Source organism: Acomys russatus, chromosome 8, assembly GCF_903995435.1.
Source record: "Acomys russatus chromosome 8, mAcoRus1.1, whole genome shotgun sequence".
NCBI classification, from domain to species: domain Eukaryota; kingdom Metazoa; phylum Chordata; class Mammalia; order Rodentia; family Muridae; genus Acomys; species Acomys russatus.
This window is the reverse complement of record NC_067144.1, coordinates 67,573,130-67,636,653: the sequence shown is the minus strand read 5'-3', so window position 1 is coordinate 67,636,653 and position 63,524 is coordinate 67,573,130. Positions and strand designations below refer to the sequence as shown.

Below are 63,524 nucleotides of genomic sequence, written 5' to 3'. Positions count from 1 at the left end.
CCTATGAGAATATATAGGGGGACGTAATCCCCCTCAGGAACAGTCATAGGGGAGGGGAATAATGGGAAAATGGGGGGGGGGGAGGAATGGGAGGATACAAGGGATGGGATAAACATTGAGATGTAACAAGAATAAATTAATAAAAAAAAAGAAATAAAGTAGGCATTTATGTAGAAATAATTCCTATTTATGTCATGCACATTTTAAAGTTTTAACCAATTTACTAACAAGTATTTATAAAGTAGTTCAGTCATTTCTAAGTGACCATACTTCACTGCACATATGAACAGAATGTATTGGGTGTTTATTCAGCCCATCACTGTGCGTAATGAATATTCACCTAGAAAAGTAATTATACCGAATAGCATCTGCATTTCTAATAACAAAGATAAAAATAAAAGAATGAATAATTCTATTAATTTTCACACATGCCTGTACTTTTATATTTATTTTCAGGCCACATAAGCAAAAATGCATTTCTTTCATATATTTGTATGAAATTATGTGGAGAAAGGGCAATACTGAGGTGGTGGGAGTGCAAACGTATAGTCACTTTGGAAATCAATCTGGCACTTTCTCAGGAAATCGGGAGTACTTCTACCTCAAGACCCATCTACACCACTCCTGGGCATATATATCCGAAAGACGCTCTATCACACAACAAGGACATGTGCTCAACCATGTTCATAGCAGTTTTATTTGTAATAGCCAGAATCTGGGAAAAAAACTAGAGTTTCCTCAACCAAAAAATGGATAAAGAAACTGTGGTACATCTATACAATGGAATACTATTCAGGTATTTAACACATGGAAATCTTGAAATTTGCAGACAAATGATGGAACTAGAAAAGATTATCCTGAGTAATGAAACTCAGACCCAGAAAGACATGCATGGTACATACTCACTTATAAGTAGATATTAGCCCAACATAGATGTTCTATGAGAGACTCCACCCAGCAGGCCATCAGGACAGATGCTGGGACTCACTGCTGGACCCTGGGTGGAGCACTGAGAGTATTATGCAAGAATAGGGGATGGAAGGACCCAGAGGGTTCAGGAGCCCCACAAGGAGACCATCAAGGCTGCTGGATCTGGACCCAGGGAAACCTGTCCAAACTGTTACACCAACAAAGGACAATGCGTACACTAAAACTAGATGCCCTGTTTAGATCTAGCCAATGGACAGCTCATTCTCCCTTGTTGTGGGGAGAGAGGGAACTGCTTCTAACATTAACTCTCATGGCCCCAATTTTATCAATTCCTCTTGGTGGCGAGGCCTGGGGGCACACTGCAGAAGGAGAAGCAGGCTATTCGGATGAGACCTCATAGGCTGTGGTTATTTGGTGGGGGAGGAAATCCCTTTCTGTCAGAGGTCTAGGGGAGGGGAATAGCGCAGAAGTGGGAGAGAGAGTGGGAACAGGAAGATACAAGGCAGGCTATAACAATCTGGATGAAATCTTGAGTCAATTATAATAAATTAAAATTTAAAAATTTTAAAAGAAACAATTTACTTTAAAAATTTAAAGATAATATGTCTTAGTATCTAGATAAGATGTTATAGTTTCTAGATTGTTTTCCAAGTAGCATAAACTACTTGGGTATGAGTGTGGCTTTAAATGAAATATATGGGCCAGTGCACATTCATAGAGGAGTTAAGGAAGAGAGTTTGGTGATCCAAAGCTACATGTGAAGTTTCCTTAGCCTAAAGTGCAGAGTCAGCACCAACCTTACAAGCTCCTTCATGTAAAATTGCACACTAAGATTTCAGGGGTTTGGACAGTATCTGAGAATGTGCACTGAAACCTACAGAAAGAGTCTGAGGTTTGACTGCACCCATCAAAGACCCCAAGAGCGAAGTGAGCAGCAGACATAAGTTTCAGGAGGATGGAAAGGGTGTTTGCTGATGCAGGGAAAATTGAATAGTCAAGTGCAATGTTGCTCCTAGTTATCAGGCTAAATATGGCTATTAGTGACAAGTAAGTGACAAGTAACACTTTCCAATTAGACATTTGGAAGAATAAATATAAAGACAATGGTTAAAAAAGAAAAAGAAAGTGTGTTTTAAATTTGAATTACTGCCCCTAAACCATTATCAGTTTTCTTGCCCTTTCATAATGTCCCAAATCTAATTCTGTGTCCTTGTGTAGATTGGCACTTAAAGACTGAGTTTTAAGAACATGGAGCTCACCAAGAAGAGACTTGATACCCTATGAGCATATACAGGGGGAGGAAATCCCTCTCAGTCACAGTCATAGGGGAGGGGAGTAAGGGGAAAATGGGAGGGAGGGAGGAATGGGAGGATACAAGGGATGGGATAACAATGGAGATGTAATATGAATAAATTAATAAAATATATTTTAAAATGTAAAAAAGAACACGGAGCTCACATGGTTAGAACAGATACCACTGGATGCAAGGACAGGAGATACAGGATAACTTCACACCGTGAAAGGTAAGAAACCAAGAAGAGAGATGCAATTGCTGAAACTATGTGTAAGAAGTGGTAATAAGCTTTAGTGAAACCATTTGGAACTTTTATGCAGTTCGTATTGACACTGCCTGTGAGCTCCTAAAGTCAAAATAGAATATGGAGGCATTACTCTTAAATTCATAACTACATGCAATTTTTAACGATATTCACAAAGATATTAGTACATTCAAAATTGAAGTATGTTGTAACATCAAGTTTTTGGTTCCATTCAGAAACCTTTGCCACAGGATTTTTGATTATCCCTAATGGAGTGATCTTATCACCACAAATTGTTAGCTTTACCTAAAACAGATTTCACAGATTTTTATTTCTCTCTAAGATGATTCTGACTAGAGTAATGTCTGAACCCACTGGAATTATACAGTTATGTTAAATAAATGAGGGATGGTGCCTTGAGAACAGAAGGGATTGCTACTACAGTATAACTCTGCCGCTCTGAGTGTCACAAATAATTTTAAATTACCCTGATTTTTTGTATCTGTTAACTGTTGTCAGACACACACACACACACACACACACATACAAGATAAAAAAATCATTATGGAATTTGTGAACTTTAAACAATACTTGTTTTTGTTCTTGAAGTTCCAGATTGTTTAATTGTTTATATGTATATAATCAGCTATATGTGGGTTATGCAGGTGATTTAGAGTTTCACCTAACCCAACAGGTTGGTGAGTGTCTTTTCCAAGTGACTCAGTTGGTCTAAGCCTCTTCCAGGCAGCTCATTGGTTTCTGCTTCTTCTGAGAAGCTGGTCTTGTCTGAGAATCTTCTTTGCAGCTCATCAGCTTACTGCTGACTCTGGGATGGAGCAGCCTACTTTATCCTGTTAGTTTTAGGGAGTTATTGAAGGTATTTTGAGTTGTTTGCCTCCCTGATTAAAGAGTTCCCCTCCTTGCAGCATGAAAAATTTCAATCTGAAAGAATCTACTATACAACAACAAAGAATTGTGAAATGATGAAAATAATTTCTTTTTTCTTTTTTCCTTTTCTTTTTTGTTTTTTTGTTTTGTTTTGGTTTGGTTTTGGTTTTTTGAGACAGGGTTTCTCTGTGTAGCCTTGACTATCCTGGGTTTGCTTTGTAGACCTGGCTGGCCTTGAACTCACAGTGATCTGTCTGCCTCTGCTTCCCAAGTGCTGGGATTAAGGGCGTGTGCCACCACTGCCCAGCTGAAAATGCTTTTCTATTTTGCACGCCTTTGATCCCAGCACTTGGGAGGCAGAGGCAGGTGGATTGCTGTGAGTTCGAGGCCAGCCTGGTCTACAGAGTGAGTCCAGGATAGCCAATGTTACACAGAGAAACCCTGTCTCGAACCTCCCCCCCCAAAAAAAGATCTAAAACTTTTTAATGCCTAACCTACTAAGCTTAATTGAATAGATGTTTTAAGTTAATAGAGATGATATATGATAGATATTAATCTCCATTCAGAAATTTAGACCCCACAAGATAGGAAAGATGTTTACTTCAAGTTTGCCAAATACAAATAGCCAAATAACTATGAATGGAACATTTATATAATTCCTGTCTTATGGTTCTTCCTGCTGTACGTAATTTATTTTATGCATGTGTAATAATATAAATGTATATGTTAAAAAGAAATATAAAAAAAAAGCAAATAAAAAAAGAAAATGCTTTTTGGTCAAATTTTGTGGATCGCCTGGATAAAGTCTCATTGGAACATCTGGTCCCCACTGGTAGCACTGTTGGAGCATGTTAAGGAATGCTTAGGACACGGATACAGGAGTTAGGCCATCAGAAGGGGGCTTTGGGGCCTTATATCTGCACCCACCTTCCTCCCTTCTTCCTGTGTGGTTATGAAATGTAATTGCCTAGCTTCTCGCATGTGCTACTGTGTCATGCCTTTCCAGCCATTATATATTCTCTATCCCCCTGGATCTTTAAACCAAAATAAATTCTTTATCTCTTAATGTGCTGTTGGTCATGTGTCCTATAGAACAGGAATATAGCTAATACAGTGCCCTTGCGTACTAAATCCTTGCATGAGTCACAGAATTTTTCATCATAATGAAATAAACAAAAACTATCTGTGACATAAAACAACATATCTAACTTTCAGGACTTTCCCCAAAGGTTTTCTGTCTTGACTATCCTTACATCTCTCTTGGTCTTACACTTTACAATTTAGAATTAGTTAAAACATCCTCGGCCTCTTCTCTTTCCACTGGTTGTGCTACAGCTCTGGCTGAAATATTCCCCAGAACTGCTAGTTTTAAGACAATCTTGCACAACATAGTTCCTCCTCCTCCTCTAAAGACTAATAGTGAAATACAAAAACTAAATAAGTTATTTGAACACATTTTCATTTTGAACTTGTGCATGTGTAATTTTACTCCTACGCATACAATCACACACACAGAAACACACATATACCACAAATCAATACACGTGTGTACACATTCATAATTACAATGAACCAATGGGCTTTCGTGGATCAATCATTCATTTATCTTAAAATATGACAAATCATCTTTTGCTTAATAAAAACTGAGTTGGCAGTGATTGAACTCTAGAATATTTGATAGAAATAATGCAGAGACCATATTCTGTATATACATGAGGTCTAACCATTTAGTGGGACTCTAGAAGCGCAAAATAGGAATTTAAATAAAACTGCAGTTTCCCAAACACGTGGCTGCTCCTTCTGCATAGAGTGAATGCCTTATGGGGACACGAACCTGGGGCATATGCTGAAATGGTGTTGAGTACAGTTTATTAGAACTTGACTTGGCAAAATGTAGGGAGGTAGAACCGCAGAGTAATCCAATGTTTCTTTTGATAAATAAGTATTTTTTCACATTTACAGAAGTATGCATAATATTTTCATGTTTTTATGTTAATATATTGAAATTTTTAAAATAACAAAACATGATAATTGGCCAAAATTGAAACCTTATCTCACTTAAATTCAAAGTACTATCAGTTGTTTAATCAAAATCAAAGGAATTTTCAGGAATACGCTGAAAGGGATTTGAATACTGGATTTTAAAATTAGAAATGAGTAGTCATTAACTCTGAAAGTAAGATTTAATTACCCATGCTAAAGTCTATATTTGTAACAATCAAATAATTAAAATTCAAAGAAAAAATGACTTTGCACATGGTTAAAACTCCCCTTAAGTAATACAAACATGGGCTAAAGTTCCTGATTTTTGCCAGAAATTTATTACAAAAGCATGTGAAGCTCTTGAGTTTTGATGTGTCATGTATCTTGAGAGGGAAACACTCTGGTTTGGGGCAGTTTTCACTCTTAGGACTTCCACTATCAACCCAAATCTCCAACCCCTAATATAGTGAATTACTGTGTTCACTGGTGTAGTGACCTTAGATTTAGTGTTGGTGACCTCGGTGCTGGCTCTGCCTCTGGCTGTAGTCTTGTGGTCATTGTGACAATGGTACTTTTGGCCATGCACACTGGCTCCATGGTTTTCTACAGACACACTGAACAGTTTGTCAAACTCCTATGACCTCAGAAGCTGCACACTGTTATGTATCACACCATTGCCATGTTCTACATGATTCATTTTATGGTATTTTGAGGTTTTCTTGTTATTGACGCATTGTCAGGCTAGAGCCTCAGTCCCCAAGTGCCTCCATGTGGTGGCATTGTATGAGGTACCTTATCTGACTAGCTTTCCTGTTTTATGCATCTGGGGAGGGACAAGGCCACACAATGGTAACTCCACATCCAGTACCTTGGAGAAACAAAATGGATTCTGTGAAGCATGATGGGTTTTATTGAGGACCGTTACTGTAGGGGAGTGAGCTTCAATAGAACTGATCGTGAGTCTGATCCTGACAGAGGCACCCAGTCATTTTAGAAGAAACAGAGTGTGCCAGCCAGGAGGGCTCAAGTCATAAGGGAAGTGGATAATGAAAGAGTGGGAAGGAGTTTGCTCTACAAGATTATGCCTTCTGGATTTGGCCAACGTTACCTATAAGAGAAAGAGGCTTCTCTTAGCTCTAGGAAAAGAGGACATCCTCAAGGTAGGAAGGAGGCACACAAAGAAATTGAGGCCTTCATATCCTTGGTAGATTGGGAAACAAGAACAAGAGGATGAAGGAACAGTCCCCAGGATTTCTGTGCTACAGACGATCTGTCTAAAGAGAGCAGAGGAGGGGTTAAAATCATGGTTAGCTGTTCAGAGTAAGTGCTTCTATGTACTGAGGGTTATATATCCATAGTGAAGTCCTTGCTGGAACAAACAGTAACTTCATTTACCAGGATTGAGCTTCCTCAAAGGAAGGAAATGAGGGACGGGGGTTGTGTTTAGATCAGCGAAAGATGAGGCTTTGTTCTTAAGAGAACTCAAGAAGCCTGGTTAAAATCTGATCATTCATACTTTCTCAGCTGCATTCATGATGATGGAGGATGCATGCTCTTCAGTGAATTCCAGAGAGAGAGAAAAAACAGGATCTATTGACAACTCTTAAAATTTTTCAGAGATTACATTAATAGGAAAATGTTTTATTAGGGGCCGTTTTCCCATTTGTCACCCTGAGGTCTTCAGTGTGCTGATTTTGTTAGTTAAATCTTTAGTATATGTAGCAAAAGTCTTTTATTTTTACTAATTTTAAATGACATTCCTATTATTTTTAAATTTTGTTCATGTTCCCAGTTGTAGCCCCCTCCATTGTCACCTCCGGATCCCACCTTATCTCCTTCATGTTCCCTCTCTCCCTTCTTGCTAATCCTCTGAAAGGAGGACTCCTCCTCCCCTAACATCTGACCTCAGCCTATCAGGTCTCATCTGGAATGCCTGTATCCTCCTTCTCTGTGGCCTGGGGAAGTGATCAATGTGTGGGGGCACCAAAGTCCTTGTCAGAGGTAGTCCCTACTCTCCATATTATGGGACACACAAGGAGACTGTGCTGCCTGTGGACTACATCTGAGCAGGAGGTCTAGGTCCTCACCATGCATGGTCCTTAATTGGTGCATCAGTCTCCATTGAGTTAAGGTGAAAATAAATAAGGCAAAACACATCTTTCCCTTCATATGTTTTCTTGGAGGGACTTTTTACTTTCTTTGGTGTAACTTTAAAAAAATCTTTCAGCCTCTATTTATCTTTGATATCTCTCAAACTAAAGATTGGTTTTAACTTTCTCCATAGATGAACCAGAAGACTTTTATTCTTTGGATGTGATTCCTTCTTGCTTACACTTGGATCCATTTTAATTTATACTTTTTTCAATATGCATCACACTCTACCATCTACACACAAAAAAGCTATTCAATGTTTACCAGTGTCTTCATAATAAAAATTATTGAAATAGTGCCATATTGCAGTCATTTCATATTCTGCTCAATTTAGGAGACATTTTTTCTAGTCATTTTTCCCATTCATTGTAGAGACAATGAGAACTACTGAGAATACCAAAATAAGTGAGCAAATTTATTCCTATGAGGACAATTAATAATTTGGCAGTTTTGAAGGGAAGTGCAGATTAGGACTGTCAAATTTAGTTTGATGATTGTCAAATGTAACTCTGAATAAAAACTCACTACAGAAGATATGAACCAAGCCAAATGCTGATGCCTGTGAAATACTGAGAAACAAAAGCACACACTTAGAGTAGTCTTTGGCAATGATGTCAACTCCATGTATGAACACTTGATACAGAACAATGTATTTTGATAGGAGAGTCTAACTTCCTCCACTTAGGTGGTAGATGTAATTTTATAAAAAGTCATAGTATATTTAAAAAGTTATTAAGTAGGACAGTGGCTTGTTTCTTCTGATGGCTCAAGTTGAAGAAAATCAGAATATTCATATTAAAAATATTGAAATACTGAAGTATTTAAATTAGAAAATAAATTTATTCATTTGTTAATGGAAAATTGAAAGTTATCTTCATCACTTTATTGGGCATTTTTTTTCCTGACTAAGATAGATTTAAATCCATTGTGCACATGAAGAAAATATTATCATAATATGGCATGAATCTCCAATTTCATTATCTATTGCATTATATTCAGCTTCTCTGAAAAAATGTGTAAAGCATTCCTAATGCGATGAAAACATATCCTGATGGAACAAAACAGGTGCTTGAACCAAAACTAATTATACCATAGATAGAAATAATAAACAAGAAATGTAATATATATATATATTTATATATATAATTAATGTGTTAAAGACTTGGTAAAAACAGATGCCATATACGCAGAAATACTGATCAAGGAAGAGAAAGCAAACTATAAAACACGATACATATAAACACAATGTTATTGAAAAAGAAGATAGCAAAATAATTGAAACATGTTTGGAAGATTTCAGTAGTTTTACTAAAACCCAGTCCTTTTCATGAATTAGGTGAACAGCAAGCAAGCAGCAGAATTCTCTATCATTTAAGGTAGGGTAGTTGATATGAGATTTAAAAAACTATTATATTAATATAAAAATTGAAGAACAGAGGGCAAAATTGAAGTATGTGATCATTGCATTAAGAATGTGGAGCAATGAAACATTTGAAGGTCAGTGAAGATTGGCCAAGAATATATACTGCAAACTCTATCAACTAAAAGTAAAAATTGGAGCAAGTATTCTTGATTTGTTATCTTGGTTCGTTTTCTTGTTGACGTGATCAGATGCCCAGTAAAAAGCAAACTCAAGGATAGAGAGCTTGACTGACAGTGCAAGGCTTCAGTCCATCTTTGTAGGTAAGTCACAGAGACAGGACTTTGAGGCAGCTGCTCATACTGCATCCGTAGACAAGAAGTAGAGAGAGACAATTGTGTGTGCTCATCTCACGAATTCCATGTTTTATGCAGTCCAAGATCCTAGCCTGGAGAATGAGACCACATGCAGTGTATTTGACCTCAGTTAGTCTAATACAGATAAAGCATCATAGGGATGCTTAGAGGTCAATTCCTCAGGTGAGTCAGATCTCATCAAGCTGACAGGTGAGATTAGCCACAACATTTATTTTCTAAGAGGCACCACCAAATTCTGTAATGGGAAATAGACATTGATCAGTGTTGGAGCAATTTGTGTGTGTGTATGTGTGTGCACTGTGTAAAGAGTGTCCTTGCATTATTCACATGCTGGTTTCTGTACCGGCAGAGAGCTAGTACAGGATTTGGTATTGTTGACCTGCATATATTTTATAAACACTCCCTTCATCATCTTCTGATTGGTTAAAGAAAGAGTTGAATGGCTTATATCATAGGTAAGGGAGGAAGGAGGAAGGCTGGACTCTGGTGGGAGGGGGAGCGAGCAGAAATAGGAAGGTTGGGAAAGATCTGAGGTGGGAAGGTTCGCCTCTGAGAAAGAAGAAACAGATGACGTCAGACATATGAAACTGAGGAAAGGTAAACAACCACATTGAGGAACATAGATTAAAGGTAGGTTATAAGAGGTCATTGGAAACAACAGTAAGCAATGGTCTAAAGCTATTGTAAGAGACAGCTTTATTATTTATAAATATTGTCATTATTCAGAGCTGGGGCAGCCATAGAAAGTCCATTTGGTTTTAGATCAGGGTTGCCTCATGGTCTATGATTTGCTAACTTTTTTAGGCAAGAAAGTTTTATAGACTTTTTTTTACTCCGTTAATCCTGATACTTCAAACAGATTTTGCAGCAGTGCCACTTATTTGTAATATTACTGTGGTTTACAATACACAACTGAAAGTTCCGTTAGTTTGAAAGGTAATTTTCCTTTTCTGATCTTTCATCTTTTACATTTGTGTTCTACCCAATTGGAGTAAGTGCGTATACAACCATATTTGTTCAAAAGTCCCTGTTTTGATCCTGTCAGACACTCATTAGTGAAAAGGTGACCATTTATACCTCTTTCCTGAGTACAGAGAGTTTTCTTGGCTTGTGACATGTTCAGAGTTTATTCTGGCACAACCCCAGGAAATCCAGATGGCTCATCACTCTAGCTGCTTCCACCTTTGGCTTTCTTAAGTATTTGAATTTTGTTTTTTAAAATTGTAGATTTCTTTTCCTATCAAAACTATAAAAATAGATTATAACTAACCATTACTTTTCATAATAGTGGCCATAAGAACCAGGAATTATTTGTTCATCTTTTATTGTATTTATTTACGTAGCATCAGTTTGAAGAATAGTGGTAGAAAAAGGGAAAGAGTAGAAAGAAAAAAAAAACAAGGAAATCTTTATACAAAACTGTAAACAAAATAACAAAACTAAACTTTGAATGAAATTAATATATCTTACAACAAAAACAAGAAGTTGTTTTGGCTTTGTAAACATAACAATGTCAGTAGAAACATGCAATTTTACTACTCTTTGATATGAAGTTTAAATTACCAGTGAACAAAGAAATGAAAGTAGGCTACTCCTCACTGTTACTGAAACATCAGCAACAGCATTGAATATTGGTCGGCTTATTGCCTACTAGAACGTGAACCTCAATACCCTCATAATCAAAACACCTTTACTGGAACAGTAAAGTATTAACAAGCTACCAAATGTTAAAATATAGCATAAGAAAATGTGCAAAATTTGAAAGATGTAGAACTCTTAAAAATAATTTTATTCCGAAATAAGTGCCCAATTGCTCATTTTGCATTCCAATTTTATATAATATTGTAGCTTAAAATATCCAAGAAGTACCCTGAATCTTGAAAATAGATAAACATAGCTGTGCACCAAGTTCCTAGAAAGACTCACACTGATATGTATTTATATTTAGGTAGATAATGTTTTTCGCTGTGTGCACATCAGAGAGTGTACTCACACAGCCTAGACTCCGTTTGCTACAATGCAAGGAGATCATGCCACTCCCCTTTTGCTACTAGGCTACAAAACTGGGTAACCGCTTACAATACTAAATATTGCAGGTGACCACACTGTACTGGTAAGTTTTAGTGTGGTTATACATATAAAGGCACACTAAAATCCGTGGTAAAACAATGTAACAGAGGCACACCTCCATTGGGCTGTCTCCAGGCCAGAACTTACAGAACTGAGAGCTGATATGGTATCAGAGGACAGCAAAGTAATGTTACCTTAGACTTCACAGTCACTGCACACTTGAACTAAGTCAATTTTTGCAAAGCATATCTTTATTACTAAGATAAACTTGTCTTTTGTAACTACTTTATCTATTATATTTTTATTTTTAAAACGATTCTTTTGTAATAGCAATTAAAATATAAGTGTATTATACATTGATATTTTTTAAATCATTACTTTTTTCTAATTTAATGTTTACTAATTTTTGACTTATTGTTATGTTATTTGTTTCTGAATTCTCTTTTTTATATTAGAGATAAGATTTATATTCATATGCAACCTATGAGGTTATGGCAATCACATTCCTTCTCTTCGGGTCTAATTAAGGGTCCTTAGGGGCAATGAAAAAGAGGAAACTTAATCTCCATGGTAACAGTGACTTTCTCTGGAACCCACCTGAAGTACCTGGGGCTCTGGTGGAAGGAATGCCTCCATTTTCAGAATCACTTCTGGTAGAATTTTTTTGGTTTGTTTCTTTTTTAAATTACAGTTGAAAATGTTATTGCATTTCTTTATTTTGTGAGCATTGAGTACAATGTGAGGGAAGCGCATGCTACAGTGTACCTTGTAGGACTTGGTTCTCTCCTTCTACCATGGTCTCTGAGTATTGAATTCTGATTATCAGACTTGGCAGCACTACCCATTGAGCCACCTGACCTACCATGTTTATGTCATCATCATTATTATTACTACTCTTATTATTATACACTAGCTTTGCAGAGAATAAGTCACAAGTTATCCTGTCAGTGACTTCACACACTTTGCTGTTATTGAGGTACATGTTTTCAAGCTCTTAAAGGAACTTCTTAAGGCTGCAATGACTTCTATTAAGCATTTCTCTTTAGAACATCTGAAGACTCTTTTTCTTTACTTATTTTTACTTCTCAACAGTTTTCAATCCCCCTGACTACTCTTTAGCTGTGTGCTCCTGTTTTCTTATCAAGTCTCCAAGAATTTCAGAAGCTAGTTAATGTCATCCTCATCTACATGCAGGTTAGATGCTTGTGATCTCTGCAATAGACTTCTTGATTTTTTTTTTCAGCGTCCTTGGGCTTAGCATCTTCTTTAAAAGCGTGCACGCATTTCTTGAATGTTTTCTCCCAGATGTCACTTAAACATTGCGTGGTGACATTACCTCAGCCCCAAGCAGGCATTTTATGTAGACTCAGATGTTGCAATTCTCCTAAATTGCATCACATTTTCATCAGTGATAGGAACAGCCTACCAAAGGGTTTATGTCAGACAGTAGAGCTTAGAAACTGATACTGTCCCTGCTTGTAACAAACATGCAACATATCAAGGGACAGACATTGTTTAGATTTGTAATAAGGCAAAATATACGTATGACCCTTGGATGCCTCTCAGGAGTGGCCACTACAGCTGAAAACATCACATACTTAGGACACAGAAGAAAATCATGCTTGATGCTGGAAATCTAGTCAACTTTTTTGGGCTATAGAGGTCATGAAACTTGGAAAAGAATCCTTTAATAGACCAACATAGTTCCCCAGAAAATTTCCAATCTTATTTTATACTCATAGATAACGGTAGCTACCACCACATGCCAAAGAAGCTTCTCTTTAGAGTAAGTTATGATGATCATAGAACACTGTGACATACTGGACACAGTACAGAGATCAACAGAGGATGGGATGTCCAGCTTCATGGTGCCTACATCTGTGGCTCAAAGAGCAACACAAAAGAGCAGGTAGGAAGATTAGAAGAACCTGAATGCCAGGGGGTCTGCTGGGAAACAATGTCCCCTAGAAATGACTGCATAAACAAGACAAGAACAAAGGCAGCATTGATGTACACATTCACATGGAAGGGAGGAAAGTGCAGAGATCCCCATGGCTAGACAAAGAACTGCCGCAACTCCTTCTAGGAGAAAGAGAATTAGCTTCCTCTATGGATGGGCCCATTTACAGGTTTCCCAATGCAGAATGGCCAGTCTTTAAACCATATTCACACAAAAAAATCAGACTAAGCAAGTTGTGTTTATATATTTATATTTGAGCATACATACATGTCTATATCTATATAGATATATACAGATATATATTTAAAAGAGACTATCCACTGGAGAGGTGGAGGGCATGGGAGTGCTTTAAGTGAGGGTAGCTGGGAGATGATGGAGGGAGTAAAGGGAAGGAGAAAGTTATGTAATTATTTTCATTAGAATATATTAAAAAATAATATTAGAACCAAATCTTGTTTGGCTATTGTTATTATGGGTCTGAGAAGCATATGGTCCTGTCCATGGTCGTTAACCCAGGTCATTAGAAGTTTCTCTCTCCCTGGGTATAGTCCTTCACAAATTTCATTAATCTCCTCATTCTCCATGAAGCAATTTTTTTCATCATTTTTTTCTGCTTTGCTGTTGCTATTCAAGATTGTCACTATAGTGAAATTGGAAATGGATGACGGTTAATAAACATCACAAATTTTCTACCTCTGTAGTCGCTAGTGATTTTAAATTTTGTTTCATGGTAAGTCATATTATGTTCATCTACTGACAAATACAGGCAGGGATTCCATATGCTTAGAGTCCATAACAAACAAAATAAGACAAAGTTAAAGCAAGCACTAGAGTAAAAGAATGATGCAACCAAGGAGTCAGAAGCATATGTTGCATCATGCTGCTGCTGCTGCTGCTATTGCTGCTGTCACATGACATGCTCTTTTAATATAGATATTTTGGGCAAGTTGGAATGCTTTCTAAACTAAGGACATAAATTATAGAATTGTATATCAATACATCTATGAGGTAGTCATTTTCTCATTGTCAGGTCTTTCATGTTGTACATAATCACGTGGCTGTGTTTTTACAGGCCTGGAGGTGCAGAGAAGTTACTCACTGGCCTCCCATCGTGACACAGACAGAAGGGCAGTATGCCATGTTAGGATGTTGTGACGGTTTGAAATCACTAGCTTATTAGGACTTTTCCACCATCATTATAATCTAGAGGGAACTCTGTCACCACTGCGGTTTGTCAAGGACTAAAATGTTAGCATATAGAATATTTTGAAAACAGAATGGTTTGATTAAGTGAAAGATAAGCAACAAGGAAAGGACTGAGCTGAGAGGCATACGTGAGGTGATGCAATGGGAGGGATGGTTACGCTCAGAAGCCTGCTTCAGAGGAGACTGAGAGGCTAAGTCACACCTGAATCTACAGTCATCGACGTTCCTCATGAAGGGCTGAATAGGGTTCATGGAAAGAAGCTCAGCAGGCAAATCAAAATAAAAATGTAAGCCTCCTTAATTGGATCTCTTCTAATTAAGAGAAGAAGAGTTTAGATGGAGTTTTTTTTCCTTGTATTTGAGTGAACTTGAAGTATATCAAATGAGTTGGTTCTTGCACTCTGAGGGAGGTGAAAAGTCTTTCACCAAGTGTTGGCCATTGTTTAGGGAAATTCGGACAAACTTTGCCCAAACTCTCAAACACTGATAGCAAGAGGAGAGGAGCCTCAGCTGAGTCCACGGTGGACGCCTTCAGTTCTCACTGTTTCCAGATTCGTCCCCCCCGCCCCCAGTCAGACTTAGCTTTGGTGCATGCTTTTAACACATGGACTGTGATTTTGATTGTGAAAAACTTAGATATGATTTCTCCTGGATAAGTCGTGTATTTCTGGCTCCTGGAAACAGATGATACCTCTCAGTTCTGACTCTGCTTGCTTTTCTAATGCAGTTTTTTACTCTGTAACAGGTTCTCAGAACCCTGCTATCGATGGCCATAGGAGCATCAGACAAGAGACTGAGCTCCAGATTCTACAGTGAAACTAAGATTTATCCATCAAATTCCTAACTACTTCACTGCTCTTTGAATTTTTATTGTGTTAGCTGATTTTTATAGTACTTGAGATCCCCATAAACACTGACAATTTGTTTCTGTCTTTGAGCAGAAGTAGCAGTAATATTAATTTTTGCTTCCAAATGTGTTCTAGACATTTTTGGTGTGAAATACAGCAAATGGAAACATTACCATATTAAGATAATTCTGTTTTGCTATATTAGCAGATTTAGAAAAACTTTTAATGAAAATTTGACTCCACACTATGTTGTATAGGGAATTGGAAATAAAAGGGAACTGCCAGTTTAAGTAAAAACTAATGTTATGGGTTTTAGTGAACTTCTAAGAAACACAACTCTTACTGCCTCCAAGTGGCTAAAATACTTGGCTGTGAGGTATTGAGGATATAGGCATATAAGAGAATTAATTAAGGTGGTTCATCATTTGGTGCCTTCCTGAACACTTGTTCTGTGGTAGATTCCTAATGGACAGAAAATAAATTCAGTGTAGAGCCTACCAGATATTATTATGTAGTGATTTAATGTATACATAAACACACACACACACACACACACACACACACACACACACACACACACACACACACATATAATTTAATGGAAGCTTAATTGTGCTTAGAACCAAGTAAAAAGAAACCGTAATAAAATAAATAGTAGAAGAATGCCAAAGATAACTAAGTTTTAAGTGAATCCTTCAAATTAATTTTGTTTTTCCCTCCTTTGAATACCACTCATTCAGTGAGAACAAAATCTTGTTTCAAAATCCAGTTAATAAATTCATGGCACTTTATGTGCTGATAGTATTTAGAACAGTGGATTTCAACCTGTGGTTTTTTATTCCTTTGGGTGTCACATATAAAAAACCCTACATTAAGATATTTAAATTTTGATTTATAAAAGTAGCAAAATTACAGTTATGAAATAGCAATAGAATAATTTTATGGTTGGGAGGTAACCACAATGTAAGGAACTATATTAAAGGGTTGCAGCATTAGGAAGGTTAAGAATCTTCCTAATATGTATGAAGGAAATATGTAGAAGGAAAAATACATGAAATATTATTAAGCCCTGTAGGACATGGAGGTACCAATGTGTACTCAAAAGAATATCTTGTAAATAGAACTAAAACAGGTAAGAACAAGTAGTAAAATGTTGATTGACCTTCTTTAATAGTGATGAGGCCAAATTATCATGTATTGCTAAAATGAGTTACTAATATTTTCAAGAATGTTTTTATATATATTATATATAATATGTATAATATATAATATATAATATTCTATATATGCAAATATTTTATATAGAGTATCAAAGACAGACCCCATCATCACTGCAGAAGCTAAAATATTTTACAGTTTCAAACCTCATTTCTATACAGTGAGCTATTGTGGCATCTGCTGGAGACCTGAGATGCGACTTTGAGAAGTAAGTGATCATGGTATAAGCATGTCTGTGATGTGGCACTTTCTCCAGATGTAGATGTGACTCTGAGTTGGTGCTTTGAGAAACTGATATTTCACTTAGTTTTCTACTGTAAGGTAGTGGACCTTTGGTCTCTGTTACAAAGGCAAGATATAAGAGCATAGAAAGAATGATCCAAAACAACAACAAACAAAAACAAAACTAGAGTCTCTGAGGTCTCATTGTATCTAATCTATCTCCCACTTACAGCAAGCAAAGAGGATGAATTGTGCACTCTACAAGCTTGTTGGCATAAGATTTAAGAGCTGTCGGTGTACATACAGCTGTTCAATAGTAATTTAGAGTTATTCTATAAATATTGGATATTCTACCACAACAGTTATTTCTCCTTTCACTCTCAAGATAGTCATTTTTCATCTGAAAAATTTGTCCTATATTTTACATTGGGAAATATCTCTATAATCATTTTCCATTAACTGTGTTTAATGTGGCATTGCAATGTGGTCTTAACGTTAGTCATATATCTTATTGTTCATCCCTCTTATAGCATTTGGGATGAAGGAAGTCGTTTTTCTTCTGGGAATACAAATTATTCTTATTAAGTCACTGAAAAATAAATATCACAGCTAAAGTTCAAGAGACAGAAACCTACAGCTGGTCTTTCCCTGTGGCTCATTTACTGACTTTCAGTCCCAGGAAACATATTAGTCATCACTGAAGGTAGTCAAAAGACATTTACTATGACACAAGGCTTGCTAAAGTCTCAGTGCAAATTATAATGATGTGAGCGCTATTTTATAGCAATGATTTGTGAATTCTATAACCTCTGATTTCTAGTTATAAATAGTGTCAAAATGAATTTATTTGGCCATGTGACTTCTAGTTTATACTTATAGCATTCTATATTGTTATAAGGAAATGTATGTCAAGGAACTACGTGAAGCTTCATACTGTATTGCTGAGCTAAATTCTAGTAAGCATACCAGAAACTCCTTAATATTTATTCCCTTTTAACTAGCCATCTTGATGTGGGATATGCATAATGCCATCCACATATTACTCAGAGCTTTTGGAATATTTTCAACAGCATTTGTTGTTAACTTTATGATTTTATGTTGTCAGTTAACAAGTGGGTTGGTGTAGGACTCTTTGTACTGCAAGCTTGAGTGTGTTTTCTTGATAATTTTACATGGGCTGAAATTAAAAATCAGTCATAACTCTGTATAGTCATTTGAAAACTGACCTAGTTTTATACTTTCTTTATGGCAGGGTCTGGCTGTATCCAGTCCTGACCTGCTTAGATGGTGTTTTCTCCCATCAAGCCCCAAACTCACCATTCTCACCTTTGGCCTCTCCAGGTGTAGGATTACAAACTTAAGCCACTATGCATGCTTAGAAATGCAACCCTCTATGTTAGAAAGATTTTAGAGTTGCTTTAATGGGAAATTCTGTAAAAACACATATTAACATAAATTACAGTTGGCAGGGTATAGAAAACATTACTTTAAAATTTTCTATTACTTCTGTTGACAAAAAGCAGTAGATAAATGTGGCTTTCATTTACATTATCGTTATGATTCTGAAATACGTTTCACTTTCTCTTGAGACATTTAATATCATGCTTTTAGTTTGTACAAATCTGGCATGCTTTCCTCTCAGTATTTGACTTATTTGTAATTTTTATTTTATGTTCAGTGATTTGAACATTGTGCTATAAAAATTGCAACATTTAAAAAATTATTATACTCAGATCTATAACATCTTGAAAGAACTTTTATTTATAGTGTTGCCAAAGTGGTTTTTTTTTTTTTTATCAAGACAGGGTTTTTCTGTGTAGACTTGGCTGTCCTGAACTCACTTTAGACCAGGCTCATCTTGAACTTGCTTCTACCTCCCTGAGTGCTAAGATTAAAGGCGTGTGCCACCACACCTGGCTGTATTTAATTTTTTTCTTGTTCCATATAGGTATGTACTTGTTCCAGAACTGAATGTATATGTTATATTGAATTCTTTCAGTCTGTGGTGGGATCATTAGTAATATGTTTTCAATGATTTAAATATGCAAATAACTAACCAATTGATAAATTTCAGTGGAATCTAAAATTCTAGCTTTAAAATTCTTAGTTAATTATTTATAAGAACACAGACATTCATTACTGGAAATTTGCTTTTGGTAAAACATTTACAATCTAAAACAAAACAAAACACAACAGCAACCAACATGCAAAAAGTCATAAAAACCAAGTATAAAGAAACTACGTGAGATTAACAACAGTGAAGGGTAGTCTCAGGCCCAATTGGCTACTGGTGTAGAGCCCTGAGAGTCTAATGGGGCCTTACCTCACCTTTTCACATATACTTCTTAATTCTGTGTCATTTCAACATAATATCTTCATTTCATAAGCCCTGAGGCAACCTAAATTTAAGGTGTTATGGAGTGCCTAGGATCAGGCATATGATTTTGTAGATAGTGTGTTGCTGAATTAGTAATACTAAAGGTAAGAAGTAGATCACAGTTATCTGAGATGGGGAGACCATGAACAGAGAGGAAGGGAGACCAATCAGGGCAACGTGAAACAGATAGACAAATGCATTGGCTGAAGGTGAAAGGAAACCAAAGGGAGAATGCAGGGTACCATTATCCTCTTTCCTGTGTGTGCCTGGTGGGCACTGGGAGACAAGGAAGAAGAGAGGAAGCTGACAGAGTAAAGAAAAGGGAAGTCACACATACGCAGATGAAGAACTCAAGGAAGAAGTCTGCTGAGCAGGTGAAACATGCAGGTAGGCACACTCTGAACCTTGAGCAGTTTCAGATAGGAGTTCTGGGATTTGAGGTAAAATCTAGACTGACTCTGATATGCTTACATAGAGGAAAACTTTCACACTCTCAATTTCTTAAATTACCTTATTTTTTTAACAGCCAAAAGATCTGAAGTTCGTGTGATATAAAACTTTACAAAGGTTATTGTACTTACAATGCAAAAATTGACACATTTTTCTTTTTGTGATTTCAGGTCTACAATACAGATGAGGTGATAGAGTCTTTGTGAATTAAACTGTTTTCATATAGCACAAATTAAGGCATTTTTGAAAGTGTTCATCTTGATAAATAGGGTTGCCTTGAGATAAGCATAGGTTTGACAACTGTGCGCTGAAAAAATAGCCATGGGTATAGGTGTAGATGAAGTTATCAATTTTAGAGGTGACAGAGCAGAAGAGGTGCCTAATTATATATCAAAATATCCCCACCATATGTAGATAATGTAATACTCTCGGTAGTGAGACATTTTTATTCAGTGTTTGGAGTGCGTGTATTTTGGCTATCCAACCATCTCTTCCACTAAGAGCAAAACAGTAAGCTCAAGGACATTCTAAATAGAACATTATGCAATCTTAAGTATTTTAATGAGAATGAGGGCCTCTGAATGTCAGGAGTCAGAAGAGCAATAAGCTGTTACACGGCTAGTGGCTTCTACAGTGACACAAAGGAAGGGCATGTGCATGACTTGTCACCTGCTCCAGCGAGAGAATAAACCCCCCCTTGAACATGCTGACATTCACACTCATGATCTTTCCTTGAACAACAACCCAAAACTACCACTCCTGATACCATGAGCTACTACAGCAACTACTACGGAGGCCTGGGCCATGGCTACCGAGGCTTTGGGAACCTGGGTTATGGCTATGGCTGTGGCTGTGGCTTTGGAAGCTATGGGTATGGCTCTGGCTACGGAGGATATGGTTATGGCTACCGTCGCCCATTTTGCTATGGAGGGTATGGACTCTCCCACTTCTACTGAAATGCTTTCCTGAGGAACCAATATCTTAAATATAAGAACATTGCCCCAAACTCATACAAGGACTCAATTAATAAACATACTGTGAACCACGTCAAGAAAAAGGAAATTTAATCTCTAAGACTTTGAGAACACTTACCATCTTGTAATTCTTCATATTATGCTTCCTTCTCTTCCATCATTTCTTAAATGTAGACTTATTTTGATCCTTTGCAATAAATTATCTTAACTTATAGCTGTGTTTGTTGCTCTTATGTTACTGCACTTTTAAAAATACTTGGTAATATATTTGGCTGACTTTGCTCAGTGTCCATGCTAACAGCACTTAGATAGGAAAGCACTTAGAAAACTTGAAATGAATGGCCAAAGAGTTGTCTGAGTGGATGAGGTGGATGAGAGAGTTTAGTGCACAACAGTTGAGATCTGAGTTTAAGTCATAAAATCATGCTGCAGTGACACGCACCTGCAGTCACAGTGATGGGGTAAGGGGTAGGTCATAAGAGAAGCTCTAGATCACAGATTCTCAATCTGTGTGTCACAACTCCTTTAAGGGGGGGGGCCAAATGACATTTTCTTAAGGATTGTCTAGGACCATCGGAAAACACAGATATTCACATTATGTATCATAACAATGGCAAAATTACAGTTATGAAGTAGAAAGAAAATAATTTTATGCTTGGGGGTCACCACTGCTGTAGAGCTTGCTGGTCAGCCTACTTAGCTAAACCAAATGAACCCAAGCCAACCAAAACCAACCCAACCCTACCCAAACCAAACCAAACCAAAACAAGCACAGCAAAGCAGGACAAGCTTCTGGTTCTGGGAAAAAGCCTGTTTTAAGAGAATAAAGCAGAGAGTGACAGAGTATGCTCTTCAGTGTTGTCCTCTGACCTCTACACATGTGCGTGTGAGCAAGTACACACAGACACACATATTCACACAGACACAAACACACTAAAAGATTCATATAATGAAGAACAATATCATAGTAGCATTTTGTAGTAGTACACAGTGGCCTATGAAGAAAGTACTATACATAATAGCAGTCTACATAATGTGATGATTATATATACACATAATCCCACTAGTAAACCATGTTAGCAACATATTTGTATTAATCATTAGCTTCTTGCAATGTATTTTGATCGTGGCAATTCCAACTAGTGCTTCTAGATCCTTCCAGAACCATCCCACCTCCATAATCTCCAACATGTTGTCTTCTTTTTCTAAAACATCCCCTATACCACAGTATTTGTGCTGTCCACCTACTTTAGGTATGGAGCCAGTACAGCAAGGTTGGCTTACTAGGAGCTAAACTGTTAATGAACAATATGTCCCACATCCTGAGAAACCATCAACTGTGCATCCAAAGCTCCTCAGTGGAGGATCAGGAGCTCCGTCCCACCTCATGAATGCCTCCACACTTCATTGTGGAGTGCTGACTGGCTTGATCTTGTGGAGATGGTAACAACTATTGGATATTCATGAGTTAGAGGGTCTTATCCTGTCCAGACTACACTTTGTCTGTTTAATTCTCCCTGATCCTTGGCTCTTACAATCTTTCCACCCACTTTTCACCCGAGACTTGGAGTGAGGATTGTGGTATAAATATGTGTTTCTGGGTGAGCCACTCTTCTGATACTCGTTCTGAGCCTTGACCTGTTGTCAATTTCTGCATTGACCACAAACCACTGCACAAAGAAACTTCTCTGATAAGGTATGAAAGCTGTACTTATCCATTTATGTTAGAGTAATACAAATTCACATGGAAGTTTGAGAAATCCATTTAGCAGTAAGTAGTAGGTTCATCCCTAGGACATGGAGACTCCCCCACCATGAGTTATTCTAAAGGTTTACATTACCAAGTATGTGGAATAGGCTTTACTCCTGTCATAAAGTTGTTAGTTACCCCATAACATTCATGTCATTATTGCACCAATGAGTACAACTTTCCATACCAGTCATTACTACAATTCGGTGTTCATAAATGTGTGAGACTGTTATAAATTTTTGTCTCCAGTAGCCTATATAGGACCTTCCAGTACTGAGATCTAGCCATTATGGGGAAAACTTCCTTGTCAAAGCCAATTTGATCCCTCCAGGCTCTGTGACCAACAAGTGTGATGGGGTTTTATAATCAAAGTATGATGGGCAATCCAGAGCACTGACAATATCAAGGGGGTTTCTGGGAAGTTCCTCAGACATCTCTAATAAACAACTCTAGTGCAATACTCCCACACCTGGCTGTCACTAGATTTTTAATTTTGCAATTATAGTTTCTAGACGAGAAAAATCCCCTTTATAGGCTGAAATTTTTGTGTTTTTTTTTAAAAGAATGAATGAGAATTTAGAGAGGTGGAGGAGAAAGGGTGTGGGAAAAGTTGGGAAAGGAGTATAAATATATTTAATGTGGAGTGTATGAAATTCTCAAAGAACAAATAAAAACATTATTTAAAAAACTCAACACATTAAAATTCTATCTTGTTCCATATAAATTGAGACATACAGAGGAGTAAATACGTTTTCTTTAGTTAAAATGCATGTATATTTGATTCTTTTTATATAAGAAAAGTAATGTTAAAACATAATATCATTGAATATCTATTAAAAACATAAACTGTCTGACACATGCATGTCATGTTTTCCTCCTAATTGGAAGGTGTACAAATTGGTGTTGTTCATACAAATTATCAGCATTCAGAAATACTGTGTATACTATTGTGGAAAATTAAAAGTTAGTTTCATGGCATATCAAGTGCCACAACTGGCCACTCTTCCTATAATGAGGATTTTTAATTACCCACCAGCCATCAAAAACATATATTTCTGGGATTTTTATCACCTTAATGCATGCATTTGCTAGTGTAAATGGGGAATAAAATATATCCTTTTCCCATGAGAAAATTATATGTATTTTGTTATAAAAATAATGTTGAATTTCTTTTATATGATAGTCAGTAATACCAAGACAGGAATATGAGTTCTACTGTGACGCTTGTCACTCAGTTCTTGCTTCGTACTGTCTTGGATAGCAAAGACTCTTCAAAATGGCATTTGCCAATCCTAGCATAATAGCATTTTATCATATTTATTCCAACAACTGTCAGATTGCACTGACTTAAGATCGTATTAATGTAGGGCACATTAAATCTGTAGGCTGTTGGAAACATTTATTCTCTGAGAAAAGATTTCACTTGTCTTAGATGAAATGTATCATGGGATCATTAATCCTCAAAGAAGAATAGCTCTGCTATGGTGACATCTGCTCTGCCCAGAGATACCTGGCAGTGTCTAAGAGAAAGCAGAAGGAGAAAGGAGTGAGGGTGATGGTTTGGCTGTATTTGGTTTAAAGGTCTGAATACTTTCACTTTCAGAAAATTCACACTCTTTACAATGATATGGGAATAAAAAATTCTCTCTAGTGGACCGGCTGCCCTTCCTGGGTCCCAGAACCAACAAGTTCTAATGCCAGCTCAGTGAGCCTCCTCTTACCTTACTCACCAGTCATGGCCTATGCATGCTTCTCTCTCTCTCTCTCTCTCTCTCTCTCTCTCTCTCTCTCTCTCTCTCTCCCTCTGTCTCTCTATCTCACTCCTTTAAATAATATACTAGCAAAAGTAAAAGAAATCTACTTATTACATAGACATGATTTTAAAGTGATCAATATCATTCTGAGAAATAATCATATCAGAAACTATTAAGATTTCTCCGGAAGTATGGCCTGTAAGTCACAATAGGACATTCCAAACCCAGCTAGAAATGAATAAAATACATGATCATGAAGTATGGAAGAATGGGGAAATAGAAGGATCCAGAGGGTCCTAGAAACCTACAAGAAGAACATCATGACAGGCAGATCTGGGCCCAGGGGGGTCTGCTCATACTAGTGAACCAACCAAGGACAATGCATGCAGTAAACATTGAACCCCTATTCAGATCTAGTCAATGAACAGAACATTCTCTACAGTTGTGTGGATAGTGGGGACTGACTCTGACATGAACTCTGGTGCCCAATATTTGACCACTTCTCCTTGTTTGGGAGGCCTGATGTCACTCAGAGAAAGAGTATGCAGGCTACCAGGATGAGACTTGACAGGCTATGATCATATCGTGGGGGAGGAAATGCCCTTCTGTCACAGACTTAGGGGAGGGGAATAGGGTAAAAAAGGGAGGGAGGGAGTAGTGGGAAGATACCAGTGAGGGGATAATAACTGGGATATAATCTGAATAAATTAATTAAATAAAAAATTTTAAAAAATTATATTCATATGGACATTACTCACCTGTTAAAACAATTACATCATTAAATTTGAAGGCAAATGGATAGAACTGGGAAAAAAATCATCCTGAGTGAGGTAACCCAACCCGAAAGACAAAGAGGGATGTATACTTCCCTGTAAGTGGATGCTAACTCTAAAGTAAAAGAGAATCATTCTGCAGTCCACAGATCTACAGAGGCTAAGTAACAAGGAGGCCTTAAGTGTGTACATGTGTGACGGGGCACAAAGATCTCCCTAGGAAGGGGAAATAGAATAGATTTTGAGTGTGGACTGGGGACAGATGGGGTTGAGAGCAGGAGGGATCAGATTGGGGGAGGGAAAGAGGAAATGGATGAAATCAGGAGGCATTTCAGAAATGTGGCAAAAACCTAGTGCAGTGGAAACTCCATGGAACTTATGAGAGTAACCCTATCAGAGACTCCTAATAAGTGGGGGGACATGGAGCATGAACTGGCCATCTTCTGTAACCAGATAACACCTCAAATGGAAGGGCCGAGACACAAAACCAACTACAAAACTTTGGACTTACAATTTATCCTGCTTGCTGGATGCTCTGTGACTAGAGCCCAGCACAATCATCATCAAATAGACAGAAACAGTTCATCCCTTAACTGATGGGAGCAGATGCAGAGTCCCACAGCCAGACATTAGGAAGAGCTTTACATGTAAAACTCTCTAAATATTGTTTTCTTAGTCATATATATATATATATGAAAATTATATTCATGTATTATAAGAGAGGGATTAATAATTATAATTATGAAATATTTATTAAATTTCATATGAAGGTAGTGTCTCTGTTTTAAAAATAAATTACTGTGATCATCTTTATTTAGAGGATGTGAGATCGTAGAGTGCCTACCCATGCAATAAAGTTAGGTGGATGATGTTGGCACTGTAACATGGCATTAGGCACACAAGATGAACTGTGAGATTCCATAGCTATTGTTCCTCTGACTGAGATGGCTAAGCAGCTAAGTGGTGTGTAGCTCATACAGTCTGACCAGGGAATATGGCAGATTCAACAATGAGTGGAATCATAGTTGGTGTTATCCAAAATTGTGTACATAAATTGTGTACATAATTTGAAATTTATGATGGTTCTGGTGTTTTTCTATTTGTTACTTTTGGATCACAGTTGAATACAGTTCACTGACAAAGTCGGAAGTCATAAGTGAGACAAGTTTAAACAATCCATCAAGTGTCATACTTAAATGTTTATTATGCAGTTCATCACCTCATACATTATATTTAAGAGTAAATGAAGATGAAATACATTGAGGGTTTTATGCTCTTTTCAAGTCAGTAGTCATTTGAACTTTTTTTTTTTTTTTTTTTTTTTTTTTCGGAGGAGTAGGTTTATTTTATTTTATTTTTTTTTAATTGAGTCTTTTTTTTTTATTAATTTATTCTTGTTACATCTCAATGTTTATCCCATCCCTTGTATCCTCCCATTCCTCCCCCCCCCCCCATTTTCCCATTATTCCCCTCCCCTATGACTGTTCCTGAGGGGGATTACGTCCCCCTATATATTCTCATAGGGTATCAAGTCTCTTCTTGGCTACTTGCTGTCCTTCCTCTGAGTGCCACCAGGTCTCCCCCTCCAGGGGACATGGTCAAATGTGAGGCACCAGAGTATGTGAGAAAGTCGTATCACACTCTCCACTCAACTGTGGAGAATATTCTGACCATTGGCTAGATCTGGGAAGGGGTTTAAAGTTTACCTCCTGTATTGTCCTTTGAACTTTTTTTTAAATCCTAAATATTTATATGCATTCAGTAAATTATGCAAGCCAGTGAGAGGCAGAACGCCTACAGGTAGGGACTAGAATCAGGAATCTATTTAATACTTACAGAAAGGCTCTAACACAGTAGATAAAGGCACAGAACAGGCATAGGGTGCATGGAACTCTACAGAGAAAATGGACATACAAGAAATAAGAGAAAATAATTAATGATATTAAATAAAAGCAGATGGGTTCCAAAATGTTATATTGTCTACCTTATCATAACATACTGACATGTGAGAGGATATTCTGAGAATGATATTAACTTACATTAGAATGGGGTAAGTTCCAAACCCTAACATCACAAAACACTGACCTAGGTATAGAACAAGGGGAGTATCTGCTGCTGCCAGTAATGAAAATGGGTACAGCATGGTAAGAAGATTATTTGGCAATTTCATGCCAAACTAACCATGCTCTTCTGAGGCAATTAAGAAATTTTCCTTATTGATTTCTAACCATATGATCTGAAACTTTAAGTGCACATGAAATTAAGAACAAATGATTTCTTGAAGTTGTTTTCATGGCTAACACAGCTGAATAACAATAAACATGTATTTTAAAGAGTAAATGGATAGACAAACTGTTATATTCATAAGACAGAATCACATGCAGAGATAAAACAGGAATGTATCAAGAAAAAATTAGAAGACTCACAAAAGTATTTAGCTAAGTGAAGAAGTCATGGTAAAAAGTTTTGATACTATATGACTCTGACAACATGATTCTATGAAAAATAAAGAACCATGAATATCTATAAGCAATAAAAACTCAGTGTTTTCCAGGAGACTGGGAGGTGTACTGAGGAAAGACTATATGAAAAAAAAGAGTTCTTTTAGCTCAGTGAAGCTATTTTAATATGATTTGATTTCATATTTTCATAATTCCAGAAAGCTGTCAAAGCCTATATAAATGCAAATTATAAACATGAACTCCGATTGGACTGTGAGGTTAGGGCAATGGCAGTCTACCACAATTGCTCTACCCTTTGTGATAAATGTGCAATGTTATTAGAAAATATTTGGAGAGGGACTCTATTGTGTGTGGGGGCTGGCTATAGGGACATCATGTTTATGATCTTTTTTTCCTGAAATGTAAAACTGCCCTAAATATAAAATCAATTAATAGGAAAAAAGTCAAAAGAAATATCAGATACATGGGTTAAGTATATATATGTGTAGTAATATAAATGTATATATAAAATATTTAATAAAAAACAAAACAAAACAAAAGAAGAAATGGCAGTTGAAATAAGGTCAAAAGTACACAATGGGATGCTGTCACCTGTTGTCCACACATTACACAGATATTCAGAGAAGAGTGTCAGAATCTGAGATAACTGCTTGTGAGTTATAAAGCCACTTTTGAAACAGATATTTAAACCTATTTTGATTTCCGTCTTACGTCACACCGTTGTCAAATCTTATAGAGACATACCATAATAAAAGTGGACCAAATAAACCAGGTGTAAACTTTAAATGTAATATCAACATTAGCACACCAACTTCAAAAACCAAAAGATACAGAGGGTAAAACAAATAACAATTGTAATGATCAATAATATCCTCACAATGGCAAAAGAAAACTAAACCTTTTGGTATCTAGAATTCCTCAGTGTTCAAACACAGAATTAATGCCTTCTGATTTCCTTATATGATGTTCCTGGTTACCCCAAACAGATAGTTAATTTCCTTTAGAGTCCAAGAAATAAAATACTTTTAGAGGATATGACAGAATGCAGAGCCTCAAATTGAACACAGTCCTTTGATTTAATTTGTAAGTTAAACATCTAAGAACACCCAGACACGAATAGATTTAATTGAGAACAAGACATTGTTAAGTGTGATCACTCTAACATGCCAGCTATGAGAGGTTCTAATAGGGAGTTGGTATATCCAGACTTTGAAGATGCAGCAACTCCTTCTCATTATGTGATGAGAGGAATTTTAAGGGCCATGCTAATTTGGCAGCTATGCACATTCAATAGTTTAATGAATGTAAACTCTTCTTGTCAGTAGACAGTGTAATAAGGAGTGGTTTTAAGTAACTTTAATTAAAGAAAATGATGCAAAAAGAGGGAATGCATATTACATATCGTATGTTCTTCTAGGGTATATAAACTTGCCCCACACAGGACAGTTGTGCTCAATATATTACCTTGAACAGCATACTAACTTCTCCATCTCTGGCAACATGAGTTACTACAACAGCTACTCTGGAGGCCTGGGCTATGGCTATGGAGGCCTCCGGGGCCTGGGCTATGGCTATGGCTGTGGATGTGGCAATTTCCGCAGACTGGGCTATGGATCTGGGTATGGAGGCTATGGATATCGCTCTGGGTACGGAGGCTACGGATATGGCTCTGGGTACGGAGGCTACGGATATGGCTCTGGGTATGGAGGCTACGGATATGGCTCTGGGTACGGAGGCTACGGATACGGCTCTGGGTACAGAGGTTACGGATACGGCTCTGGGTACGGAGGCTACGGATACGGCTACAGGCGCCCACTTTCCTATGGAGGATATGGATTCTCCACCTTCTACTGAAAGGCTGGCATAGGAAATCAACACTTGAAACCATAAGAAGACTAACTAAGTAAAGCAAATATCGAATCTATATTACTGTGGACAGTCCCTACTTTGATATGTATAGAATATTCTGGTTTAATTTGCAATAAATTATTCTACTGAAATCGGCACATGTTGCATTTATTTTCTTATTTGTTTAAGAAAATTCTTTCTCTGGATCTTGTTGTTATGTTTTGTTTACTGAGCACTTTCAAATAAGCCATTTCACTTCAAAACAGATCTATCCACCAATTCATCCAATCGAGACATATGGATTCACAAGAATTTGCTGACTTTTCATATTCATATTCTAAGCCTCTTTTTATTTAATATTTTTGTTTGAATTAACATAGCTTAATTCAGTATGGATACAAATGAGTAGCAAGCAATGCTGTCAGACTTGCTTGTTAATCATGGGAATAGATTCCGTCTTCACCCAGCCAGGGTGTGCTTTTCTCAGTCTGTTGCCAGCATGAATTACTGTACTGTATTCCAACAGGGAAATGACATTCCAGTGCCTTGCTTAGAGGATTCCACTCTTTGACAGACAGTAACAGATATAACTTTTCAAGTATTAATACTATTTGTCCATAATATTGATAGAGACTACTTATAATAATAAACAAGAGTGACATATGTAACAAGTTGGTGAGTGTAGTAGGCAGTACAATGCAATGTTATTATGTTATTTAATATTGATTTATTGCTTCTGTGACTTTCTGCAGGGATAAAGGGGAAATTTCACAACATCTTATTTTCTTGGGAGCACATAGGCTTATCTTATGGATAACACATCACAATAGGGTATTAGACTCAAAAAAGTTTTTTTTTTTTTCTTTTTAATGGGTAAATCCAAGTAAGTAAAACGTGACATTCTAAAACCTACTTGTTTTATTTGTAACTTTGTGGTTTTGGCTTGAATTAATGAGGACAAAATATTCAAATTACTAAGTGCTGTTTTTCATTTAGAATAAACAACAAAAAGGAAGGAAGGAAAAAATAAAGATAATAGTGTGTAACATTATGAAAAATTCCCATGTTTGTTTTTTTGTGTGTGCACCCATGTATGTGTGTGTGGGGTGTATGGACTAAGCACAAAAAATCTCAGTGCAAAGCTTAAGAATCTTTATTATCTAATTGTGCTTATAGACACTTCATAATTTCATGTGTATAGAATATTTTGTGCGTGCGCCCGCGCGCGTGCGCGCGCGCACACACACACACACACACACACACACACACACACACACACAGAGCGGAGAAGCCATATGGAAGCCAGATATCACAAATGTGTAACCTACAGCTATAGATAACCATGGTCATAACAGTCACATGTTGTTTAACTCAAATTAAATAGTAGTCTGATAGTTGATATTCCTATAAGAATAACAGTGTTCAAATTAAATATTATGAAATTAATCTCTATGGGTAAATACATAGAGCAGAGGGAGCTTGTGTTTAAACTTTTTAAAATTTGATTTTTATTATAATTTATTCACATTACATCCCAATTGTTATCCCCTCGCTCTTATCTTCCAGTTCCCACTGTCCCTCCCTCTTCCACCCTATTTCCCTCCCCTAGACCTCTGATGGGGGCTCCTTTCCCACTATTTGATCACAGGGTAGCCTGCATCCCCTTCTTCTGTGGGCCCCTTAGGCTGCCCCACCAAGGGGCAGTGATCAAATCACAGGCACCAGAGTTCATGTCAGAGGCAGTCCCCTCTCTCCCCGCTCCCCATACACACGGAGCATGAGCTGTCCATCAGCTACATATGAACAGGTGGTCTAAGTACTCTGTACGCATTGTCCTTGGTTGGTGCATCAGTTGTGCAGACCCCCTGGGTCCAGATCCACTGATCTTTGTGGTCTCCCTCTGGAGCTCCTGATGCCTTTATGTCTTTCCATACCCCCACCCCAATTCTCCCACACAATTGTCATCTTCCTCCCAAGGTCCAGCTGCAAGTCCCAGTATCTGTCTGAAAGCCTGACTGGCTGGAGTTTCTCAGAAGACATCAATGATGGGCCAATAACCACTTATAAGTGTATATAGACCATGTGCGTCTTTCTGGGGTTGGATCTCTTCACTCAGGGTCATTGTGTCTAGGCAAATTTCAAGATTTCCTTGTTTTTGATAGCTGAATAGTATTCCATTGTGTAAATTTACCACAGTTTCTTTATCCATTCTTCTATTGATAGACATCTAGATTGTTTCCAGATTCTGGCTGTTATGAATAAAATTGCTATGGACATAGGTGAGCAAATGTCCTTGTTGTATGCTGGAACAATTTCCCGGTATATGCCCAGGAGTGGTATAGCTAGGTCCTGAGGTAGCACTATTCCCAATTTTCTGAGAAAGTTACAGATTGATTTCCAAAGTAGTTGTACAAGTTTACACTCCCACCAACAATGGAGGAGTGTTCCATTTTCTTTATATCCTCACCAGCTTGGTTTGTCACTTGTTGAAAGATCAATTCTCAAGTTCATATGGAAAAAACAAAAAACCCAGAATGATGAAAGAAACCCTGTACAATCCTCCTCTCCTGGAGGAATCTCTAGCTGTACTATAGAACAACAGTAATAAAACGGCATGGTACTGGCATAGAAATGGATGACCAATGGAATCTAATTGAAGACCCAGATACACATCCATGGTACTTGAGTTTTGACAAAGAAGACAAATCCATACAATAGAAAAAATGATAGCAACTTCAAAAAATGGTGCTGGACTAACTGGATGTCCATATGTAGAAAAATGCAAATAGATCCCTATTTATCACTCTGCACAAAACTCAAGTCCAAGTGAATTAAAGACCTCAACATAAAATCAGACACATTACATCTGTTAGAAGAAAAAGTGGGGAAGATCCTGGAACTTGTTGGCACAGGGAACAACTTCCTGAACAGAACACAAATAGCTCAGGCTCTAAGGCCAACAATTAATAAATGCGACACCGTGAATCTGAAAACTTCTACAAGGCAAAGGACTCTGTCAACAGAACAAAAAGATGGGCTACAGACTGGGAAAAGATCTTCACCAGCCCTACATCTGACAAAGGGCTAATATCCAAAATATATAAAGAACTCAACACATTAAACACCACCAACCAAACCAAATGATCCAATTAAAATTTAGGGTACAGAGCTAAGCAGAGAATTCTCAACAGCGAAATATCAAATGGCTGAGAAACACTTAAAGTAATGCTTTTAGTAGTCAGGGAAATGCAAATCAAAACAACTCTGAGATTCCACCTTACACTTATCAGAATGGGCTTGCATTTAAATATGACCTTCAATCAAGATTAGAGTCTGAGTATCTTTACAGGCGAGAGATATCCGAAGGATGCCTGAAATTCATTTTCATTTCAAATATTATCTCTTCTATTGTACTTTCTTCCAATATGATTATTTGAGGGGAATTTTCAATACATCTCCATTATAAATAGTTACGGATTTTAACAGTCATTTATAACAGAATATTAATATTTGACATTCTAATAAATATTTATTATCTTATTAGGCATCAGTCAGCTATTATCTTGTAAATAAGCACATAATAAGGAACTGGAAGGACGATGGCAGGATTATGATGAAGGTAGCTATGTGTTACTATATAATAGCATATGTTTTATATAAAAATGATGTCCTGAATGAAAATTGATGGACCCAGATAGAAATTTGTAGACTGGATTCTGAGAACAACTGGTAAGATGGTGGGGAAATGGATCAAAGGAAGATAAGGTGGTAGTGACCCCAGTTGTAGGGGAGGTGATTGTAATCTCTATTGTACATTAATAATTTGAATACCTAATGTACAGGAGAAAAGGACATTTTGAAAACATTACATTTTGAATAGTTAATAACACTGCATAAAAATAGATCTTTATTATGAATTGCCTTTCATGTTTAAAAGATTATGCCATGTTTATAGATATAAATAGCTTTATTTTTCAAAAATAAAGCTACTGGTTATGAGGATCAGTGGTACAAACTAAGAAAAGGAGAAGATGAAAAAGCAATGAGTACATTGCAGCTTCACCCCTGAAATTGAATACTGGTGCACATGGCACATAGGTTGATGTCACTGGTGCTTTTCAGTGTTTTCTTTTTAAAAAATATTTTATTAATGTATTCAGATTACATCTCAATTATTATCCATCCCTTGTATCCTCCCATCCCTCCCTCCCTCTTGCTTTCCCCATACTCCCTCTCCTTTGTCTGTGAATGAGGGGGACTTCCTCCTCCTGTATATGTTCATAGGGTATCAAGTCTCTTCTTGGTAGCCTGCTATCCTTCCTCTGAGTGCCACCAGGCCTCCTCATCCAGGGTATGTGGTCAAATATGGGGCACCAGAGTTCATGTGAAAGTCAGACCCCACTCTCCACTCAACTCTGGAGAATGTCCTGTCCATTGGCTAGATCTGGGTAGGGGCTTGAAGTTTACTGCATGTATTGCCCACACAACAGGGACATATGCTCAACCATGCTCATAGCGGCCTCATTCATAATAGCCAGAACATGGAAACAGCCTAAATGTCTCTCAGTAAAAGAATGGATAAAGAAACTGTGGTACATTTACACTATGGGATACTACTCAGCTATTAAAAATGAGGAATTCCTAAAATATGTGGGCAAATGGATTAAACTAGAAATGATCATAATGAATGAGTTCACCCAGAAGCAGAAAGAGTCAAATGATATATACTCACTTATATCTGGACATTAAGTCATGGGGCATGTCCCATGAAAATCTTCACTCCACCAGGAAATTGGATCAGAGGGGAGGACATCCTATTGGGACTCTAGGTGAGAGAAGCATGGGAGAATGGGGAAATAGAATGATCCAGAGGGTCCTAGAAACCTACAAGAAGAACAGTATGACAGGAAGATTTGGGCCCAGGGGTATTGCTCAAACTATGGCACCAGCTTTTGAGTGTTTTCAACAACTTGAAAAGCATCCTAATGTAAGATATAGATGGCTTTGATAGGGTATAGTAAGTTAAGTTTAGCTAACTTTTTTCACTTAATAATAACAAAAAAGAGCAATTCAAAAAACTTAGATATCAAGGTATATTTAATTTCAACGTAATTTTACGACACAGTTATTTTGTTAGTCTATGAACAGCTCTTTTTAGGGCTCAGTGGGTCCAGACTTTGAAGCAGAAATAGACATTTCTAGAGTTAAGACTGATGCAGTGAGTTTCTGGAGCACGTGACTGTACAGGAGTGCAAGTTCACATGCTGTGGGGAGTTGGACACTGTCTTCACATGGCAGGACTTAGTCAAGTGTGGTACATAGAGTTACATAAAATTTGACAACAAATGAAAAATATTTGCTCTCACTGCCTAGTAGGGTATAAAAGCATATGTGAACATATGTCAATTGTCACACTAAGTATCTTGCCATGATGAGACCAACTTGCCATTCTGCAAACCATGAATGGCATCCACTATCCAAGTGAGGCTGCAGCCATGGACAGAGCCTTCAGAGTCTAGGGCTGTGGCAATGGTTGTGATAGTGTTAGTTGTGAGCTATAGTTGACCTTGTCATCAACTTCTAGCGTATAACACCAATGTCATTATAATGCCAGGATTTTTAAATTTTGTTTGTAACTGATTGGGGGTTATTTCTTCATATTCTAATAAATCATTATAATCAGTAAAGAAAGTATAATTTCTGTTTATAAATTTAATTATATTCCGATAGATCTCAACAATTCCTTTGTGAAAGAGAGAGCCCATAAACATACAAATTACAGATTGCTCTAAATAATAGTTTGAGATTGAACTAAAAGCTTCATAAAGATCTTTTCTATGTCTTTCACTATGTAACTCTCAGATTCAAGTCAACAAGAAGCAGCTGCCAGCATGACTATATCTTCATATGTTAAACATGTTTTATTGAATAGAAATATTTCTCAACTCACTCTCAACTTACATAAATTCAGCAAGCTTGGCCCTTTAATTATAAGATCAATAGAATATTTTTGATTAAACCATCTCATTAACCATGCTGGGAAAGTAAACTACCTTTGAAAAAAATTTAATTCTGCAATCTTACCCAACTCTTTTGTAATTCCATTTGATAATTAAATGTGTCATTGATCTATGAGCTACTAATTAGGCAGGGTGATGTTTCATATAAGGCTACTTCATTCTTACTTCAGAATCTTTTAGCTACAGTTCAGTTGACTGATTATATTACTTCATTCAGGTCTATGATAGGACTTTCTTTGTTTGATTCCTCATCGTAGTAAGGCATTGCAATCCAAACATCTGAACATCCAATGTAGTTCACTTCTAAACTATTATTTGGAACTGTATATTGTTTGTATGTTTATGATTATATGATAATAAAACTGATTTCTACAATTTTACTATAAACAGCACATTGACTTTTTTCTGATTACCTCACTAAAATGACCTGTCTTGCTGTTTTTACCATTGTGCCTAAATCTGCCAAAGTTTATCTTCCTGTGAAATCTCTCTAGATTAAGCTAAAAGCACATATTGGTTCACAATATAGTCTTCACTCTTCAAGACCCTGACTGTGTCTCCTGAGTGCAGGTGTTGCGAGCATACGTCACTACACCCAGCTTTGATATTTCGATATATATTTTTCATGATCTTCTTTTATTATTTATCCTTAAGCATGTATCTATGTACTTATGAAGTATGTATACAAAAGGGATAGACACATCAATATATTACTTGTTGCTTCTTTGAAATTATAAAAGTAAATCCAGGGAATACCATAGTTGAGATTGTTTTCATTGGTAATATCTATTTTAATGTGGGTGAGTGTTACTATGAAATCAAAGCAAAAGCGCAAATGAGTCTTTAGTAGTGTTCTCACACCTGTCCCACTTGCCTCAGCAATCATGAGATTTTTAAAAACTTTTTAATATACTTACTGCTGCTGGGGTTCAAAATGACTCATTGAGCAGGATATATTTTTTTCTACCCACATTTTCTTCTTCTCAGAATGAACAGTAAAATAAACTCGGATAAAGCAGGAAAATAATTTACCAGAAAGGAAAATGATAGTTTAAAGCATACTGGTAAAACAGCTATGAACCCCAAAGTCTAGAAATACGTCTCAAAATAATTAGACATTTACAAATAAGCAATTTCTTGAACTCTTCGTGAGCTCCATTTCTGAAACAAAATAATGCAGGCAAGGCATGCCCAATAGGAAACATTATGCAGGAAAAAGGTATTGTGGTAACACTAGCAATATGGATAAAAATACTAAAGTCTGCTTTAAAAAATAAATAAGTAATGACTAAGAACCCAATAGGTACTATAGTAAATGGAGAATAAATACAAATTATGAGGAAAAGAATGACTTGATACAGAATTTGGATGCATGGGATGTGAGGGAAGCAAAGAAAGGCATATAGCAAGGATATTGAGCATTTTAGAACTAGAGTCCAGTCTGGAGAAACAAAAAGGCTGATGGTATAAAGGGAATATACTTGGAAAACTATTTAGGCTGGTTATAAAATACATTTAATTCCTTGATAACCTTTTGTTTCTAGGTGAAGTTTTAGTATTCTGATAATCCAAAAAATTGTTTATATGATGATGGATAAAGTAAAAATGTTTATATATATATATATATATATATATATATATATATATATATATATATATATATATATAATCATAGGCATAATAGAATACATATATTCTTGATTATGCTCATTCTTCTAAACATGCCCTCTTCTTTTGAGTGAAATCAGATCCTTCATTCATCAATCTCAAAACATGTTTGAAGATTATGAAACATTTAATTGTTTTAAGGAAAATCACTTGTTAGAATTTAGTTGGATATTTGATGTTACAAATAAACTGAGTGATGTGAAACTAGGAATGAGAAAATATTTAAAGAAAAAGAGTCTGCCTAAAGTGAATGATAGCATAAGCACAATAATGAATTCTACTACAGGAACCCAATTTCTCTTTCTTTGAAGACATTGGTATTTTCTCATAAAAAGGGACACGAAGAGTTCAAGGGCATTCTAAATAGGCAGAGAAGCGAGCTGAAAATTTTAATGAGTTATATGCCTGTCTTTGAGTCAGCAAACAGACTAATGAGCTGTCTGTAGTAAATTAATAAGTTGGAATGAGCAGAAAGAGTGCCCCCAGGTTTGATCACGTGTTTGCTATAGAGTATATAAGCCTCCCCCTATGTGTGTAGGCATTCACACTCAGGACCTTCCCTTGAAAAACAAATCAAACCTGCCTCTCCTGACACCATGAGCTACTACAGTGGCTACTACGGAGGCCGTGGCTACGGCTATGGCAACTTCGGAGGCCTGGGCTGTGGGTATAACAGCTTCCGCAGACTGGGCTGTAGCTCTGGCTGTGGAGGTTACGGATATGGCTCTGGCTATGGAGGCTACGGATATGGCTCTGGCTACGGCGGTTACGGATATGGCTCTGGCTACGGCGGTTACGGATATGGCTCTGGCTACGGAGGCTTCGGAGGCTACGGACATGGCTCTGGCTACGGAGGCTCCGGTTTTGGCTCTGGCTATGGAGGGTACGGGTTCTCCAGTTTCTACTGAAATTCTGCTCTAATTACTCAGCATTTGACGTCTTGACAGTTGTTCTGAGAAAAAGTGGTCAATTGGCGTTGTGCTGCTGAGCCAACTGATTAGGTCAAATTCTAGAATTTTAAAGACATCGTTTATAAAACGTGTCTGCATCCTAAGCTTGGGGACTAAGAGTGGGTTTGTGTTCAATTGTCAATAAATGATTCAATAAGAAATTGAAATGTGACTTCTTTTCATTTGTTTCACTAATGTGTATGTTGATATCTGTCACGTACAATGAAATGCATAAAAGAATATATGCACGTAAATATACACACACATGTATAGCTAGATATAGGTAGACATAAACAAAGCAAAAGGGCAAGGGTGATGAAGGAATAGTATTGAAAGGATAAGAAGATAGGACTGTGATCTCCATAACTGAGCCAACACATACTGTATACATGTATTAAAGTTTTATACCCAGATCTACCCAATGGACAGGACATTCTCCACAGTTGAATGGAGAGTGGGGTCTGACTTTCACACGAACTCTGGTGCTCATATTTGACCATGTCCCCTGGATGGGGAGACCTGGTGGCACTCAGAGGAAGGATAACAGGCTACCAAGAAGAGACTTGATACCCTATGAGCATATACAGGGGGAGGAGGTACTCCTCAGTCACAGTAATAGGGGAGGGGAGTAAAGGGAAAATGGGAGGGAGAGAGGAATGGGAGGATACAAGGGATGGGATAACCATTGAGATGTAATATGAATAAATTAATAAAATATATTTTTTAAATAAAGTTTTATACTTTACTCAATAAGTCTGTAACTTTTTGCCAGATCAAGATCTGTGTTAACATTTTCTTCTTTAATAAACTCATTTATGTTGAAACTGAGAATTTAACCAACCAATTCATAGTTTATCTACTTGGAAATTTAATTAACCAATGAGCAGTGTTAAAACTCAACCCTCATTGAAAATTTACTCTGACCTGCACTTTCAGTAAGTTAAAGGTAGCAGTTGGGATGGACCACCACTGTGGGCTAAGCCAGTGAATTGGCACTTAGCAATGTTGCTGAAGGCTGGGTTGTGCAGCCTGGGGCAGTATCATGGGATTTCCCAGGATGGATTTTCTTTCTGACTTACATCATATCCTTTATGAATAGTTATCACAAGAATGTAAAGGAGAAAAATAAATTCTTACAACTGTTGACTTGGTTTAGTCAATACTATAACAATTTTGTGTTCTTCAAGATTGATCAATTTTTTTGTTGAGAGGAAATGTTTAAAAGTTTAACACTTCTATCAATAATGAGATATTTTTCACTCTTCTATCCATAAAAATGAGTAACAAATTACATAAGCCATGAGTTGACACTTCTAAACAAGCAATAGCAGCATAACATTTCTTTTGATCCCATGAACAGACAAAACGAAATGGGATTCTCAACAAATATTGCAAAAATATTCTTTTATTTTGTGCTTGTAAGAAAATAGTGGTTTTGTTACATTTTCTTTCAAGTGCTTTTCTTGTTTTGATGAAGAAGCAATGTTTGCAAATCACAGTTGTACATCTTCCATGAAGATGCAGTTAGCATTTATCAAATTACTGGCCAGTTTTTCCCATTTTATCCCATATTGTTTACACATTTAAGGTCATCTTAGGTGTCAATATATTGAAAACTGAGTTTAGTGAGTTGCATGCTCAGAAAGTATCAGAGCAATACCATGAAATCCTTAGCTGTGATTTATTACGGCTCTAAAACATTCTCCCCAATGGCCTGGCACAAGATCATAAACTTATTTAACATATTATGAAAATTAAGGGTGGGATTTGTAACTCACATATGTGGTTCATGAGAGTGGATGGGAGAGTTACTGTATCCACTACGTTTCACACGGTTGTGCTTTCCTTTGCCTAGAGTAGCACAGGCACCAAGGAGAAAGGTTTCTGTTGGCTTATTGCTGTGTTAACCATAGAAACATGGCTGGAGTTAGATCAGCCTTGAAATATTTCCTAGAGTATCTGATAAGTGGCCCAAGTTATTCTCTGAATGGTCCATGCTTAATATAATGAGTAATCATAAATACTCCATTCATACAACTTGCTGGGTGCCATTTGACTGCTCTGATTTAACACGGGGGGAGGTTAAAAAAAAAAAAACCAAACCCATTAGAAGAAAGAACGTGTCCCTTTATAATTATAAATGAAACATGATAGTCTTAAAAACCATGTCATTCAAAAATTATCATAAATCCCAAGAAAAACTTAACAGGGCAATTATAGTCATAAAATAAATTATATGAGACTCAGCTTTCAAAAAGTGTCTACATGTGGGTGAGGTTTAGTCAGTTTCAAAGTCAGCCTTGGGCCAAATTGCCACCTTACTGTGATGAGCCAAAGGGAGACTGGAAACCAAGGCTACAACGTTCCTAAAGAGTATCTTATTATCCACTCCCCTTTTCTGATTGTGCCTTACATTTACCAAATTTAATTTCTTTTTGAGTTGTAAAAGTCATTTTTAAAATTTTATTATAACTTATTCAGATCATATCTCTATTGTTATCCCCTCCTTTGTATCTTCCAGTTCCCACCCTCCCTCCCTCTTGCATCTTGTTCCCCTTCCCTAGACCTCTGACAGAAGGGGACCTCCTCCTTCGCCATATGACCTCAGCATATCAGATCTCATCTGATAGCTTATTTCCCCTTCCTCAGTTTGTGCTCAGACCTCCCCACCAAGAGGAAATGTTCAAATTGGAGGCACTAGAGTTAATATCAGAGACAGTTCTCTGTCTCCCCACAACCATGGAGAATGAGCTGTCCATTGGCTATATCTGAACAGAGGGTCTAGTTTATTTCACACATTGTCCTTCGTTGGTACAACAAGCAGCCCCTCTTGGGTCCATATTTGCCTGCCTTGATGATCTACTTGTGGGGATCCTGAACCCTCTGTGTCCTTCCATTCCCCCATTCCTCCATACCTCTCTCAGCTTTCCACCCAGTGTCCAGCAGAAAGACACAGTATCTGCCCAGATCTCCCACTGGCTGGAGTCTCTCAGAGGACATCTATGTTAGACTATATCCACTTATAAGTGAGTATATACCATGTGTGTCTTTCTGGGTCTGGGCTACCTCACTAGTTTCATCCATTTGCCTGCAAATTCAAGATTTCCTTGTTTTTAATAACTGAGTAGTATTCCATTGTATAAATGCACCACAGTTTCTTTATCTATTCTTCAGTTGAGGGACATATAGCTCATTTCCAAAATCTGGCTTTTATAAACATAGTTGAGCAAATGTCCTTGTTGTATGGTGGAGCATCTTTTGGGTATATGCCTAGGAGTGGTATGGCTGGATCTTGAGGTAGCACTATTACCAGTTTTCTGAGAAAATTCCAGATTAATTTCCAAAGTGGTTGTACAAGTTTGCATCCCTTCCAACAATGGAGGAGTATTCCCCTTTCTCCACATCCTTGCCAGCATGTGCTGTCACTTGACTTTTTGATATTAGGTATTCTGGTGGGTGTAAAATGGAATCTCAGAGTATTTTTGATTTGCATTTCCCTCACAACTAAGGATGTTGAGCATTTCTTTACATCAATAGTCTCAACTCTCCAATAAACAAGAGTTGTAAATGTCTTAATAAATAAATATTCAGAGAATTTTATGTGATAAAATATTTTTAAGCAATAAATAATTATTAATATTCTAGGAAGGTTCAGTTGGTATTGTAGGAAATATTACCTCTATATTACCTGAAATCAACTATACCAATGGAAGAACACAGATAGGCAAAGTGGTGTGAAGGGTTTATGCCTTATATTGAGAATGGAGAACTAAGCTCTGATGACCTGAGTGAGTAGGCTTTGGTCAAGTCCCTTCACTTGGGCAGAGATAAATAGTGGGAAATTGAAGTCCGGTGATATTTGAAATGAGACTTGAAAGTCACACACAGGTAAAAACATACAGAGAAAGACAGAAACAAGACAAAAAAAGTAGGCGCAGATGTCATCAGTGGGAGATCTGAAGCTGGACTCCCTGTGGATACAAGATGAAGGAGCTTGAGAGAGTTCTGCCAAGAAGTTAAGAGGATGTTTAATCACTGTCATTGTCTCCCTCTCCACTTCTAACTCAATTGTGGTATGTTATTAAACCAAAATAAGCATTACATTATTGAGTGTAAATCCAGAAAGAAATATGACAATCATGCAGACTCAAAATCTTATATTCAAGAAATCAGGTGACAATTTGTGGCTTTTGACAGTGAGTTAAATCTTTGGCATGATACAAAGTATGTGACTCTTTTGAAAACACTGATACATTTCAATCTTGATCTAGGATATTCCTCACATTTTTGTGGTTTCAAATCATAGCAGTGTCCCTAGCAAAATGCTCTAGAAAAAAATTTAAATTATATTCAAGAACATTTAGTGTTTATGATATTGTCTAATAATAACCAATTTTCTTAAGGTCTATTATTATCTTTGTATTGGAAGATACAATGACTCTGTCTAATGAGGTTAAAGCACAAAGTTCTGAGACAAAGTCACTAGGTAGCCAAATAAATCTTAAACAACCTTAACAGATGTTGGTCAAATGACAGTGAATAGATGGATGTGTTGTCTCAGGTAATTAAAATTCATGGAATGACACAAAGGAGGGGCACATGTTTCATCATATCCTCTACTCGGAGTATATAAGCTTCGCTGTAGTGGTTGATGCTCACACTCAAGAGCTCTCCTCAAACACAGGAACAAATCTACCACTTCTGACACCATGACCTATTACAGTGGCTACTACGGAGGCCTGGGCTTTGGCTATGGTGGCTTCAGAGGCCTGGGCTGTGGGTGTAACAGCTTCCGCAGACTGGGCTATGGCTCTGGGTATGGCGGCTATGGATATGGCTCTGGATTTGGAGGTTATGGATGCAGCTCTGGGTATGGAGGCTATGGATATGGTTCTGGCTACAGAGGCTATGGATACGGTTGCTGCTGCCCTTCACGCTATGGAGGGTATGGGTTCTCCAGCTTCTACTGAGTGAATTGCTGGAATCAGATATATGTAGTCCTGTTCTTTGCTCTTATTTCAGACAGACATATATCTCATTTTCTCTGACATCAATTTATACAAATTTAGGAATATTAAGCAGCTTCTGTGAACTTTTTGTACATCTGTAGAAGCATTTAACCTCTGTAACCCATTACTGAAATGCATACTTAATATGAATAAACCTTTAATTTACTTTTCTTGCTTTTAAAAATTTATTGTTGCCATATTATATTTCTAGCACTATCTTAGAGAAAAATATTTTTGGTTTTCTAATAAATATTTGAAGTTTTTAACCATAATTTTAGCATCTGATTTTACATCTAATATAAATCATTTTATTAGGAAGTATTGATATATTGGTGCACACAATTGTTTGATGAAAATGATACCATTCTAACTCAAACTGGGCATAGTGGCAGATGACTTTAACCCCAGCACTCAGGGAGGCAGAGAAAAGTGGATCTCTGTGAGTTTGAGGCCAGCTTGGTCTACAAAGTGAGTCCAGGACAGCCAAGGCTACATAAAGAAACCATGTCATCATAAAAGAAAGAAAATAAAAGAAAAGAAAGAAAATGATTCTAATTCATTTATCTACATAAGCTTAAAACATATAAGATGTATTTGAAAAATAAATAGAATTAACTTGCTTCCATTTGCTCATTCAAAATATGAACCCTCTCAAATGACTCTCAATTATGCAGTCATTAAGACAGTGCCTTCTTTATCTATATTTTTTTATTATTTTTCTTTTTTACCTATACATTTATATTATTACACATATCTACAGTAAACTGCCTACCACAAGAACCACAAAACAATGAAGAATTGTGTAAATGTTACATTCATAGTGTTTTGGTGCCCTCTTGTATTCTGCTGTAGAACATTGCTTTGGGCTGCATCTTCTTTTAGTAATATTGTTCTAGACAATAACAGTGTTGCCTTTTCCTAACTTCTGTCTTAGGGAATGGTAGGCATAGGAGAGTCTTACTTCCTTTCCTTAGTATATACTGAGAACTATAGTGCCCGTGGTGAACATGCTATGTCAGACACATAAACAGTGCTAGAACTTTTTACATTACAGTAAATTCACAAGGTGATGGAAATTCAGAGGACCAGTTTGCAGGATAAACCTGCTTTTGCCTGGTATCATGGCAGATAAAAACAGAGATTCTTTATTTTTAAGATTTATTATCACTTTGTGTGTGTGTGTGTGTGTGTGTGTGTGTGTGTGTGTGTGTGTGTGTGTGTGTAAAACTAAGCTACATGGTCTTCAAGTCTCCACAAGAGACTTGAGAAGGATTAAACTTGATTATCTGAGTATGCTGGGAATGCTGGTTAGTAGCTTTCCAAAAGAGAAGACGACAGAGACAGTTTTCTACCTGCATAGTTACCCAAAAAATCTCTATACCTTTGGTCAAGATGTCATGGATATTGAGGCCCAAGGTACTGCACCAAGGGGCAGTGATAAAATTGCAGGCACCAGAATTCATGTCAGAGGCAGTCCTCTTACAGATGGAACACGAGCTGTCTATCAGCTACATCTGAACATGGTGTCTAGGTACTCTGCATGAATTGTCCTTATGAATTTTGATGCAAAAATACTCAATAAAATATTCACAAGCTGAATTCAAGAACACATCAAAGCTATCATTCACCATGACCAAGTAGGCTTCATCCCAGGCATGCAGGGGTGGTTCAATATACAGAAATCCATCAATGTGATCCATCATATAAACAAACTTAAAGAAAAAAACCACACATGATCATCTCCATAGATGCTGAAAAATTATTTGACTAAATTCAATACCCATTCTTGCTAAAAGTCTTGGAGAGATCTGGGATGCAAGGCCTAAACATAATAAAGATGATATACAGAAGGCCTACAGCTAAAATAAAACTAAATAGAGAGAAACTTATATAAATTTCACTGAAATTAGGGATAAGACAAGGCTGTCCACTCTCTCCGTACCTCTTTAATATAGTACTTGAAGTCCTAGGTAGAGCAATAAGACAATTAGAGATCAAAGGAATGCAAATTGAAAAGGAAGAAGTCAAAGTATCATTATTTGCAGATGATATGATCGTATACCTAAGTGACCCCAAAAATTCTACAAAGGAACTCCTACAACTGATAAATACCTTCAGCCATGCGGATGGATACAAAGTCCAATAAGTTCTTATGCCTGCCTTCTTTGGTGTGATATTAAGCACACATGCCCCGATATTTTCAAGATGTACGAATAAATTAATAGGATGGCATTCTGTCTACTCCTAGGAATAGGTTTCTTAGCCAACATATAAAGTGACCATGGAATCTCATTCTATTAGTTCATTGGATATGGCCTGATATGTGTGCATCCTGTAAATTCAAGTCTGACCCCTTACTATTGATGTCAGAGTGAAGGAGAGATAAACATGTTTTTTGTTTAGATCACAAGTGGGGGATGAGAAAAATACTTGTGAGAGGGCAGGTGACGTTTATCCCCTTAGACGTTGAACCACCATGTAGGGGAGATTGGTTATTAAGCAGATGAAAAACATCCTTGAACAAATGCTGAGAGGAGGCAAATGTGAGCCAAAAACAAGAGATGAGGCCTTTGGAGACTTGGGGTAGTTTTGGCTTTTCATTGCTCCACTTCAAGATGTTCCTAGAGAGAACCACTCAAGGGAAGGCTTCAGGGCTCTGTGCTCCTGCTGAGGTTCCAGGTTCCAGCAGAAGAAATCCTGCTGATTACTCCAGGAGAATTGTTTCTCAGAACTGATATCCTTAAAGTTTCGTTATTGTATTCTTTAATCTTCTTTTCCTATTGTTTAGGTTAGTCGAGTTATAAATGAGGTACTCTTGGTTAATTAGTTCATAATAAAATATATTTGTTAAAAAATGGAGCCTACATCAGAGACCTTTGTTCACCTCTATACACTTAAAAGATGAGATTAGTTGTTTGAATAAATTATCAAGGAATAACTTATTTTCTTTTATTTATATGATTCCTTCATTTCAAATCAGACAATGGACAAAAAGAAGTAAAGAAAGACAAGAGAGGAGGATGAAAAAGAGAAGAAAAAAGGGAGAATGGAGGAAAAATGGTGGGAAAAAAGAAGGGAAGGAAAGAGAGAAAATTTACATTAGTTATTAGTGCTTTTTAATTGGACTTGTGTGGGTAACAGGAGCAATTACTGAATCAATACAGAACTATTTAGTTGGGGAGGAAGAAATGGAGTGAAGGAAATTTTCCTCTTTTCAATGTAGAGAAAGGAAGAAAAGAGTTCACAAGTGAAGTGCTGAATCACTTATTTACTTGCCTTTTGGTTTTAGTTAATAATAATTAGATGGGAAACAAAGATAATTCCTGTTCAAGTATTGTCACACTGAAAGAAATGGACACAAAGATTTTCCGGTAGATCTCATTTGCAAACACTATAGTTAATTTTGTTAATTAAGCTTTAAAATTGGATGTTCTGAATACTCTGGGCAGACTTATTCCTCAGCTTATGCTATAAGCAGAAGGGCTCTGAAATGCTCCCTGTGTGTTAACAGCTGTGGTTACCACTCTGTATGAGTTATGTCCTTGAGTTTTCATTTTTTATTGTTAATTCTAAAATTTAACAACATGTAAGCACACACTTATTGTTATGTTTAGAGATTGCCCTGTTGACATATTTTTTAAATGGTGCATGATTTTATCATTTAGAACATATAACATGTGACTGCTCGCCATAATTTTCTGCTGGCAGGCATTGCATTGGCTAACATGACCTTGTCTAGAAGGCACATTTGGTTTAAGTGCTGGCTTCATTTGAAGGCTTTTAAAATCTTTATTTCTGCTCAAAATTGTCAAGATGCTATTAAAAATAACTTGTACCCAATGTAATTAGTGCTTCTGGACATCATGGCTTTTAGAAGTAGATTTCAAAAGCTATGTTTACATCCTTGATCACATTGCTAAAAAGAACTAGAAGCAAGAAACCCAAAATATATTTCCAAATTGTGGTCATTAAAATAATTCTTCTGTGGGGGAACCAAACTGCTGTTTGCACCTAGTGCAGTTGTTCTCAGCCTTCCTTATGCTGTGACAGACCCCTTAATGCAGTTCCTCATGTTGTGGTGACCCCCAACCCTAAAATTACTTTGTTGCTACGTTGTAACTCCAATTTTGCTACTTTTATGAGTCTTGATGTAAATATTTGATATACAGGATATCTGGGAAGTGACCCCAACAGGGTCAGGACACGCAGGCTGAGAACTGCTGATCTAGTGCATCTCTAATGTATTATACATCTCGTGTGCAAACAGAAGCCTATCTGCAGATGGGAGGCTCTGTTTCTTCTTTCAGCAGAAGCTGGCACCGACACAGTGATGCTGGGTGTTGGACATTACAGTATCTTACTGTTTAGTAATGCCTTAGTTTTGCCTTCTGCTTAAATCTTACCCTTATTAGGACCCCAAAGAAGGATTTGGAGCCTCACTAGACCTTATTGTCCTTCCAAATGTAGCTACAGTGAACATATATATATATATATGTTTTTTTTTTCTGAGAGGAAAATAAGCATAGAGGTTCTGTGCTGTCTTATTCAGATGCCTGTCAATGTGTGTACAGAGACAGTTTTGTTAATCTTGGCATCTCAAAGGCTTATATAAATGCCTGTCAGGGCAACGTTAACTCACAAAACTTTTCCTGAGTACATCTTTCATCGTACAAACTGATTGTTTATTTACATATCAATTTTTTCATTGTTATTATTTTTAACATAATGCAATTATATCAGTATTGAAATTAGAAGTCTTAGTATCATGTTTACTGTACATATTATGCTTGGGGCTGAGGATAGAGCTCAGTTGGCAGAACATTTACATAAAACATTATCCACAGATCTTCATTAGGAATCTAAGAAGTGCTGGGTACCTCAAGCCAATTTTAACATAACTAATATACAGTCCTTGTTTTCTGAGATCTTACTTGTTTATATGTGTCATCATTATCTATACTTCAGGTATTATGGGGTATGAGGTCCTGGAGCTATTTTCACTTTATTTGAAGCTAAGTTGGTTCCAGAGGGGGTGGGTGTTACAGCAGAGAGGTTGGAATGAGGCAGGGCTTGATTTCTTCAAGTAGTGGATTCTTACTTCTTAGAGTAAAAGACCTTAAATTGACTGGCCACAAGAAATACCAGTTGTAAGGGTGCCACCCTGGGGACCATGGAACAGGTATCCAACCAAGGAACCTATGTGGGGCATTCCAGAGAGAACTGCAATGCAACTGTCTCTAAGGAACACATTTCCTTTTACAATGTTCTTTTACAAAGAACATTTTCCTTTCAGAATCTTCATGCCCCTTTGAGTGCTGTGTCATCCCCCACTCCTTCTCACCATACTGGTATTCCCTCATTGTATGGAGGAATCCAGACCTGATCTTCTTTGGTACCACAGTCTGTCTTTCAGGAAACCGTGCTTCATCCTCCTAAAACCCTACGCAGTATTTTAATGCTACAAAATTGAAGCTGGTAAAAGTTTTTTAAAAATTATCAAAGTTAAATAATTTTATAGCAAAGCTGGTTCTGTAACTCAGGAATCCTGAGTGGGGGAAAGATATTTATCTCTATCTATCTATCTATCTATCTATCTATCTATCTATCTATCTATCTATCCCTTCTCTGTTTCCCTTCCTCTTACTATGCCTGTTTCTGTCTCTCTGCATCTGTCTGTGCCCTCCCTTCCCTCCTTTCGTCTATCGTTCTCCCTCCTCCTCTCCTTTCCTCTCATCCCCTTCTCTCTGTAATCACTCAAGAACCCAATGGAGTAAAATCACTGTCTACATTTTATCCCAAGCCCTGCACTTGCCTTTCAATTTAGCCTTCCATCTTCTCTCCAATGGCCTCTACATTGTAGATAACACAATAAATGCTAATCTCTTAACTGTCAAGTCCAGACTTGTCTTTCTACTTGCCCTGACACACAGTGTCACCAGTTGTAGGCAGGGGTTGTCTGAAAGAACATTTGCTTAAGGTAGATTACAATCTCTGCCACTTCCCAGTGCAACACTGCTTAAGTTATTCCATTTTATTGTGTTTCAGTTCTCTCAGATGTAAGGCTGGGGTCATAGAAGTAACAACTTCACAGAGGCCTTATGAAGCTTAACAAAATAAGACAGCCCTTCACTATTACTTCTTATCCATGTACAATCAGTATGTGTAAGTTACCACCCCTCTAATTTATACAGGTCTGAATCTAGTTTCATGTCCATTTTCTATCAACAGTGTCTTGCTAAAAAGTACAGCTCAGTGAACCTCAGGACTATTGGCTATACAATAGCAAAGTCCATGTTAACACAGTTAACACTCAGGGAGAGTAAGAGAACTTCCCTGGCTTTAGCCACAATGAGGGTGGTTGACCATCTGCTTGGATGAGTAGGAGGTTTGGGTCTGCTATATGTCTCTCGCTACTTAATTAGACTAGACCTGGAATATTCTTACAGAATAGCAGTAGTATAAATGACAAGAATATTTGCCTGTGGGCATTCATCTGAGAACTCACGTGATCAGCTCATCCTCCCTACATGTTATACTGTACTACAGAGTGGAGCCAGAAATAGGAAAGTACAAGAGTGAGCCAAGAGAAGTGCCACCTCTCCTACTTCCTACTGTCTGTCTTTGAAAATTCTTTTTATTTGGTGAAGGCTGACACAAAGCAATTGATTGTGTCCCCTCCTCAAGTTGAGGAAACACAAATATGTTTTGCCAGTCTGTAGGGAGGCTACAAAACAATAAGAGGTGCCCTGTCAATTTTAGGCCCCAGATAAATAACAAAAATGATTGTCATAGAAGACTGTCCAAAAACAGCTCATGGAGTATGATCAGTTATCTAAAACTCAAATACAACCAGGTGTGCGAGAGTTCTTGATGCTAACTATGGAGCATCTCACAGTCTGGCTTGTCATCTTATATTCATGTCTGTGAAATGAATCTGACTGTGAGTCTGTGTGACAGGCAAGCCTTGGCATGCTTTCACCGACAGACAATTCTTTCATATATGTAGCCCTTCTTCCTTTCTGGCTTCCCCCTCCCAGACTGCTATGCACCCAGTGCTCCCAAACTGAAAAGCCAAGTCATAAAAATAATTAGTCATTTATCTGTCTCGTCTCATTCATTGGCTACTAAAGTATCTTTAATCTTGTGTTTAATGTTTTCAAAGAGGCCATTTCAGTCATCACCACTTTTGTTTCCAGCTTCTCATCACTTCATCTTGGTTTCTCAGCTGAGTTTTACTAACTAAGCTTTATCTTGTCTCCCACCGTAAGATGCTACGCTTATGGAGTGGAGGTCCAGAGTTTAAGGCAGACTGCTTAGATTCTCATATGAACTTGCTTGCTGGCCCCAGAGTATATACCCTATGTCTCTAGACAATTTATTTTCATCTCTTTTTGTTTGTTTGTTTCCTACACATTGATAACGGTATAATTAGTAGGATTAAAATAACCTAAAAACTCCTAGTTCTATATGTCCTAAATATGCAGTATATCCTCAGCTGCATTCACACACATTTTGTCCACAGTCATTCTTTTTTTTTTTTTTTTTTTTTTTTTTTTATTAATTTATTCTTGTTACATCTCAATGTTTATCCCATCCCTTGTATCCTCCCATTCCTCCCCCCCCATTTTCCCATTATTCCCCTCCCCTATGACTGTTCCTGAGGGGGATTACGTCCCCCTATATATTCTCATAGGGTATCAAGTCTCTTCTTGGCTACTTGCTGTCCTTCCTCTGAGTGCCACAGGTCTCCCCCTCCAGGGGACATGGTCAAATGTGAGGCACCAGAGTATGTGAGAAAGTTCGTATCACACTCTCTCACTCAACTGTGGAGAATATTCTGACCATTGGCTAGATCTGGGAGGGGTTTAAAGTTTACCTCCTGTAATTGTCCTTGGCTGGTGCCTTAGTTTGAGCGGGACCCCTGGCCCAAATCTGCCTATCATATTGTTCTACTTGTAGATTTCTAGGACCCTCTGGATCCTTTTATTTTGCTGTTCTCCATGCGTCTCTCATTTAGAGTCCCAATAGGATGCCTTCCCCTCTGTTCCCAGTTTCCTGGTAGATGAAGGCTTTCGTGGGACATGCCCCTTGGGCTAGTATGCAGATATAAGTGAGTATATACCATTTGATTCTTTCTGCTTCTGGGTTAACTCACTCATTATGATCATTTCTAGCTCAATCCATTTATCCACCAATTTTCGGGAATTCCTTGTTTTTAATAGCTGAGTTAGTATTCCTAGTGTATATGTACCACAGTTTCTTTATCCACTCTTCTACTGAGGGACACTTAGGCTGTTTCCATGTTCTGGCTATTATGAATAAGGCTGCTATGAAACATGGTTGAGCAAAATTTCTTGTTGTGTGCTGGAGCATCTTCTGGGTATATTCCAAGGAGTGGAATAGCTGGGTCTTGAGGAAGCCCTATTCCCATTTTTCTGAGATAGCACCAGATAGATTTCCAAAGTGACCCTCCACAGTCATTCTTATTACATAATTTTTGAATCTTTATTTCCTATCCAATTATGAGTCCTCCAATGAAGTCTAAATTTGCTCAGCTTTAATGATTCCGAGTTGAAATGCGTTTCAGAGTCACGCAGCTAAATGTCTCACTTCCAGACTTCCCTCATGGCTCTGACACTGGATGCCTGCTAAACTCGATGTGCCCATCATAGGAAGAATTTCTTTTGTGCTGCATTTTCACATTGAAGTGTTCACTGGAATATTTTGCCAAAAAAGAGAAAGATTTAAACAGCACATATTAAATAAAATTGTTTTCTAGGCATATTGTGAAAATATAATACAAGTATGGCAAACTGTTTTCACTTTATTCCAAAAGTCATATATAGCACATGAAGTGATTAACTCCCATACACTCTTTTCCTTCATGGCTTATTTATTAATTAAAATATCTTCATTAATTAATTAAAAAATTAAAATTAATTCTGTGTGTGTGTTTGCACACACATACATGCCACAGTGTAGACTTGGAGGTCAGAGGACAACATTGTGATAACTCCTTCCACCACGTAGAGTCCAAACTCTCCTCACCAATTTTTGCAACAACTTTACTCACTAAGTGACTTCAGTGATCTTGAGATAGAACTATTCAAAAATTGAAGAAGCGGTTAATGGAAAGATTGCCAAGCCAATGTACTTCTTCCTTAGTTTACACTTGTTGTAGAAGTAAAGAATGTAAAGAGAAACAAGGTGTATCAGCTATGGTTTATAATCAAGATGTGCCAATCTCTGCCACAGAAGAAACTGACTGAAGATGAGGGCACTCTAGGAACTCAGGATGGCAAACTTCGTAGCAGCCAGAATTGTCTGGACACCCGTGAGGGCATGCAAGTCAATGGAGCAGCAGTGCTACGAGTGCAATATTATTTTGTCATTACTGTCATTGTTGCTTCTAACTTCCAGTGAAATAGACTGTGACAACTATGGTTAGTAGACCCTGGAACCCATCTCCTTTTCTTTTGGAGACTTCCTACCATTTGTGGATCAGATAAAGTACTTTGTCAGCAGAGTATAGTTTGCGTGGTGAAGATACTACTACTGAGTGTGGTGTAAGAAGTTATTTGGTTTTCCTAGAGTTGTGCAGTGGGAAGTGTGATATTTCTTCCTCCTAAATACAAACAGGTACAGTGGTACTGAAAACCCCAGGAGATTTATGTCAATTACTTAGAGCTAAGTAGGACTGAGCCCATCTTTTCTTAAATTTCAAATTCAGTACAGAATACAAATAATATAAATATATACATGGGACTCTTAGCCCCAAACAATTCTACCAGGCCTATGTCTGTGCTTAGGAACTAAATCCATTCCTAAAGGAATGAGTATTAGATTTCTGCACATTATTGACCTATACCATAGATGATCAGGGAAGGAAATAAGGCAGGAAAAGAGGAAAGTGAAGAGAATATTTGGAGCCAGAGAGTTAATGTTGAAGGAGCCAGCTCACCCATAACAACACAGTAAGAACACTAGCCCCCAGATGATGTCACCACTGACCTAGTGGAGATATATGTGACAGCAGCGTGTGAGAGAAACCCAAAGGAACCAACAAGTTCTTTGTGAATCAAAAGTCCAAAGTCAATATGCCACATGTACAGCCCTTGTCCCTTCAGCTTTTAGGTGATCTAAATGTGTGAAAGCAAGGAAGTCACAGGGTCGGCCTACCTCTCCTTCTAGAGAAGCATTGTAAATCCTCAGCGCAGTAAAGGGAGAAGACACAGGGTCTGGAGTCAGCTTACCTCAGTTCAAGTGAAAGTTGTACAAAATAGCTGTGTTTCCTTGAAGAAGCCTTTTTCTTAAGCAGTCTGCAGCATCTGGAAAATGGAGGTAATCCTGGTGCCCCTCATAACAGAGTAGTTGGTTTCATTAAATGAACACATCTAAGGACTGTAGTAGTCAATGACTTTGAGTAAAACAGGCTTGTTACTATTACTTTTGCCAAGTTGAGGGCTATGTCTAACCCAGCCACTCAGTTCAAGTGGTTAACCATTTAATGGATATTGGTTTCGAGTAATGGTGAACAGACCACAGTGTTTACATAAAATGCCTTCTTGTGGGGAATGTCAGAAGCTGTCATGTGTAATTAGTGAACTAAAACAATCTTTTGAACTGCAGTTGGAGTGTTACCTCATGTCCTGGAGTACATTTATGAGAATTTCAACCAGGAGCAGATAAAAGCCAAGGCTTTGAGGATGGAAAAATTACCTCTAATAGGCACAAAGGTGATTAAAGGTACACTAAAATAAAACATGTTAATATACAAGAGGCCTCCCTTATTGGGACCAGAGAATATTACAGGGTTTGGGGGGCTCCAGTGCTTTTGAGATGCAAAGGCTTTTAGGTTTTACCAGTCGCACTTCTGAGGGTTTGTAAATTCACTGTGCAGAGTGTAACTGGTAGCACAGCTTTTACTACCCAGAAGCATTCAGGTCTCTATAGACAATAGCGCCCTCCAAAGCTTTGGGCCAGTACTGTGACCTTAGCAGTGTAATTCACCATTTGAATTTTGCTTATCTTGATAAGACTTAAAGGAAACAGGGTAGAAAAAGCATATTTGTTCTCAATCTTGTCTCAGGAATCATTTCAATATCCTAACAAAATATTTTAAACCGTATTTACTGAGTTAACATTCTCCCTGTCTTGTCATTGTTTAGAATACTGGCAGCCTGGGTCTTTAATGTAAGACCTTTATATTCTCAAAACTATTTTTGCTTTCTTATTTTACAATTTGAATTTACTCAGATAATTTAATTCATGTTCATAAGGCATACTGACCGATCTTACTTACCATCTGATTTTATCTCCCTATTACCTTTATCCATACCCCTTCTTGCCCAAAAATCTCTCAAACTCATTCATGTCTGTTTTTGGTTTGTGATCCACCGAGGTTAACCAAGACTGTCCTTGTGACCATGGGTTTGGAGCTATCCTTTGAGCTCGCACCCCCACTAGGTCAGTCAGTAGTGGGTACACAATTAACCCGGAATCAGTCAGCATGGTGGTGGTAAAAGGTTATGGTCCTGTGAGCATCTCTTCTTCCTACTAGTAGTGATTATTGACAAAGCCAGCCTTGTATGGGCCCAGAAAAGGCAACCACAGTTGTGTGTAATGATTGCAATGGTTGTACTGAGTCTAGAAGCCAGGAATTTCCAACCTTCTAGCTAAAGTGGTTTTTGGTATCTTGGATGCTTTTGTTTTGTGATAAAAGTAGTTACATACTGTTGTTTGTTTGTGTTTGCTTTTGTTATCATTGTTGTTCCAGGTGGTAATAAGTATAAAACATCAACAATGACACTAATCCCCCAGAAAACCAAAGGGACAATTAATAAACAATAAAAGAAGTAAAGCCACTTCAGAAATTATCTTGTATTCATGAAGGAAATCAATTAATCAGCTCAAGTAAATTATCCAGTGCATGGATGTTGTACCATATACAGCAAAATTGCTGTTTGTGTTTTTTCTTTTATATTTTTGGTGTATGAAAGATTTGATCTGTAGCAAAGCAACAACACCCCTACTTTTATATCAAAAGACTTACATGAAGAAACAATTTAATCTCAGTAAAAGTCACAGCACAATGGTCAAGCTTGTGTCATCTTGTAATGTGTTTGGTCCCTTGAGTTCTTCTAGTTTTCTAACTTAAAGAACCAGTCATTTCCCATTGGGGCCATGCTTTCAGTCAGTGACTTCCCATGGGGTGATGCTACCAGTCATTTTTCATGAATATCCTGTTCCTTAAGTCACTTCCTAAACTTTGCTGGGTCTTGACTTAGTTTTAACTTTAATGACAGTATTATTTTTCTCTGTGTAGTTTTTGCTATGAATGTAGTTATTGTAGTTTTAAAAAATGATAATTTCCATGAACAATTATTGCAAGTATTAGTCAGGTCTTCTAAATGAGCAGAAATGTTTGCATGGTTTGTCCTAAGATATGGTGTTTCCATAGATGGCTGATTATAATGACTGAGTAGATTTATTTCCCCCAAAGAACAGTTAAGTCATCTTTGTAACTCTTGACAGAAACATATCTCTTCCTTAATTTTGGAAACATTGAAAAGGACCCAATGTGATCAGTGTCAACCTTATCTGTGGACTTGCCTTTTACTACCATTTATTCCAACACAATGAGGACATTGTAGGTCACTCACACACCACATGTCACATTTAGTTTTCTGAGGCTGGTCAAGTTCACTCTCTGCCTCTGTACCATATGTGAATTGAGAAAACTCTGTGTCCAAGATACCTCTTGTACAGTGAGCATGCTTGTACTGCCACCATTGAGAACTCCTTCTAAATATTTATATTATATTTAAAGAATATAACTCCTATTAGATAAGACAAGTGGCTGAGAACCCTTAGTACCTCTATACCTTTATGCCTTAACCTGCTCTCGCTGTCTTTGGTCAGTTTATCTTACAGACTATCCTACCATGTGGACTGCCTGCCAGTAGTATTTATACAGCTATCTAATGTGTGACTTATAAGTCAATAGGGAAAATGCTACAACTTTAGAACAAACGTGATGCCTCCAGGCTCAGCTAAAACCCAGTACCTTAAAAAAAAAACCATTACTCAATACTTTGTGAGGTATCAGCTGGTGTTTACACTCAAGGCTTGAAATCCCCTTGGAACTTCACTTTTTAAGAATTAATTTCTTTAGTGAACTCATCTAAAAATGAAAACAATGAACTTATGTGTTTTGATGTGTTTTGGAATTATAATTTAGTCTATCCAGACTCAAGGATCTAGGATTAGTACATTTGAATATAATAAAACTGTGGCATTTAACATGCAATTTTATATTAAGCATTTCAGCCTTGTCTTAATTATAGTTGCCATGAATAACCCTTAAGCCCACTAATTTTTGTTTACTACAATCCCATTTTAATCTCATCATTTATATTTTAGATCATTACCTTAGTTTTTTTTTTTGTCCAAATCTACATTAGTTCTAAATGATTTGTTAAACAGCATCCCTACTCAAATAAAAATCCCTTTCTAGCTTGTGTGTCCCTGTAATCATTTCTTATATTGTAACTTCTAATTACCAAGGGATGATAGAAGAAGGCACCAAATCTACAAAGCATCCTTCAGGAAATTACACAGAAACTCTGAGTGCTAGAAATACCTTCCATTGTAAATTCCAGGCTGCTTCTGTATATGAACAAATGGCATTACTTATGCATGAATTTGAAGGTTTTCTAAATGTAAAGACTGTCCTTGCATGGCATTTAAAAATTACGTGTCAGTCTTTGTTTGCACTAGCCCTGAAATGAATAAGCTACGTACTAGAAGACAGCATTGGAGGTTATGTGACTTAAGAGAAGCCCACCTAAAAGGTAAGTGCTCCTTATAATACGTGATCAAGCATGAAAGTTGACTGTTCCAGCTTAAGTGTCCCATTGGCATCTGCCACAGAAAACTTGAAAACAATTTCAGACACACCCCTTCTTTGTGGGTCACTGTGTTTCCAAAGGAAGCCAATTCAATCAGAATATGAAATGCAGATAAAATAGAAGGAATGCTTTACTAAATAGCTGTCTTTTGTGGCACAGTGTCCCAGTATCAGGAGCATGATAGTTTGCCATGTACATCTGACTGTTCACTGAGGGCAAAATCACCACATTTATCATTCATACTGAGCTAAGAAGCCACCATCGGGTAAACCAAACAAACCCCTGCTTGTTTTCATAACCCTCTTACCAACTTTAAAGTGCCAAGGCCAGGGTTCAGACTTGTAGTCCTTCCAGACATGGGTCGACCGTACAGTTGTGTCAGTTCTTACTTGGTATAAGAGTTTAATTGATTTTATGGCTCTATTTTGAGTGAAAGGTACCAAAATTTTCTCAAATGACTTTATAAAAATCTTCGTCATATGACAGAAAAATACCATGGAAGTAGCTACAGTTTTACAGAAAGATGACTAAATATCAGTAAGGATGATGTCCCCTACACATGGTTGTCTTAAGAATACAAGTTTGCACACACTCAAACATTTACAGCCATCAATTATTCATGTCCTAGTTTAAGGCAACTACATTGAGAACCTTACACAAATCCCAAGAACAGACTTATCGTCTGTGTAGGGATAATGACATTGAACTGGAGAGTTTAAACAAATTCTCCAGGATCCCACATGAATTGATAAGCTGAGATTTCAATATATATTTCAAGTATTTCTGTGTTCTTCCTGTTGCAAGCAGGAAGCAAGCATTCTCTGTGAGCCTGGGTTTACACAGCTTGCTGAGATGGCTGTCAAGTGGAGCTATGACGACTGGGCATACGTGGATGGAAGTCTGTAGAGTTGCAGAAGCCAGAATAGCTTGAGAAGGTGGAGAACACAGACACATGAAAAGTACAGCTCTCATACAAGCTGGCTGTGAGAAATCTCGTTTACTATTCTTTTTAGTATATCTACCATTAGAAGATTTTGGTTGTAAGTATTAGAAAAGACTCACAATTATAAAAAATGAGCATAAAGGAAATTTTGTTGCATTCAGCACTATAGCAGAGAACAAAAGTAATACATGTGGGTAAAGAATAGCAACAGAGTGTGCAATAGCTCTCATTTTCTATAATTCACCTCTAAGGCATTTGACATTTACTGTGAACTTGTGTGTGTGCTTTGAAGTGGGCACTGTGCTGGACCCTATCTTTTCCATGGAGATGACTTGTGGAATCCTTTCTACCATATGGATCCTTAGAGCGTAAATCAGGTTGTCAGCCTGGGTAGCAAGCATCCTATCTGCTGAACCATTGTGCCAGCCCCCATCATCCTTTTATGTTCCTGTCTCTATCATGAAATATTTTCATACCGCAAATCCCATCTGACATCTTTTAAATAAGGTGAATTTTGTAGTAATAGCTCAGAGTGAATAAAGCATGTCATTGAAGGGAAAGTGTGTGTTAGGAAACAGAACACTTTTTAAAGGTTATCCAAAATAAAAGTATAGCCTGAAATAAGGAAGAACTAGCATCGCTTTCATAGAATATCTCTTCTAATGTCCAGCATTACCTAACATATGCCAGTCAGCTTCTTGGTGCTCAACGAATGTGGGCACTAGGAGAAGGCAGAATATTTTAGAAGGTGAGATAAAATACAAACTGCTTTTTAAAAAAAATCAATGCTTGAATTTACAAACAATCATAGCTGTTGTAAAAGATGGATAATTTCTTTTCAAATCCAAGGTCTGTATAAATTTTAGTCACAAATATGTAAGCAGCTTTTGTCAACTGGCCATGAGTAGAAGTTACAACTTCTGAACACAAGGGGGCAGATTACAGTTGTTCCCACATTTAAAAATCAGTGTCCCACCATTTGTCTTGTGACAGAGACTGCTCCTGTCTCTATATTATTCTGAAGCTCAAAATGTAAAATAATTTGAGAATTTGGTTCATTTATAGGGACATTGGCAGCCATTTTAAGAATGAAATAAATTTTTTTACCAACTTTGTATTCACTGGCTAAGCCTAAAAATCTCTGTGCTATGAAGTTTGACAATTCTGCTGAGGCAGAGACTACTACAAATTAGGCCGAACAGGACCTGCTTTCTGGGACCAACATCTTTCTGTGAGTGTACTCTAGTTTTATCTCTAAGAACAAGTTCCATTAAAATCAGAAGATAAGAAACAACTAAAGGAATGTGGGCAAAGAGTCCTAGAACCCTGTTCATTTGCTCTACAAAACCATTCTATTAGTAAAAATGTTTCCCTTTGCTTACTAGAACACGTAACAATTTTGGAAATACTGTAACATACACCTTAGTGTCAAAAGGATTTATTGTAGTATTCCTGCCTTAACAAACAGGCCAAGAAAGAAATAGACTTCTAGCCATTTCAGACAACATGACACCCATATTCTGAATACAAGGAAAACGGTTCTTATTCATTCTTGAAGAATCATGGCAGTTTCAGTGTATGGTAGCAATGTTCCAGAGAAAAGGATCTGTCAACAAGTTGTATTTTGACACCTGAACTTGAAGGAAACAGGGGCTGTGGTCTCAATAATAGAAAGCATGTTTGGTGAGGTTCCTTGAAGAGCCCAGGCACTGTAAGACAAGTATTTCTCACAGATCTGACAACATAAAGAACAGCAGTTGATGGAGTCTCTGGACTGTATCATAAATCGTGCGGTGTTTACACTCTGGAACTGCCACTGCTGGCAGTCACCTCTGTATATGGGGGTCACATAGAATACTCACCTCCTATTAAATTCAATGCAAACTACAAAGCAGTGCTCAGTGGCTCTGTTGTGGTTTATTTCTCAAGAGGCTCCCGTAATTACTAGTTTAAAAAAAAGTCCAGGACTGTTCTCATGTTAGAAGGTTTGTAAAAGAAAAATATCAGTCCATAGAGCTGCTTAGCAATGTGATTTTCGTAAGGGAAAGATTATAGAATCTATCATCCTTTCTCTAGAGGACAAAAGAACTGACAGAGGATGCAGATGCTATGACCACAGCACACATGCTAAACTAGTTAGTGTCAGCGTTTAATTTTCAATATTGTGTTGATGTTACATAAACAAATGGAGAGTAAAGGACTCTTCACAGAAATCTTTAACAGAGTTCTAAAAGGGAAGAATTCACTTTGCTGACCCCAACCAACCCAGAGATGCACTCAAAATCTCAAATAGATGTTATCCCCCTCATCCAGAAGTTACTCTCAACATTTATGGGATATTTGTTTTGTTTAAGGTTGCTTTCAACTTGCTGGATGCTTTTAGCAAATTGTTACCACAACACACACACACACACACACACACACACACACACACACACACGGGAGAGAGAGAGAGAGAGAGAGAGAGAGAGAGAGACGAGAGAGAGAGAGAGAGAGAGCGAGGGAGAGAGAGAGAGAGAGAGAGAGAGAGAGAGAGAGAGAGAGAGAGAGAGAGAGAGAGAAGAGGGGGCAGAGGGGGCATAAATCTTGGTCTGTGTTAGGGGCATTAAAGGGTTCTTAATGTAATATTGAACTTAGGGTTTTAAAGCTGTTTCCATGGGAAATCCTAGCTGTAGTGATGTTGGTCATATTGCTCTCTCACAGGTCAAACTTAAGTAGGCCGGGTACACAGTAGGACAGCAAGCTAAGTACTTAGTGTTAAATGATCTCAAGGCATATTAATAACTTATCTTCAAGGTTCATCAAAAGTTTAGTCTCTTTGAAGTCAAAGATATTTTCATAAATATGTACCACCACCAAATATTTATCTATTTTTGCAATAACACATATTTCATTGAATACCCATTACAAACTAAGCATATACAGCTAATGGAATGTCAAATCTGTCTCTAGATTTTTTTCTGTTTCTTTTTTCCTGGTTTTTCTTTCAATTTAAAAAAAAAATTTTTTTTTCTTGAGAACTTCATACACATGCACAATGAAAGATAATCATAGCCCAGTTTCCTCCTCTAACTCCCATGTGTCTACCTCAACACATCCTATTAATTATTTATTGAAGTTCATTCTCCAATTTTAGTAAACAGACATAAAAGGGAAAACTGCCTAACTCTATCTAAGTGACATTCTTCATTAATAGAGAGCTGCTTCTGTGACATTCAGTGAAGAGCAATTCTGGACCACATTTCAACATACTGATAAGAAAGATCAATGCCTATTAACCAAACTTTGGTGGTTGTCTCTTTGTCTAACTCTCAGGAAGGCGTTTTTCTCCTCTGAGGGACACAACCTTCAGCTCCATTCCAAAGTTTCTCTCATAGGTGATACATTAAAGTAGATGTCAGTGAGGCTTAATTGGATCAGGTTCTAGAACATTCTCTGTGGCCAGTCCTGTGTTGCTTTCTACCAGATTTTGCTTACAGATTGTAATCACAGATTTAATGAATTGAGTGCTTACCATTCCTGGAGAGGGGGGGGGGATGTTTTGTTTTATTTTGAAGTCTTCTGTAGTATAGCACAAACTTGTTATATATGTGTATTTGAAGTTGACTAACTAGTGGGTATCCAATTGGTTCCTGTTTTTACCTATCTCCCATAATCAATTCAGCTGTAAGTGGTCAGGCCCCAAGGCCTCTCACCATCCATAAGGCACTGCTGGTTAGGTTCAGTTGCTTAATTACTGTGAGATGTGCCTATCGTGATGATGTCATTATTAGAAGGAATTTTGCAGCCCTTCTCCCTATTTTCTGATTCTTAAAGTCTTTCCTTTTTTTCTCCCACAATGTTTCTTGAGCAGTTATTAGTTACTTAGTTAGTTAGTTAGTTAGTTAGTTAACTAGTATCTATGAAGCCATAGGCCTCTGAATTCACGTCATTTCAGTACAAAGATACTTCTCTGTGCATAATCATAGATATTTTGAAGGTGGTTAATGTGGTGCCAATTTTGCTAAGCAACAAACAATAATACCCTCCCCATAATGCCTGGGGTGGCTCTGGGAAACCTCTGTGGGACACAAGGCAAAACAAAGGCCATGATTATGGGGGAAAGATACGTAGGGAAGAAGGGGCTTCTGACAGGGGTACAAGAAAAGAAATAGAAGGCATGATATGCACATCTGAAGGTGTCAAAGAGTCAAATTTATAACAGTCAAAGGACCACTAGGAGAGATAAAGAAATTGAATATAAAAGTATACTGGTGATTTGGACTCAGTAAGGAATTTTCAATGTAGTTTGAGCCCAAATCCAAGGCTTATCAATTTTACTATATGATCTATCAGTTTTATATCCTTGAAAGTATCATTTGATCTCACCACAGTGAGTATGAGACAGTATATTCTAGAACCAAATATGTGTGACCATGAAGCAGAAACATGGATTTTTTTCCTATCATGGTGCAGAGTGACATCCACTTCATAAACTTTTATAGCAACAGAAGGACAGTAATAAATCAAGATTTTTTCCAAAAATACAGATGAGTACACCCAAAATATCTGTTACAAGTCTCTGCTGATGGCATCAAATTCTATTAGAGGATGTCCTCAGCTTTGTAGTTGGTGAAGATTAGAGGATCTATTAGTACATTCCAAAAGACTTATTTATGCTCATACAGACTTAAGTCCATACATATAAACAGGCAGTGAGTCAAGGGAGCTGGAGATAGTCATAGATAATTTTGTTATAAGGCTGTGGCTCTGCAACACCCAACCTTGCCACAATCTTAGTCAGTCTTTGAACATTGTTTAATGTTGGGTGTAAGAGCTTTAGTTCATATATAATTCACTTAAGAATTATTTCCACTGTCTATGAAGAATAGGACTTAAGAAATATATAGATGCTGTTAAAGTCTTAAGATAGAAGATGGTGTGAGTTCATTGGTACATTCTCAATGCATCACCCTTCAGTTTGGATGATAGCGGTAGATTGTAACCAACTGAAGGAAGCGACCCAGAATAAAAGGGATCATTTGTAGGACGTCAGCTCCATTTCTTCAGAGACTCAGGGAACGTGGAAGAAGACAGGGCAAGGCAGGAAGGGAAGTATGCAAGGGCTTCAGAATTCTACCCTCTAGAATTCATCTAGCTTTTTCAACCAGGAACTCACATCTGTGGATACTAGCATTGGGTGAACACAAGACTGGCCCTGCTAATTGTCAGGTACAGAAGGAAGAAGACTCAAGGGGTCCCAACACTTACCACTGAGGTATTGGCTACTAATAGGTTCTGAGAGATCGGATTCACTATCTTTAGATAGGTACCCGTTGTCAAGCCCATCAGGCTCCAAGTGTAGATTCAAACCCCCGGTCCCGCAGACTGCCCCGATCAAACTCAGTTGGTGACAAAACAAAACTACTAGGCTTGAAAGTACAAGAATGCTTTATAAGGAGGAGAGGGCCGACAGGGGTGGTGTAGAAATGGGAGGGGTTCAGAGTAAGAGTTGTAAGCCTCCTTTGTGTGCATGTGTAAAATGATCTAAGAAAAAAAATGTACAAAAAGGAGAAACATCTGCAACCAAAGAGTTAAATTGGGGTGTTAGGCTAGACATTATCAGTTTGTAGGAACAGTGAAAGGAACAATTTTCAAATACATTTTCTACTTTAAAACATTGACAACATTCAAGTGAGAATCAAAGAAGATCATATCAGTCTTCATATGCCAGATAAGATAACAACATACAAGTCACTGTTACACTCTGGCACTCATGAACATTGCAGGAGCCAACCATGAATGACTGAATGCAGGTCACTCACAGCCTGAAGTACAGCAACCATTGAGGACTTAGCAGAACCCAGGTAGTCCACAGTCACTGTTGTTACCCCTGCAGGGCCATT

General features: G+C 37.4%; 4 protein-coding genes across 4 annotated transcripts; all 4 read left to right on the top strand.

Moving 5' to 3' along the window:
• The first annotated feature begins 20,345 nt into the window (after positions 1–20,345).
• Positions 20,346–20,534, top strand: LOC127192866 (keratin-associated protein 19-5-like). Its single transcript, XM_051150215.1, has one exon. It carries the CDS (start codon positions 20,346–20,348, stop codon positions 20,532–20,534), a length of 189 nt encoding a protein of 62 aa, XP_051006172.1.
• An 8,218-nt stretch (positions 20,535–28,752) lies between these two features.
• Positions 28,753–29,294, top strand: LOC127192893 (keratin-associated protein 19-4-like). The gene is made up of 2 exons (XM_051150244.1): positions 28,753–28,972; positions 29,054–29,294. Exons 1-2 carry the CDS (start codon positions 28,792–28,794, stop codon positions 29,143–29,145), a joined length of 273 nt encoding a protein of 90 aa, XP_051006201.1. The 5' UTR covers positions 28,753–28,791; the 3' UTR covers positions 29,146–29,294.
• An 8,087-nt stretch (positions 29,295–37,381) lies between these two features.
• LOC127192854 (keratin-associated protein 19-2-like) lies at positions 37,382–37,770 on the top strand. Its single transcript, XM_051150204.1, has one exon. It carries the CDS (start codon positions 37,424–37,426, stop codon positions 37,733–37,735), a length of 312 nt encoding a protein of 103 aa, XP_051006161.1. The 5' UTR covers positions 37,382–37,423; the 3' UTR covers positions 37,736–37,770.
• Positions 37,771–42,447: 4,677 nt separating this feature from the next.
• Positions 42,448–42,981, top strand: LOC127192861 (keratin-associated protein 16-3-like). Its single transcript, XM_051150210.1, has one exon. It carries the CDS (start codon positions 42,487–42,489, stop codon positions 42,745–42,747), a length of 261 nt encoding a protein of 86 aa, XP_051006167.1. The 5' UTR covers positions 42,448–42,486; the 3' UTR covers positions 42,748–42,981.
• Positions 42,982–63,524: the final 20,543 nt, after the last annotated feature.

Coding starts and splice junctions, on each gene's coding strand:
- LOC127192866 (XM_051150215.1), top strand. CDS start 20,346: ATGAGCTACTACAGCAACTACTACGGAGGCCTGGGCCATGGCTACCGA.
- LOC127192854 (XM_051150204.1), top strand. CDS start 37,424: ATGAGCTACTACAGTGGCTACTACGGAGGCCGTGGCTACGGCTATGGC.
- LOC127192861 (XM_051150210.1), top strand. CDS start 42,487: ATGACCTATTACAGTGGCTACTACGGAGGCCTGGGCTTTGGCTATGGT.
- LOC127192893 (XM_051150244.1), top strand. CDS start 28,792: ATGAGTTACTACAACAGCTACTCTGGAGGCCTGGGCTATGGCTATGGA. Junction 28,973..29,053: donor ATATGGCTCTGGGTACGGAG/GCTACGGATATG, acceptor CTGGGTACAGAG/GTTACGGATACGGCTCTGGG.